This window comes from Setaria viridis, chromosome 9 (assembly GCF_005286985.2).
Source record: "Setaria viridis chromosome 9, Setaria_viridis_v4.0, whole genome shotgun sequence".
Lineage (NCBI taxonomy): Eukaryota > Viridiplantae > Streptophyta > Magnoliopsida > Poales > Poaceae > Setaria > Setaria viridis.
The window spans coordinates 38,254,076-38,319,622 of NC_048271.2; the positions used below are offsets into that span (position 1 = coordinate 38,254,076).

The 65,547-nt window shown below is 47.7% G+C and overlaps 5 protein-coding genes and 1 pseudogene across 5 annotated transcripts; 2 read left to right on the plus strand and 4 right to left on the minus strand.

Annotated features, from left to right (window-relative positions):
- Positions 1-27,208: 27,208 nt before the first annotated feature.
- On the minus strand, positions 27,209-30,016 carry LOC117835616 (uncharacterized; annotated as a pseudogene).
- A 3,093-nt stretch (positions 30,017-33,109) lies between these two features.
- Positions 33,110-37,750, minus strand: LOC117840332 (serine/threonine-protein kinase BSK1-2). Its single transcript, XM_034720834.2, has 9 exons — positions 37,292-37,750; positions 37,043-37,178; positions 36,493-36,626; positions 35,822-35,927; positions 35,164-35,249; positions 34,681-34,869; positions 34,063-34,236; positions 33,867-33,980; positions 33,110-33,770 (listed from the first exon to the last, which is right to left on the minus strand). The coding sequence occupies exons 1-9, from the start codon at positions 37,688-37,690 to the stop codon at positions 33,516-33,518; spliced, it is 1,593 nt and encodes a 530-aa protein (XP_034576725.1). The 5' UTR covers positions 37,691-37,750; the 3' UTR covers positions 33,110-33,515.
- A 993-nt stretch (positions 37,751-38,743) lies between these two features.
- Positions 38,744-49,296, minus strand: LOC117835617 (L-type lectin-domain containing receptor kinase SIT2). The gene is made up of 3 exons (XM_034714966.2): positions 48,777-49,296; positions 46,470-47,226; positions 38,744-39,823 (listed from the first exon to the last, which is right to left on the minus strand). Exons 1-3 carry the CDS (start codon positions 49,294-49,296, stop codon positions 38,881-38,883), a joined length of 2,220 nt encoding a protein of 739 aa, XP_034570857.1. The 3' UTR covers positions 38,744-38,880.
- Positions 49,297-54,325: 5,029 nt separating this feature from the next.
- On the plus strand, positions 54,326-54,784 carry LOC117835618 (uncharacterized mitochondrial protein AtMg00810-like). The gene is made up of 2 exons (XM_034714967.1): positions 54,326-54,560; positions 54,660-54,784. The coding sequence occupies exons 1-2, from the start codon at positions 54,326-54,328 to the stop codon at positions 54,782-54,784; spliced, it is 360 nt and encodes a 119-aa protein (XP_034570858.1).
- A 1,714-nt stretch (positions 54,785-56,498) lies between these two features.
- Positions 56,499-59,960, plus strand: LOC117840045 (pentatricopeptide repeat-containing protein At2g03880, mitochondrial). Its single transcript, XM_034720497.2, has one exon. The coding sequence runs from the start codon at positions 56,893-56,895 to the stop codon at positions 59,665-59,667; it is 2,775 nt and encodes a 924-aa protein (XP_034576388.1). The 5' UTR covers positions 56,499-56,892; the 3' UTR covers positions 59,668-59,960.
- A 3,169-nt stretch (positions 59,961-63,129) lies between these two features.
- On the minus strand, positions 63,130-64,068 carry LOC117835619 (uncharacterized). The gene has a single exon (XM_034714968.1). The coding sequence runs from the start codon at positions 64,066-64,068 to the stop codon at positions 63,130-63,132; it is 939 nt and encodes a 312-aa protein (XP_034570859.1).
- Positions 64,069-65,547: the final 1,479 nt, after the last annotated feature.

A 65,547-nucleotide genomic window follows, 5' to 3' on the forward strand; every position in this document is an offset into this window, starting at 1 on the left:
TTTAGACCTAAGGGATAACTACACCAGGGTCCTCAGATTTAACACAGAGCAGTCCCCGAAATTTTGCACAGATACCCTTGGTCAAAAGAAAAAGACACAACCGAGCCCTCGGGCGAGGCGGGCAGGGTTCGGGCGGAACAGACAGGGTCGGACGAGACGGATAGGGTTTGAGTAGAACAGACAGGGTCGGGTGAGACGGACAGGGGTTGGGTGAAAGAGACAGGGTCGGGCGAGACGGACAGGGGTCGGGTGAAACAGACAGGGTCGGGCGAGACGGACAGGGGTCGGGTGAAACAGATAGGGTCGGGCGAGACTGACAGGGGTCGGGTGAAACAGACAGGGTTGGCAACTTACCGCCAGTCTTATGGGCGAGGTCTTGGGGTCGGAAAGCAACAAGCTGAGGCGGAACAACGAAAGGCGTTAAGTTTCGGGTGGTGACGAGGTCCGACGGTGCTCCGGCGGCGGTGGTGCTTCTTGTGGACAACAAGCAAGCTCTAGCACTGCGTGAAGGAAAGGCGAAGCGGCTGGCGGGGTTGGCAAGGCACGGTGTTGGGCAGAGCTCCACGGAGAGCTCAGGCAGTGGCACTTGCGCGTGAAGCAGAGGAGTGTGCGGCGGCGAGTGCGCTGGAGAAGACCAAGCAAGCAAGGGCGGCAAGGGCGATGGTGGCAAAGGGAACTCCGGTGAGAGGCAACGGTACCCTCTTTATAGCTGCCGGAAGTGAAAGAGCTCGAGCAGCGCGAGGATAAGATGGAGAGAGAAAGGAGTGCTCTACCGCGGCGACAATTGGGGGGACAGGGTCCTACGGCATTGGGCAAGGAAGACAGCACTAGGCGAGCGCGGTTTTGCCGGGCGGAAGGATTGGCGAGGTCGAGCGTGTGGTCTGGTCGCGTCAAGCGCCGGATTGGGTGCGGTGACTCGGTATTGGCGGACAGGAGGGAGGGAGGTGCACTGCAGGTGAGGGCGCTGCAGGCGAGGTGACCGGGTGAGCGATATGACGTGAGCATGCGCGAATTAGCAGCTCTGCCGGGGTACGCTACTGGTGAGGCGGGGGAAAGGAGTTGTCACTGCCTACGTGGTGGTTGGCGAAGGCGGTATCGTCGCGGGGCGCGCGCGTAGGCAGCGCAACTGAGGTGTGACTGCAGGGCCGAAAGGCGTTGGGGCGTGCGGCCGGGGATCCGGGTGAGGTGATGCGCGCGGGAGGCGAGGCGGTACTGGCGCGTCAGCAGCCAATCTTCGGTTGCAGCGGCAGCAGGGTGCCTGGCGCGGCCGGCAAGGTCTCGGGCGAGACGAGACGGGGTGGAAAAGTCTGCAGGGCGCTTCTGCACGCGATTGGGAAAGACGCGCGCTGATCCATCCTGTCACGACCGGTGACTGGGCGAGGCGGCGCTCGCCGGTGAGGTTATGCCACGCGGCGAAGGGGCTCTGAAACAGGGCGCACGCGCGCTCTGGCGCACTTTGTCCGATAGATCCGCGAGATCCTTTTCTGGGTCCATCTTCCAGCCTCTTGATCTCCCAATTTCCGAACTACACCACTTTGACTCCCATAACAAGAGTTGTAGTACTCAGGCCAAGGCCCAACTCTTGTAATTGGACCGAGTACAAAACTGTAGTGAATTTGGAGATCCAAAGCCCCAAAGTTTGAAGGAACATTGGTTTTGGGACTTAGAGAAAATGACAGTTCGGCTAGTGTTTCAAGGGTCGGGGCTGATTTGAGCTACAGATTTGGGAATCTTTGGAGGCAAACTGGATCAAGGTCCAATTAACAAAGCTAAGGCAGGGACTTCGTTCTCCAACTTCTATAAAGAGGTTTCTTGACGTTCTGCTCAACTTTCCAAAGATAAACCCTCCCTAAGGCGCTAGGTGGGGCTGAAAACCAGACTTAGCCGGTTTAGCTCAAGAAAGGCTGAGTCAATCAGATTAGGGGACTTGTCTTAAGGTTTAATTCGGCTGAGCTAACCTTGGTCATTACAAAGGGATTGTAGATTTTTTCACCGCCCCCCAGCCATCCCTCCACGAGCCCTCCCACGCCGCGGTGGGTGGGCATGATGTGGGGTCCTATCTGTACGCCCTGATGATGTACAGGAACAACGTCGGCGCCGCGGACAACGATATCACGAAGATGTACATCCGCCACATCGAATGCGAGGATGGTTCAGCAGCAAGCAGGATCAGGCCCAAAGAAGTTGCGCAACGATGGCTGCCGGGTGTGCCGTGAGGAGGCCACTTACCTAGTCAACAGAGTTACGTGGCGCGGGCATGGTGATCCGCTTCCACCGGCACCAGTTCGCTGTGACTTCCCGTGCGCTGAGGGTGACTGCGGCAAGGTTAAGGGCTGGGAACAAGCTACGCTATTTTGCAATGAGGACTGCAAGATACGCCACGAAATTTTGGTGTTCAAAAGGAGAATGGGGATCCATAACTAATTCTCTCTTTGTATGCAGCTATGAAGTAGCATAGCTTTAGCATTTCTTTTGCTTTTGCCTGATGATGTCCATGACTGGTTGGCTCAACTTGTAGTGCTGGAACTATGTTTGTGGTTAATTTGGCTCAACTTGTAGTCACTACAAGGTCTTATCTATCCAATGGAGTTGTATTTTCGCAATGTGCTTTTGTGTCTAAGCACACACACCTCCCTGCATATAGGTGTTATGATGCACCTATAAAAACAACCCACACTTGGCTACGTTCATTTATCCTTGGATTTCAATTGAGGGATCATAGGTACATGGTGAAATAGTCATGCATCCTCCAACCCACGTTCATGAATAATAACTACACAAATTTAGATAAAACCAACTGGTGGGACCCACAGAGGACACCACGAGAAAACATATTCACCACCAGAAAAGATTTCGCTGCCACAAGTTCTCGCATGCCTACAACAGGTGGGACCCACTACATCCCGCCAGGTTGTGCCTCCAATTTTTAGTACTAGTGCAATGTTTTGTTCATTATTTTTTCCTAAACCCTCAAATATCTCAACCTTCTCCCCACTTGCCCCCAAAACTGCGCAGGCTGCGTCAGGGGGGGCGATGGTTCCTCTCTGCCCAAGAGACTCCATCCATGGCGACTCCTTCTCCTTCCATGGTGACTCCTTCCATGGCCCGCGATGGAGAACCCAGCACAGGACCAAGTACGATCAGAGTCGAGGAAGCCGATATTGAAGAAGAACGTTATAGGTTCGCATCCACCTTTAACGCCTTCTAGGGTTAGGGCAGAAAATTTCTAGACAATAATTGCGTACAATCGATTTGATGCTACCTCATTGGTGCATGCTTTTATAAATCACAGATTTGATTACTACTGATTAATTTTTCTCATAGCACTAGTAGTACTACATCTTCATTCATTGATGCGGGGGGTTTGATATCTATGTGCACATACAGATCAGTTGAGTTAACAGGTTAGATGTGGCAGGTAATGGTACAATGCTTGGGGGCAGAAGGACAAGATGTGCGCCTGGTTTAGGCTAATATTGACAGGGCACAATTAGACTTTGTCAACTTGTGACATTTCAAAGATCAACTTGGATATGGTGCGCGAGACTACGACTACTACAAGAAGAGAATAGGAAATGCTGATGCATCTGCTAAGTCAATTGGTTACACCAAATATGTAGAGCGTATGCTTCAGTATATGGATTCATCTGAGGAAAGGAAACTAAGGTTGATACTATCAAAACAAGAAATGGTTGGAGCTATCAACATTACACCCCTAAAACGACCGAGGGTGAATGAGTCTGATGATACTACTGATGTTGATGATGATACTAGTAATGATGAATCACTTGATGAATACAAAGTTTGGCTTCAAGACCAAGACCCAGATTGTGGTATGTATGCTGTTTGTACTACACTATGCACATGTGTCTATAACTGTACAATGTACTCACATGATTGTGTTGGTAACTTGCAGATCTATACGATGACTACCAGAAAGAAATAGTAAAAACATACTCTAAATGGTTAAGGCAGAAAGGCCTTATGAGAGATATTTGTAAATCCTTTTTCCTCTGAACTAATTCTTATTTTTGATGAAAATTGTACAATCCTCAAAGTGCACTTGTTTTTCATTTGTTCAGTGGCTTATAATAGAGGTCAAACAAAGCCTACAGAAGTACATGATGAGAGCAATGGTAGTAGCGCCACGCCACCATCACAATGGCCAACTCACACTAGGGAAGGAAGATGGACAAATCACCTGGCTGAGAGTATTTATGTGAGTACTCAGTGCTTATTTTATCATAACATTGATTCGGCATTACAAGCTATTTTTTGGTATGAAAATATGACCAAATTAATGTTACAATTAATTGTTTCTTGCCATCAGACTAGTACATCCAGAAAATTATCTCAAACACAATAAGATGAAGAAGAACCAACAAGTCACACTTCTGGACCTGCTAAGGAAGACCAAGTTTTCCAGGAAATGAGCAGGGAAACAACAGGAGCCAAATACAGTAGGTCACATGACCATGGTTACTTGTCGAATCCAAAACGAAAGCAGGAACTATCGGTGTTTTAAACCGGCAACCCGCCTAGGGAGTACCCTAGGAGGTATTTTGTGCATTAAGGATCATCGAGAATCAAGGAATCAATGGTGACGCAAGGAACACGATTTAGACAGGTTCGGGCCGCTAGATCGCGTAATACCCTACGTCCTGTGTGTTGATTTCTATTGATGAACTGGAGTTGTTGTCAAGGGGGGTCCCTGCCCGCCCTTATATACACGTGAGGGCAGGGTTACAAGTCTGAGTCCTAGTCGAGTACTATTATAGAGTTCTACTCGGTAAGGCCCGAGTAGTTTTCCATATACATACTTGACTAGTCCGAGTGGGATACGCCTATCCCTTGCTTTGATCGTGTCCGAGTACACCCCTTAGTGGGCCGTCCAAGGTCTACTCGTGGGCCTGGGGTGCATGCCCGACAGGAACCCTTCAGAAGAGAATGATTCAAGAGAGAATAGAGAAGCTCAAAGAAGAAGAACGTCAGTTACAGGAAAAAATGCAGAAGCATGAAGCTGAAAAGGAAGTAGAGAGAGAACAACTTAAAGCCACACTTAGACAAGAATTGATAGGGGAAGTTGCAACAATGATCGTGCCTTATCGTCAGGCTTTACTGCAAGAGGTAACCAGAATATAATTTGTGCATGTTTATTTCTGTTGTGTTCTAAATTTGCATAATGTCGCTAATATCTAGCCTCCCCTCTTTTAAAATCCGCAGCGTACCCTGACAAACAACAATAATACAACTGAAGTTGATGCTAGGACCACCGAGGATAACATTGATGCAAGGCCAGTACTACACAGCCAAGAAACAAGGAATCAGGTATCGACAATAATTGGTTGTGATTGAAAATATATATAAATATGTTGCTAATCTCCTGCCTACCCACTTTTAAATTGCACAGCATACCCCTCAAACCAACAATAATACAACTGATGATGAAGCTGGGAGCACTGAGGAAAACCTTGCTGCAACACAAGTAGTGCATAGTCAAGAAACAGCAAACCAGGTAACAACATCGAACAAGCATTCCAATCATGATGGTTTTTTGCATTAAATTTTAGCTAACATTGTTCCAAGAACTTTATTATGATCTAGAATGCTCCAAGCACCATTATCACAACCGAAAAAAGTACTTTGGCACCAACCAGAAATGCTAAAACTGCCAACGTTGCAAAGAGTCTGTTCAATGAGAATCGCGCTAAAGGTGCAGGAGCTGTTGAAGGATCCAGATTCATTAGTAACAGCTTATATCTGGTGCTAAAACACGAGCAGGCAAAAAGAAATTACAACAGGTACGAACTGGAATTGTGCTTTTAATATTGCTGCATATTGATTCCAAGATAAAGTAGCTTCACAAGTTTTAATTCACTTGTTTGTTTCTCTTCGCCCTACACATGATCTAGAATTGGCAGCAATGATCCATGCCTTAAAAATATGGAGACACTATCTGATGGGCACTCACTACAATATCTACACCGATCACAAGAGCCTCAAGTACATTTTTACACAAGCCGACCTTAATATGCGCCAAAGAAGATGGTTAGAGCTGATCAAGGATTATGATTTGGAAGTGCATTATCACCCCGGTAAAGCCAACGTAGTAGCATATGCTCTTAGCCGCAAGACCCATTGCAATTTCTTGTCGGCACCCAACTTCACAGAAACTCTATGTCATGAGATGGGAAAACTTAGTTTGGAAATCATTTCCCATGGCACCCTCGGTCATGTTTCTATTGAATCTGCCTTGGAAGACCAAATTAGGTCGGCACAGTCAGAAGATGAGGAAATAACGCTAATTAAGGGGAAAATTGCACAGAAGGATGAGGGGTATAAGCAATTCCGCCAGGATGAAAATGGGAGAGTGTACTATGAGAGTCGACTGGTTGTTCCATCTGACCCTGATCTCAAGAAGCAAATCCTAGATGAAGCCCATCTCTCCAAATTCTCAATTCATCCTGGCAGCAATAAGATGTATCATGACCTCCGTCAAACTTTTTGGTGAAGTGGAATGAAACCAGAAATCGTGCGCTATGTCTCTGAGTGTGACACGTGTCAACGTGTCAAGGCAAGCCATTTGAAGGTAGCAGGTACCTTGCAACCGCTACCTATTCCATCATGGAAATGGGAAGACATTAGAATGGATTTCATTGTTGGATTGCCCCCTACCTCTCAGCTACATGATTCCATTTGGGTTATTGTGGGCCGCCTCACCAAGTCTGCACATTTTCTTCCTATTCACACCACCTACACGACCAAGAAGTATGCAGAGTTGTTACTCGACCACATTGTTTCCCTGCACGGTGTACCAAGGATGATCATATCTGATCCAGGTGTTCAGTTTGTAGCATGTTTTTGGGAACAGTTACAAACTTCACTTGGCACCAAGCTGATCCGTAGCTCGACATATCATCCTCAGACAGATGGCCAGATAGAGAGAGTGAATCAAATCTTAGAAGATATGCTACGAGCTTGTGTCATCCATGATGATAAAAATTGGGATAAATGCTTACCATTGGCAGAGTTCTCTTACAACAATAGCTACCAAGCTAGCTTGAAGATGGCACCATTTGAAGCCTTATATGGTCGGAGGTGTCGAACACCCTTAAATTGGTCACAAGTTGGGGAAAGGCAAACATATGGTCCTGATCTAGTAACTGAAGCTAAAGAGCAAGTTAGGGTGATTCAAGCCAGTCTCAAGGCAGCCCAACCTCGACAGAAGAGCTACTCCGACATGAGGAGGAGACCCCTGTAGTTTGACATTGATGATCATGTATACCTCCGAGTCTCCCTGACCAAAGGAGTGCAACGGTTTGGAGTGAAGGGGAAATTGGCTCCCCGTTACATTAGCCCTTATGAGATTGTGGAAATCTGCGGACCCATTGCTTATCGGATCCAATTACCCAAACAGCTCTCAGCCATTCACAATGTCTTCCATGTCTCTCAACTGAAGAAGTGTCTCCGAGTCCCGACTGAAATCTTGGAGCCGGAACGACTTGAAGTAGAGCCCAACTTATCCTATGCAGAATATCCTGCCAAAGTCCTCGGCCGTAAGGAGAGGTACACCCAATGATAAGTTGTGAAAATGTACAGGATTCTGTGGAGTAACCACACGGAAGATGAAGCAACATGGGAAATAGAGGAATATCTAAATAAGCACTTTCGAGGTTTTCTTTTCAGCCAAGGAGGTAAGACCCCCGAACCCCACCAGTTATCTTTACACCCGAATCTCGGGACAAGATTCTTTTTAAGGGGGGTAGGCTGTAATGACCTAGGTTAACTCAGCCGAGTTAAATCTTAAGACAAGTCCCCTAATCTGGTTGAATCAGCCTTTCTTGAGCTAAACCAGCTAAGTCTGGTTTTCAGCCCCACCTAGCGCCTTAGGGAGGGTTTATCTTTGGAAAGTTGAGCAGAACGTCAAGAAACCTCTTTATAGAAGTTGGAGAACAAACTCCCTACCTTAGCTTTGTTAATTGGACCTTGATCCAATTCGCATCCGAAGATTCCCAAATCTACAGCTCAAATCGGCCCCGACCCTTGAAAAATCAGTCGAACCGTCGTTTTCTCTAAGTCCCAAAACTAGGGTTCCTTCAAACTTTGGGGCTTTGGATCTCCAAATTCACTGCGTTTTTGGACTCGGTCCAATTACAAGAGTTGGGCCTTGGCCTGAGTACTACAACTCTTGTTATGGGAGTCAAAGTGGTGTAGTTCAGAAATTGGGAGATCAAGAGGCTGGAAAATGGACCCAGAAAAGGATCCCGCGGATCTATCGGACAAAGCGCGCCATAGCGCGCGTGCGCCCTATTTTAGAGCCCCTCCACCGCGTGGCATAACCTCACCGGCGACTGCCACCTCACCCAGTCGCCGGCCATGACAGGATGGATCAGCGCACCTCTTTCCCAATCGCGCGCAGAAGCGCCCTGCAGACTTTTCCACCCCATCTCATCTCACCCGAGACCTCACCCAGCCGCGCCAGGCACCCTGCCTCCACTACGACCGAAAATTGGCCGCTACCACTCCAGTACCGCCTTGCCTCCCGCGTGCATCGCCTCACCCGGATCCCCGGCCGCGCGCCCCAATGCCTTCCGGCCCTCTAGTCACACCTCAGTCGCGCTGCCCACGCGCGCGCCCCACGACGATACCGCCTTCACCAACCACCGCGCAGGCAGTGACAACTCCTTTCCCCCCACCTCACCAGTAGCATACCCCGGCAGAGCTGCTAATCCGCGCATGCTCTTGTCACATCGCTCGCCCGGTCACGTTGCTTGCAGCGCCCTCGCCTGCAGTGCACCTCCCTCCCTCCTGTCCGCCAATACCGAGTCGCCGCACCCAATCCGGTGCTTGACGCGACCAGACCATGCGCTCGACCTCGCCAATCCTTCCGCGCGGCAAAATCGTGCTCGCCTAGTGCTGTCTTCCTTGCCCAATGCCGTAGGATCCTGTCCCCGAAGCTCCACTTCTCCGGCCAATGGAGACGCCAACCAATCGCCGCCACGCAGAGCACTCCTTTCTCTCTCGATCTTATCCTCACACCACTCGAGCTCTTTAACTTCCGCACAGCTATAAAAGAGGTATTGCAGCCTCTCACCGGAGTTCCCTTTGCCACCACCGCCCTTGTCGCCCTTGCTTGCTTGTTCTTATCCAGCGCACTCGCCGCCGCATACTCCTCTGCTTCACACGCAACTGCCGCCACCTGAGCTCTCCATGGAGCGTCCCCTTCTGCCCAACACTGTGCCTTGCCAACCCCGCCAGCCTCTTCACCATTCCTTTGCGTAGTGCTAGAGCTTGCTTGTTGTCCCCAAGAAGCACCGCCGCCGTCGGAGCACCGCCAAACCTCGTCACCACCCAAAACTTAACGCCTTTCGTCGTTCTACCTCAGCTTGTTGTTTTCCGACCCCAAGACCTCGCCCGTAAGACCGGAGGTAAGCTGCCGACCCTGTCTGTTTCACCCGACCCCTGTCCGTCTCGCCCGACCCTGTCTATTTCACCCGACCCCTGTCCGTCTCGCCCGACTCTGTCTGTTTCACCCGACCCCTGTCCGTCTCGCCTGACCCTGTCTGTTCCGCCCGAACCCTGTCTGCCTCGCCCGAGGGCTCGGTTGTCTTTTTCTTTTGACCAAGGGTATCTGTGCAAAATTTTGGGGACTACTCTATGTTAAATCTGAGGACCCTGGTGCAGTTATCCCTTAGGTCTAAAGGGTCAGATCGTAAGTTTTTCCTGATCCGACTCTTTTATCTTGTTCTAAATCAACAAAAGCTTGGGAAATTCATCTTAAATCGAGGAAAAATCTAAAAAAATGTGAAATCACTTGGGTTGGCATCCTCTTTCTGAGTAGAATCCAATGAAGCGGGTTTCACACTTTTCCTGTAGTTGTGCTACAGTTTTTCAGCTAAATCCTTGCAAGTGTTGTTGAAATAACTGTCTAAGTGTCTCACCCTCACATTTGCATTTCGTGTAGAGCTGAACCTCACTGACGACATGTATGAGCTGCACCCGGTGCTAGAAGATGGAGTTGTAGCTGAGCTGCCGCCTGCAGGAGCTGAAGCCGAGCACCTAGAAGATCAGTTTGCTTTTGCCCTGATCGAAGGCAAGCCCTGGAGCATAACCCATTCTTTCTAAACTTGCGCATGCCTTCATTTGTATGTATGTGCATTTACATTACAGGATTTATTTGAAACCATAGATGCATGACTTAGTTCCCTTTGATCTGAACACTAGTTATGATAGGCCAAGTAGTTGCAATGCTTAAACAGGACTCGGTAAAAGTCGAGTGATTCCCTGTCACTCGCGAGTTATAGGAGTTGCTTGCTCTCCTTCTGGTTACAACTATACGGACGATGGACGGCGCAGGGCTCTGAGAATTATATTGGTGGTAGGTGGATGACCCCGTTTGTCTACTAGAAAATTTGATCAAGGTCGAAAAGTGATGGTGTTCGTGATCAAGTGTTTGAAAGTACTAATCTCATACCTAGTATGGGATGGGGAAGCCTAGTAACTGATTGAACCAGGACGTGAGCGGTTCGATCCACTGTCTCTGGAACAGAGTTTCCCTTGCGGCCGCATGTGGTGACAAGTGCGGCTACAGAACGGCAGAGGCTAGGTCTGTGGAGCCTTGTACCAAGAGAAGTGGGCCCGACACGGGTCAGGGGATTGATGGGGATGGCCTACAAAGGAAGCGACCCTTGTGGTGCGCGGATGTCGTGAGATTAGGTTCGCCATGCATGGTCAAGAAATTCAAATTGATTCATCTGTCTCTCACAGTTTGGGACTGCTTGATCGCTATGCTACACTAAGTAAGAATGGAACTTGGTGGTGATGTTAATATGAATGCTTGTCATAAATTGCTTGAAAACTTTTGCTTGATTAGTATAGCTGCTAACTTAGAATGATAAACAACAGTAGAACTTGTAGCTAAAATATTGAAAGTAAGGACCTACTGTAGTCGCTTTTGGCAAAACAAACCCCTCTAGCCTAAAATCTTGCATGTCTAGGTGTTGGTGGAATAGTACCACCGGTCGGTTAAGTCTTGTTGAGCTTAGTTGCTCGGCCTTGCTTATGGCACATCTTTCAGGTGATGTTGAAGTTCCTGAGTTTGCTGCTGTTGGTACTTGGCCTCCCCAGCTTCCTCCTAGGTGGACAATCGAGTGGGATCCCTCCTCGGATGACGAGGATAGGGATCAGTGATGTCATGATCGGCCTCATCAGTGACATCCGACCCCAGCGCTAGCTTCTGTGATTTATCTTTTCCGCTGCTTGAGAACTCTGTAAAACTTTGATTTCCGAACTAGTGTTGTAAGAAATTAATGGACTTGTTTAAGATGGATGATCTGTTGTATTCTCTGGAACCACTCACCTTCGTGTGAGCTCTACTTTCTCGGTCCTGATTAGTGGTTTTATCAAATGAAATCTGACGGACTACCGAGTTAACTTGATTAAAGCATAAGGTTGCGTGTCAGGCGACTTAATTGTACTTTAGCTAGATAAATCCGAGTGGTTTCGCCACACCCTTTGAGGGTGCAGGCCTCCGGGTTCCCCACACCAACCTTTAGAGCGAGGAGGGAATAGTACCTGTCCGACTTATTCCACTGCATATCCTTCCAGTACGTTCTGAGCAATGCCACGCACTATCCGACGGATGGGTTGCCGCACGTACGGTGCATGACCCTGCAGACCACCCGTAACTTGTGGAGGTTGTCCATGGGCTGGAAGGAGGTCGCAACAACGTGGCCGGCGATGTCAATGAGCACCTCCATAGGGAGGTCTGTGAGCAATCGGCATTGCCTCCCCGATGCCATGAAGGTGGAGAGGTGGAGGGTCACGAAATCTAAGGGGAAACGGTACAGGAGGAGTTATAGATATTCCCCGTTGCCGGTGCCTTTGAAACTGTCAAAGAACAAGCGGAGGAGACAAGGAGACGGGAAGATCAGGTGGCACCACCTTTTCTCGGGTATGGTGAGGAGACTGCAGAGAGGGGGCAGGGTACAGGAGGAGTTATAGATATTCCCCGCTGCTGGTGCCTTGGGAACTGCTAAAGAACAAGCGGAGGAGATGAGGAGACGGGGAGATCAAGCGGCGCCGCCTTTTCTCGGGTATGGCAGGCGACCGCTGAAACAGGCCCCGCAATAACTTCCCACATCCCGTCCCGTCCCGTCCCATCCTGGTGCTGTTCATTTCAATTTTCAATCATGTCCTGCTGCTACACACTTAAAGTTCTGAACAAACAAACCTGCTTGGTGCATCTGGAAGATGACTCTCTGCCTGGTGCACCAGTTTGTCCTTGAGGATTCAGCACCAGTATTTGCACGCAAGCTACAGCATAACGCAGACCTGCAGCACGACTACGACTGACATTACACCAAGATGCAGGCCTAGTACTCAAAAACTCTGTTGACTATGACTGACATTACACGGTGACGCAGCAAAACATGACACGCCCCGAGATGGTAGATGGTGGACATGACACATCAGCTTTAATTATGATGATAGCTTTCGCATGCTTTCGTACCTAGCATGAAATCATCTACGTCTTGGTATCAATCCCCTTGCCCCTCAATATTCTTTTCAAGTTTCCCTAGGTAAAGGGCGGCTCTTCATGGGGAAGTGGTGCGACCAGGCTATGGACCGGGTAAACGACATAGATCAAACACGACATAGATCAAACACGACGCTAAGACATAGATCAAACATGATGCTAGATCAAACACTAGTACTACCATTACATTAACCAGTCTTGGATGCCATCATTTTTTTTCAATCTCCGTTCGAACGATCCAGGTAAGTGTATCTTGGTGTCACGAACCCAAACCTTGGTAAAGATGTCACGCTACATATAAAACAAGTACCTCAATGGTTTGTGCGATAAATCATGTCCTTGAGAAGATCGATTACCAATTTGCACCGAAACATTATCTTAGCTCCCACATGAAATCACCTCAAGGCAAAGAAGGTGTGACATTGAACATGATACACCTACATGATATGCCATATATCTGATACACCTATATGATACACATTTGACCTAAAAGATTCCAACTTGCAAATTCATATGCCCCTGGTACGTTGGACACATTCGAAAAAGATCCGTTCATTGTAGAGTAAGTAAATAGTGAAGCAAATGACAAAATTTTAATACAAGGGGTTGGGTAACACAATGTAAATAAAACCACGTGAAAGGGAAAAGTTGTCCGAGAAATTGGAAAAAAGAATCAACGGATTTGGACAACAAATGTGAAATCTAAACACGTTTCACAATGAATCAAAACTAGAGCAGCATATGAACCCGACGCCGACAAGTGGGTCCCACATGTCAGTCACACACCGGTCCAAAACTATGTATAAGAAGGTTGAAAAGCTAGAAGTGAAACAAAACTACTAGTAACTCAATGGTGTCTACGACATTGATATAAATCAACGATCTAGGTTCGATCCCTGCCCTCCAAACTTTTTCCATTTTTTTATTTTTGCCGAAAATTCGGTTGGCGCCGACATGCAGCCATTTACCGCCTAATAACTCACCCATTATGTGAACAAATCAAATCTTAACCTCCCCACTTCCTCATTATCCTCCCTATCTCCTCCAATTTTTTCATCTCCTCCAATTTTTTCCTTTCCCTCCTCCTACTCGGTTCCCTAACGCGCACGCGAGGAATACGCTTCCTCGTCAGCGCGCGTGGGGAGCTGGACCCACTATGTCATATACATGTGGGAACCGCATATCACTGGCTCTTGCTATGAAAAGTACTCTACGCTTTTAGAAACAAAATCTACTCATTGTCCCCTCCCATTCCTGGATGCACCTCGTCTGCAGGGTGACTCGTGTCACTCCCGAGTGGGCCCAATTGCTACTAGGCCCACACGTCAGTGATATCTGGCCTACATAACTGAAGGTGTGGACTCCCGCTTCCAAAGTACGCTTCCATAACTGAATGGCCCCTTCATCTCCGCCCCCTTTCAATGCCCACCTATCTCCCCCAACATGTCCCATCACAATCCCGCACGCGCGCCTCGCTCGCTCTGCTCTGCTTCCCTTCCCTCCATGGTTGATTGCAAGAAGATGCACAGCTCTAGTTGGCAGCTGCGCAACAAAGCCTCCGGGCGATTCAAGAAGATGATCCCGGGGATGGCTTCCACCATGGCCATCGGGGAGAAGAAGGGACTTGGCACCTCCACCAAGTGTCGACCGAGGCGCTCGATCCCTAAGGAGGTGATGCTAGAAAATTAGATTTAGTATACCTCATATTTAATTTCTTGATTCGGTGATATGTTAAACTTTGCGATCTCATGATAGGCACAAGTAAGCAGTCCACGTGACCCAGTCCGAGCCTACCACATCTACATCGAGTCTTCTCCCTCCAAGGACTAGCCATACGTCCAATATGACTGGCCAGACATGCCAGCAAGTCTCAAACCAGTATGTGTTCTTTATTTCGAATAAGTTCTAACACTATGTGCTGCCATGTCATGATCCAATTAAAACTGAGAAAAACTTTATTAGTTTTGTGACCCTATTTTCCCTGTAATGAAGGTCGCCGGAGATGCCTACGAGGTTGTTTTCCCAAAGATGTCATGTACAATGATACTCACTCAGGGGAGTGATGATGAGCTCTCCAATGGACCTGAGCTGTCTGGTAGGCAGGTGATGTTCCTACCCTTTAAGTTAATCATCAATTGGTTTCTATTATGTGCTATTTTGGTTTATCTAGTCAGTTTACCTTTTTCACATGCTAAGTAACCCTCTTCTAAAATGTCAAGTGCGAGAGAAGATAGAAGAGGTTCGTGTTGCTATCAAGCGCAAGCTCTGGAAGGGCCATTTCTACACTGTGGAAGGCAAGGACGACTAATGTTGAGGAGGGAGTAGGCTTTGTTGATGTAGAAGTATCAGTACTCTTAGTTATAAGAGTTATGTTAGTTGATCATGTCGTGGATGCCTCTTCTTTATTTTTGTAACATGAGAGGCATGAACCATGTTTATTTTGCTAACATGTTAGTTGATGTAGAAGTAATGGATGCCTCGGCTTTATTATGGTAACATGAGAGGCATGCACCTACTATATCAAACTAGATGCAGTTCGTATGAATTAAGTAATTTTTATGTATGGGAGCTCTATCTCATCTGGCTTAGCATTTGATAAAGTTCATGGTTCATGGTATATATAATATCTTAATGTTTTCTAGAAATCAAATGTACATTAGTTCACGAAGTAAACTTTGCAACTCCAAATTACACAAAGAAAATATCTTCATCTTCTCCAGGTATATTGACTGGAGCAACAACTCCATCACCAATGTAGGTGTCATCAGAATCATCTTCGTCTTCTGATATGTCCGCACGATCCGGTTCAGGCATGGGCACCACATTTTGAATTACAGATGCATCACCAGTTAACCCTTGCACGTATGGCCTAATCCAGTTTGTCAAAGCCTCCTGCTGGTCCTCAAATTTAATTTGTTCCACTCCTGTGATAACCGAGTCCACATTGGTATCACCAACACTGTCCTCTACTTCCGGCATGGCAAACAGGGTCCTAGGTTTCATTTTGAGGACACTGCACCATTTAGTACCTTTCTTCCCGCCTTTCACATAACACACTTGCTCCGCTTGTGTTGCCAGGATGTATGGATCATCTGAGTAGCGAAACCGAGTGGTATCAATATCGATAATCCCAAATTTATCTTTACTGTACCCTCTAAATTTTCTCTTAGTTGGTGCAAGAACATCATACCAGTCACACTCGAACAATGCGACTTCATGCTGGTTAGGAAAATCAAGGATGATGATTTTTTTAATCACTCCATACCATTCCATGCCATCATTGCCCTTGACGACAACACCACTATTCTGTGTTGATAGATTTTTCTCTACATCTGATGTTCGGAAGAAAAACCCATTGATGGAACACCTGTTCCTCACACTAACTATTTGTTCTGGACCACGAGACAGAGAATAAATCATTTCATCTTCTTTTCCCTTTGCATGTAGGTTCCTGATCTACGCTCAGAAATGTTTGGAAAATATGTTATGAACAAATATATTCAAGCGTGATGAATAAAATTGAACAGAAATATATATGACTCACTTTACGCTCGAACCAATGTACAAATTTAGCCTTGTGCCTTCTATCAACATTATGCGAGTTGGTGTTCCTCAATTCGTCCATGTTCTCACTGATGAAACAATAAACTTATGTCAGTTAGATACTGAACAATATGAAAAAATACATAGGATTAAATATAGCTTACTTTATCCATGGAGTGGCCTCATCACAGTTGGATATTATGTAGTGCCTCATCCTGCGCAAGTCATCAGGAGAAGGTATCTCCATATTGTGCCTATGACTACTTTTCTTTCTAGTGAAGTTCATGCTCGCAAATACACTTAGACCAGCAGGTGGTTCACTAACAGTGCTCCTTTCTTGATGCTTTGGTTGATTCAGCTTTGTACTAATACCTTCAAAGAACCGAGAACAGAATGTAAGGCACTCCTCCGAGGTGTACCCCTCTGCTATTGAACCCTCTGGGCACGCTTTGTTCCTCACATAGCCTTTGAGGGTACGTAGGTACCTCTCAACTAGATACATCCATCTATAGGAAACAGGGCCCCCGAGTTCAGCCTCCCAAGCAATATGAACTTGTAAGTGCATCATAATATTAAAAAATGCTGGAGGGAATATCATCTCAAGCCGACAAAGGGTCTCTCCAATCGATTTGGTAAGTTCTTTCATCTCAATTTGCTCAAGCTCCTTTGAACATACTGAACTAAAAAACCTGCTAAGCTCGACCAATGGGATCACTACTTCTTCAGGCAATATTTGACGCACCACCAAGGGTAAAAGTTTTTGTAATATAACATGGTAGTCATGACTTTTAAGTCCAGCAACCTTAAAAACATTGACATCAACACATCTCTTGATATTTGAGGCACAAGCATTGGGCATCTTAACACCTTGAAGAAAATTGCACATAATTTCCTTCTGATCATCACCTAACTTGTACAACGCTGGTGGCAAAGTGTATTTTCCTTTATTGTCAAACAATAGATGTTGATCCTGCCTGATACCCAATTCTTGCATATCGAGTCTAACCTTCTCACCGTCCTTACTTTTACCAGCCAAATCAAGCATAGTCCCTAGCAAGCTCTCACATATATTCTTCTCAATATGCATCACATCGAGATTATGGCGTATAAGCAGATAATCCCAGTAAGGAAGGTCAAAGAAAATATTCTTCTTCCTCCAGTTGTGCCATCTATTATCTTCATTGTGTTGCTTCCTCTTCCTTGCAGTAGTCGCTCAAAAAGTGACTTGCTCAAAACTCTTGTACTGCTCCACTACTGGTGCACCACTGAGGGGCACTTGAGTCTCCCTCATTTCTACCTTGTTTTTGAAGCTGACCTTGTTCCTCCGCCACCTATGGTTCGTAGGTAAGAAACAACGATGGCCCATGTAGCAATGCTTTGAACCATATTTTAACCACAAGTAATTAGTATCCTTGTGACAATAAGGACAAGCAAACCTGCCTTTTGTGCTCCAACCAGACAACATCGCATATGCAAGAAAATCATTAATTGTCCAAAGTAGAATTGCACGCAGAGTAAAATTTTCCTTTTTTTCGCATCCCAAGTATCAACTCCATTGTCCCATAACTCTTTAAGCTCATTGATTAGAGGCTGCAAATATACATCAATGTTAATTCCTGGAGATTTAGGCCTAGGAATTGGCATTGACATCATCCAATAGGATTGTTTGAAGCACAACCAAGGATGTAGGTTATAAGGAATTAGGATCACTGACCATGTAGTGTAAGTCACATTCAACATCCCAAATGGATTGAAGCCATCCGATGCATGTCCCACCCTAACATTACGTGGATCACTTGCAAATGCACTATACTTGGCATCTACGTGCCTCCATGCCTTTGAGTTAGCTGGGTGCCGCACTTTCCCATCTTCAACCAATTATTCCTTGTGCCAACGCATATGCGCCGATGTGGTCTCGTTCATATATAATCTCTGCGGTTGAGGAATAAGTGGAAAATACCTCAGTATGTTACGAGGTAAGAGCTTCTTCTTTACTCCACCAGTGCTATCACCACCACACTCTAAATATGTATCTTTCCACCTACTCTCCTCACATTTTGGACATGCGTTCAACTTCTCGTACTCTTCTCCACGGAATAACACATAGTTATTAACACAAGCATGAATCTTTTGGTAGTCCAAGGCAAGGTCTCGAACTACCTTTTGAACTTTGTCCAGGGTATCTGGGACACAATGGTCCTTGGGGAGCACATTGCAGAATAATAACAGTACTTGCTCTAGAGCATTGTTGCTAATACCGAACATGCACTTAATTTGATATAGCCTCACAATAAAAGATATTTGGGTAGTCTCCTTGCAACCTGGGTACAGTTCTTTCCTAACTTCTTCCATTAAGTTGAAAATTTTTCTTGCTGACTCATTTGGCTCCTCAATATTACCACCTCTAATTTCACCATGTATGGCACCACTAATTAGCGATGAAAGCAGTTTAGTGGATGAGACGCCATCATCATGATCACCTTCTTCACCTTCACAAACGTCCCGATCATCATCGTCCACGACAATACATTTAGCAGATCTGCCAGTATGATGTGTTTATTTTGTAATATGGATCAAACCCTCTGGTATTTAAGTGCAACTCAACAACTTCTTTATTTTGATATGCCATGCGACGACATCCTCTACATGGACAGGGCACTGTCTATCCTGGAAAGGTGCCATCAAAGGTATCTCCAATGAATTTAGCAACTCTATTTTGCCACGCAGCATCTGTATGTGACAATTCCATCCAACTACGATCCTCATGATCATGTGCCATATTACAAAAAACCCAACTAATAATGTTAGCAAAGGTTTCTACTACTATATAACTCCTGAATAACCTGCATAAAATATAGGTTCCTCCATCAGTATTATTACTATCAACAAGTATTATAAAAACTGAATGAATATATATACTAATTGAAGAACTCAAGTTTATCAGCATGCACATTAATTGTGATAGGTCTGGATCGATTTTATACCTTGCATTGAGAGGATGGAATCGGACAACGCCCATGTTGTTCCGTGTCGAGAGATCGTGGAGGACTAACAAGGGGACTCTTCCTTGGCACTCGGCAACTCGCGTGCTAGGGAAGATGACGATAGGCGGCGATCATGCAACGAAGGCAGCATCACACGAAGAAGGGGAGGAGTCATGCGAAGAAGGAGGGGAGGTGACGAGATCATGGAGGACTAACAAGGGGATTCTTCCTTGGCACACGGCAACTCGCGCACTAGGGAAGATGACGGCAGGTGGCGATCGCGCAACGAAAGCAGCATCACGCGAAGAAGGGGAGGAGTCGTGTGAAGGAGGAGGGGAGGAGATGCTAGGAGATAGATCAGGATTAGGCCTCTCAGCTCATGAAAGAAAGGCCTGCCATATGTGTGGGCCAAAATAAAGGCCCACCAACATAACCAAGCTGGCGGCACCCACAAACTCATCTATTGCAACCATGCGTTTGTCGGGCATGCACCCCAGGCCCATGAGTAGGCCCTGAACTGCCCACTAAGGGACGTACTCGGACATGATCAAGACAAGGGGGCTACGCAGCAAGAGGCGTATCCCACTCGGACTAGTTAGGTGTGCATATGGAAAGTACTCGGTCTACACCGAGTAGAACTCTGTAATCGTACCCGACTAGGATTCAAACTTGTAACCCTGCCCCCCCCCCCCCCCCGAGTATATAACGGCAGGCAGGGACCCCCTCAAAGACAACAACTCCAGTTCATCTAAGATCAATACGACCAACTCATAGGACGTAGGGTATTACGCGATCTAGCGGCCCAAACTGGTCTAAATCGTGTTTCTTGCATCACCATCGACTCCTTGATTCTCGACGGCCCTTACCGCATAAAAGATCACCTAGGGTACCCCCTAGGCGGGTTGCCGGTCTAAAACACCGACAGCTGGCGCGCCAGGTAGGGGAGCTCGTCTAGTTTCTCTGCGCGAGCTCGATGGCACCTGTCGTTATGTCATTATCAAGCCTGTTTTCACCTTTGAGGCAAGCGCAACCTTCATTTTTGGATCCTGGCTTTGTATCGTTGACAACGCTGGATCATTTCAGCACCAAATCATCAACATCCAGGAGAAGAAATCTCTCCACAAAAGCTTTCCTCAGCCAAAAACAGAGGATTCGGCCAGGAAAAACCGAAATTTCAAAATCAACAACCCCGAGTTCGACTACGCTGCGGACTCGACCCTAGTTCGAACTAGTCGGTCCGAGTCACTTCCCAAATTGACTTCGACTCCAAAATGGTTCCCATACGGACTCCGCACTGCAGCTGAAGTCCACCAAGGTCTCCTCACTCGTACTCAACTCGAACACGGGAAAGGCGAAGACGACGACTCCGTCTCGGACTACGTCCCAGAGATCCCGCTGTCAGGACCAGCCCAACGTCTGGTAATAACTTCAACATCGCAAGGCAGATTCGTTCACTGGCCAGGAATGAGATCATCCCTCCTCGCCCGCGACTACAAGTCACACCTCGTCGCTCACATAGACAACCTCCCGTACCAGGAAGGTGTCCCACTCACCTCCAGCCATGAGGAAAGTTCCACAGAAATCGCAACATCAAGCTCTGGAAGCTACTACCAAGACAGAGAAGTCTTTGTTATTACTCAAAATAACAACGCGGTTACTAGCCAATAGAGAACCCCTCGACGAATAGCACAACTTGACAACATCTCAGAGGATGAGTCATCAGCTAATGCCCCACAAGATGAAACTTCTGATCAAAGAAACCAAAGAAGGATGCGCAATGTTACTCAGGCTGAACGCCGACAAATGTTGGCTACAAACATTCCCATCACAAACAACAAAGTAGTCAACCAACCAAGGCAACATAGACAAGGTCCAAGTAAACACAACGTTCCAGTACGACAAAAAGATGTTGGAGAGGTCAGCTGCACCAACTCCACAAAAAGTCCTCGCCATATCCGGAAAAATAATGAAGTATCAAATTTCAGCGATCTGCAAGAAAGAATCAACAGTCGACATGAGCGAGAAGTCGACAAATACAACCACTTTCCTGCCTTCAAAAATCAGGTAATGAGGACAAGATTACCCGAAAAGTTCAAACCAACAGGAATCACTAAGTATGATAGCAAGCAAGACCCAATTCAATGGCTCCGATGCTACTCGTTGGCAGTCCAGGCAGCTGGGGGCAACAATGGCACCAAAGTCATCCATTTTCCCATATGCATGGAACCCGCGCCCCTAACATGGCTTGAGTCACTCAAGCCTAGATCAATCGACTCTTGGGCAGACTTGACAAAAGCTTTCACTAACAACTATGCCAGCTCCATGAAGGCGAAACCCTACGCTACTACTTGCGTCGATTCTTCGAAAAGAAGGCCACTATAGTCGACATTTCAGAAACAGACGTCATCGAGTGCTTCCAAAATGGCCTATATGATCGACGAACATACCAAGACTTTGGCAGACGATGACCAGCCAATGTCAAGGACCTCAAAGTCATGGTGCAACAATTGGCAGATGAAGAAGACAAAGAGCGAAAATGGTTCAGCTCTCACTGCAACCGTGGACGCGACAATAACAACAATGACCATGATAGTCATGGAGGCAATGGTGTTGTTAGGCTTAAATGCAGACCGCCAGTAGGCAATTGCTTGTAGTCTTTTGCTGTGCTGTTATGTTTTATTTTGAGTAGTTCGGTGAAGCTTGGCCCTTCATCGTTTTTGCGGGATCCCTTCTTTTTTGAGTTACTCAAAGCCTGATCCCCATCGACCTCCACGGCAGTCTATTTATAGCCAAGCGCCACAACTACCAACCACCCGGGAGTTACTATTCGCTCGTGACTGATGAGTCAGGATGCTCCCTGACTCTGCCCACGTGAAAGCATTCATGCCACAAAAGACAAAAGAGCACAGTACACCCGTGCACCCCCTTCCAAGAGTAAAAGAACAGAGTACTCGACAACCGCACGACTACTCGACTAAGCACTCAAAACGGCTCCCAATAACAAAGGATGGACAAGTATTCATTTTAAACAAAACATCATCTCAAGTACATGGAAGCTTACAAGGGTACACAAAGCCTAAGGCTCCTCCAAAGATACAAATTCAGACATCTTCGAAGCAATTGGCTCAGCCTCCTCGAGGTATTGCGCATAAGCTTCCTCCGTGCAGTTGCAAGCAACACCGTCACCAGCTGCCATCAAATTTGCTCGCGGGTAATAAGACTTGACCACAGCAAGGATTTGTTTACATACAGCCTTGCAGAGGCCAGCAACCTTGCCCGGAGCAGCCTTCAAATGGTCGACCAATGAACGGGGCCCTGCGTCATCTTCAAGAGGAGCAATGGCATTCACAAAGTCTTGAGCGTCATCAGTCAACTCTTGAAGCTCGCCTCGAAGCCTTCCTATGGGCCAGCCGTGATCCCTACAGGCTACCATGTCCATAGCAAGTATCACTCCATTCTGGTTCTTCCTGTCCCACTGATGCTCGCATGCAGCCTGCGCTTCAGCTAGCGAAGCCCGAAGACGATTAGCCTCATCAGCTACTCAGTCATGCGCGTTCCTCCAATCAAGGAGCTGGCTACTCGCAACAGCCTCTTTCCTCTTGAGCTCTGCAAAAAATCAACAAGTTCAAAAACCCCGAGTACAATCAGATATACTCAAAAAAATAGCAAGTACTCACCTTGATACTTTTTGTTCAAAGACTTATAGCGACTCTCCAACTTTTCCTGCAAAACCTTGAGATCTCTCCGCTCAACGGCAAAGGACTTCGCAGCGTCCTCATGAACCTTCAAAGATTCAGTAAGATGGCTGCACTCTTGTTCCAATTGTGACAACCGCTACACCGAGTCATTTCGCTCCTGGAGGGCCCGAGCATTCCTTTGAACTCTATCATAGAGATCCTGCAAATAAAAGAAAATCGTCAAGTTTTCAGTAAACAACAGTCAGACTAAAGAAACAACACACCTGAAAGCTCTGGATAGCTCTCCGAAACTCCAACTCCGAAGGAAGCCCAAGTATTGGACCCTCATCACTCTTTACAACATGAGGATCTGGAGCTGTACCCAAGGCAGTACCTGAAATGTCGTACATTAGTGAACACAACACAATGACTACAATACCAGTATCCCGACTACATACCTGGTGCAGCTGACTCTTTGGCCTTAGCCACATCAACCAAAGCTAGAACACCACCAGTGGATGTCGAGGAGGGTACACCACCAGAACCCGAAGGAACTGCAGGATCCTCCACCGAGCGGAGTACTTCTTGAAGCATGGACATGGAGGCTCCAAGACAACTAGTGTCAACCTCGGATACATCATCAACGCACAAATCAACCAAGGGAGCAGAAAGAGTAGTCGAGGGACAAGACTCCACTCCTGCTTCCACAGGGATAGTGTCCTCCGCATCCCTGCATCAAAATACAAAGTCACCACACGACTTTCAGAAAACTCGAAGACAAATTACAAAGAAAGATTTAAAAACTCACTGAGTTGACCGTGGCGGCAATCGCATGTGCTTCTTCTCGACAATAAGCGGTCGAGTACTCGGCACCACAGGATCAGCTGAAGGTGCGATATTCTCGCTAAGTCCTGCAAAAACAAGGTCAAGACTACAATAAATTCGGACTAACGAAAAAAGTCGGAGAAAAAAGCTCACCACTAGCGATCACATTGGACAATAAAGAGCCAGTAGCAACTACTGGCAATCCTCCCTTCCCTTCGCAACATCCGCCACTCCAGCAGGCAAACCAAAAACTGCCTGGTCAGGGACCGGCAGCTCAGTAGCCAACGGGGTCTGGACTGTTGGCTCGGGGGATACTCCAGCATCTGCTGGTGGCACCTCCACTGGCACTTCTTCAACAAACGCAACATCAACATCCCTGGCGGTCGCGACTACCTCATCAAAAGTAGCCTCATCACCACCAAGGGTCGAGTCGACAACCTTTTCAGGCAACCAAAATCATCAAGAGACTACAAGATAAACTCTACCAGTTACCAATGAATACACAACTACATACCTTGGTACTCTGTGACTTCTTGGGAGTCAAACTCGAGGTTGAGGCAGACTTAGCAGCAGGCCTCTTACGAACTACTCGACGTTTCTTCGCAGGAGGAGAAGGCTCATCTTCTAACTCTTCAACAACTAACTCCTCCTCAGAATGCGCCAGATAGCCGGAGAGAACCCGGGACTGCAAAATAAGTTATTACTCAAATGATGTCCCAACATCTCGAAAAATACAAGTCAAGCAAAAAACATACCTCTTGTTGCCCATACCAAGCATCAAATTGGCAAAGAGTTGAAGGAATAACCGGTACTCCTTCATAATTTCTGAAGAACTTGGCTAGCAGCGCCTCCACATTATCATCAAATATATCCTCACGAGACATACGTGACAGATCATTAAATCCTGAGTACTCCAAACCCGAGTGAGCTCGCTGCTGCAAAGGTTGAACTCTCCTCTTACGAAAGCTGGCAGCCACATTAATGCCAGTCAAGCCCAGCGACTTCAACTCGGCAATCTGGCTCAGCAAGTCATCGATCTTAGGAGTATCTTCAGGCTCGCTCACCCAGTTCTTTGCATGCTTTGGGGCATGACCAGTGACTACCGGCAAGCGAGGATCATGGTTCCCAATATAGTACCACTTCCTTTTCCAATCATCATGGGAATCCGTCAAGTTATAGTCAAGATAAGCACCCGAGTTCCTAAGTTGGAACCCGGCGCCTCCAAAAATCTCTGTCCTAATAGCACTAGGTTGAGGCTTACAACGAAATAGTTTTCTAAACAACTCAAGGCTAGGAGGAACGCCCAAGTATACCTCACACAGGTGTACAAAAATGGACATATGAAGCACACCATTGGGGTTCAAGTGAACTAGCTGAAGCTTATAGTACTCGAGTATACCTCTAAAGAAGTCAGATGAAGGCACTGCCAATCCTCTCTCGACAAAGTGTGCAAGCATGACAGTCTCATTTGGATGCTCTTCGAACTGCCACGCGTTACCAAAGGCAGGCCTCTACTCAAGTACTTCCTTTGGCTGGAGAAGCTTGGCATCAACAAGCACCTGAACAGCCGCTTCCTTCATCACAGAATTCTGCCACATGATTCCAGGCGGTGGCGGCGCAGTCTGGTTCATCGGACCAACCTTCGGCGCCGGCAGAACTAGCTCTTTCCCTTTCTTCGATTTGGATCTCAACTTACCCGCCGCCGGAGCCTGCCCCTGAGTTTTCTTGGATTTCTTCCCCATTTTCTTGGTGCGCATCAGACGATCTCAGCCGCAGCAAAGGAAAAAAGGAGTCAACCTCTGATCTCTATCAAAAAAAAAACAGCAATGGCAGTGGCGGCACTGGAAAATTGCGACGACGCAAAGAGGAACAGGAAAAATAGGGAGAAGGGACAAAACAGATCTGCTACAATGAAACGTAACCCTAACCATAAGGGGGCCCTCTCGTTATATCTCCTCCACCTCCGAATTCCAAGCGTCAGTTACGCAACGGTCAGGTATAAAGCAGATTTATTGCCATAATATCCAATGGCTACTCAGATTAAAGGGCTTGACCACTTCATCGACAAAAATCGTCTAAGTGCTCGGGGGCTGCGGGTACCGTACCCAATGGACAAAGTTTTCTTTTTCAGACTATCAGAGAGAAACAGCCAAAAAGCAGAATTGACCCTAAGGTTGACTCTTCAACTCAAACTAAGGCTCGGGGGCTACTCCATATAGAGTGCGATTGTCATCGCACTACCATATAAAATTCTTAGAACAGAAGTAGCTCGAAGGAAAAAAGAGTACCTTCCAGCCATGCGACAGTACTCGAGTACTTTGGACACTACAACCACTACAAAGAACTACTCGGATGGTAGCCTCAGTACTCGAAACTGTAACACACGACTACAAGTACTCGGGGGCTTGTCGGGCATGCACCTCAGGCCCACGAGTAGGCCCTGAACGGCCCACTAAGGGACGTACTCGGACACGATCAAGACAAGGGGGCTACGCAGCAAGAGGCGTATCCTACTCAGACTAGTTAGGTGTGCATATGGAAAGTACTCGGTCTACACCGAGTAGAACTCTGAAATCGTACCCGACTAGGATTCAAACTTGTAACCCTGCCCCCCCCCCCCCCGAGTATATAAGGCCGGGCAGGGACCCCCTCAAAGACAACAACTCTAGTTCATCTAAGATCAATACGACCAACTCACAGGATGTAGGGTATTACGTGATCTAGCGGCCCGAACCTGTCTAAATCGTGTTCCTTGTGTCACCATCGACTCCTTGATTCTCGACGGCTCTTACCGCATAAAAGACCACCTAGAGTACCCCCTAGGCGGGTTGCCGGTCTAAAACACCGACAGTGTTCCCCTACATTGCAATGACTATATATTATTGCAATAGCACCTTTTGTCTAGCAACGATTCGAGTGTTCATTGTTATAACCAAGATTTCTTTTGCAACAATATCATTTTTGTTGCCATATATAATACTAGTTGCAACAATTCATATTAGCATTGCACTATCTAAGACTCATTTGCAACATTTTCTATTTTCGTTGCTATAACCAATATTTCTTTTGCAACAATACCATTTTCATTGTAATAACCAAGATTTTTTTTTGCAACAACACCGTGTTCGTTGCTATATCTAAGACTCTTTTGCAACGCACAATAGTACTTATCACAACGTGTTATAATCGTTGCAATATGGACAACTATTGCCACCACTATAAAATAGCGTGGCAATAACGTCGCTGCAATTACAACCAACATATATTTGTTGCGATATAGCGTACCTATTACAACCACTAAAATTGTAATCACAACGCTACAAAAATGGTGGCAATATGACACCCTATTACAACCAACAAGGACTATTGTCGTAATAATCCCTATGTATTGCAACAAAAATCGTCTGTTGCAAAAAAAACGTAGCATTAGTGACAAAACCTTGTAGTGCACATATTATCTAAACTTTCATGACAGACATAGTATGAAATCATGATGGACATATTATCTTGACAATGCAAGCAATACAGGCATAGTATTTAAACTTTCATATAGTTGAAGCCACATATTATTACAAGGCAATGCAAGTTCAATAGATATTATCCGTCACTTGATAGTATAATTTATAGATGAACTAGTTTCTTCACTTCTTGAGCTGTTTCAGTAGCCATCTCTTCCTCATCTTCTCTGGAAGTGCCAACAAAGACTCATACTTGTGTGCATCACCGGTCAGGATATCAAATAGGTCCAACAAAGTGTCTTCATCCAATCCTTCTACCTCATTCAGTGTGTTTAGAATTTCTTTCGATGTTGGGCCTTTAGGGGCTTCCTCCTTGAGTGCTTTAGCGAACTTGTCCATTTTTCCAGCCATCATAGAGGTAAAAGAGTCACCTGACCGTTGCCTCTTTAAACTTTCTGAAGTTGCCGATGATGTGAGCTCTTTGTTACTAAGATCTTCCTTACTCATGTCTTTTGAGCTCTCAGCTGCCGTCTTTGCTGCTTCACCGGTAGCATGGTCTTTGCCAAACACCAAGCTAATTGAATCCCAGTATAAGACAGTCTTGTGCCTGTACCCAGCACCTTCTTTGTTTTTTCTACAGAAAACAAATGTTGTACTTGGTTAGAAAACAAGTGTAGAGCAATTTCTTTTACATGCAGAAAATGCTGGCACTATGTATGCATCTGTTACATGCAGGATTTGAAGCCTCATAATTTACATCTGTTACATGCATCTGGAACTTTCAAACTTGATACAGTTAATAGACACTTGATGTCGTACCGTGAATAGACATGCATCTATAAGCCATCAGATATGTGAGAACCTACTGCATCTAGTAATAATTTCAGAAAACAAAACATTGCTGAAGCACTTTATACAAGACAGATGGCATCTAGGATAGGCTGAAGAACAAAGTGAAATTTTAGCAAAGTTGTAATTGCATGGCAACCAGCCGACCAGACACATCTTACAACTCGGTACATAATTGGTCAGATCAAAAAAATGCTGGTAGCTAGAGAATCACCATTCACTTCTAAAACATGCCTACATTGTTCACATAAAGTTGGGGCTGGGTTAATGAATCATCATTGGTACTTCGTAGCAACATAGCTATGAGTTACACAGGGTTTGTCAAACAGTAAACTCCATGACTAGAAAACTAGACAATAGAACAGTACTGCATATAACAATAAACAGTGGTGTTGGGGGGAAATATTAACGACCTCCTAATGCCGCTTAAAGCAACAGTCATGAAGGCCCAGGCCCACCTGCGGTAATTACGATTACCGCCGACCCAGTAGAGGCAGAGAACATCCCGCTCCGTCTCGCCCGACCCGGGGTCCCGGGGTCGGACAATCCCGACCCCTTGATGGCGGGACTCCGCCTCGCCCGACCCGGGGTTCCGGGGTCGGACACTCCCAACCCCTTGAAGACTAAACTCCGCCTCGCCCGACTCGGGGGACCGGGGTCGGGAGCACCCGACCCCCACCACAGAAACTCCACCTCGCCCGATCCTGGGTGCGGGGGTCGGACTCGCTCGGGTCCACAAGATGAATATTCGCCTCGGGCGTCGACTGGAGGATCAGGATGACGATCTCGTGGGTCCCCCTATCGACCTCGCCATAAATGCGTCGCGGCCCTGTCAAGCCAAAAGGGAGCGGCGTCCCCAATGTAACCGGTCCCGAATACCGTTGCGCGGCCGTGCGGCGCGAGCTGCAGTGGCCGCGGCTCCTTCTGATTCGCCACAGGGTACTCATGAGCTATGCCGAATGACACAGAAGGGCGCATCGCTTGCTCTTGCGCCCCGTGCTCCCAACGGCAGTTTCAGGGATGCGACGTCCGGGTCTTACGGTAATCGGCAGGGCAACAGAATCGGACCTCCTCCCGGTGGGCACGGGTGCCGAGGCTGAGGCTCATCATCATGCTCGACGGCGACGGCGACCAGGGAGATCATCGAAAAGATCGGGAGGGAATCGCCCTCCCTCGTCGGACGCGCTGACAGGGACCGGAGCCCGGAGCGAGAGCGGCGGCCTTGGGACTCTCCCCTTGTATTATTTTTCTACTTAGCTTATCCTTTCTACCTCTCCCCCTGACGCCTGTCTCAACTGTAACCCTGAGCTCCTTCTTGCGCTATAAAAGAAGGACCGGGGGTCCTGAGATGGGAGGACTCGGACTCTCTCTCTCAAGCAAACAGCACACACTCACACTCCCTTATAGCACTAGCATACTCAAGAGACCTGGGATCAGTTCCCTCTCTTGCCCATCTGTAACCCCTACTACAGAACCCCGCGTGGGCAACACGAGCTGCCTCGATACTGGACGTAGGGCCTCCTTTGCCCGAACCAGTCTAACCCCGTGTCTCCCACGCTACCATCCGAAGCCTTATGCGCATAAAAGAAATTTACTAGTCTAGAGTCTTGATCCGCAAATCTTGACAACGACAAGTGGTATGAGAGAACACCATGACATATAACAATAAACAGTGGTATGAGAGAACAGTAATGCATATAACAATGTTATATAACAATAAACAGTAAACTCCATGACATTAAATAGTGGTATGAGAGAACACAACTTACAACTGCATATAACAATAATAAATATGATTGAAACTTACCACCACACATTCTTCCCATACAGCATCACTATCAACAGATATTTTGTTTTTTTCCAATCCCAACCAAATCCACTTGATTCCAGCATACCATTGATGATAGTGTAGTGTTTGTCAAAGGTCTTATTCCTCATCATGATGTTGTCTTTTGTGATATCCACATTACACTTTTCTCAGACATTCTTGATAGCAACTGTATAGACATGAGACTTCCACCCATTTTGGCATATGTCACCCTTGTTATAGTACTCCACAAATGTGTCAAGAAGAGCCTTGTCCATGTCATCATTCCAAGAAATGTAACTCCTGCCCGAGCCTAACTTCTTGCCCTTCTCCATATCCTACAGGAAAAAAGTTCACAAAGGTTATCCTTAAAATATTAAGGAGCAACACCAAATATCATAAATTTGAGCATGCATTGATGATAGAATTTATCATATATTGACCACGTCTCGCTTGGTAGTCAGTAAACATTTGGTTAGCTTTGGTATCCCTAAAATTGCTCCATTCATTTGATGATTGAACATTGGTAATCGTACCCACTTCACTTTGAACTTCATGAGGTTCAACAGATATTACTTGATCAACTTGGTGTATATGTAAGTCATCCATATCTCTCTGTCTATCAATTACAAAGTTATGCAATATGCAGCAAGCATTAATGATCCTAATCTGCAAGAATTTAGTAGAAATGAGTTACATGCTAGGGTCATTCAGAGGTGAATTTCAAGCTAGGTTACTAACTACAAAATACCTGATTTTGTAAGTCAAAATATGAGTTGCTTCTTAGTATAGCCCACCTCATCTTCAATAGCTCAAATGTTCTCTTTATCACATTTCTAGCAGTTGAATGCCGCAAATTGAATAGTTCTTTGGCAGTGGATGGTTTATGCCCTTGAGCAGCCCCCTCATTCAAGTGGTAGCGAGTGGATCGATATGGAGCAAGAAAGCCCAGTCCATTGGTGTATCCAACATCTACTAGATAGTATTTCCCACTTGGAATAACAAATGCATCGTCCCGAGATATCGCATCACGTAGCACATGTGAATCTGAAGCCGATCCTTCCCATTCCACTAAGACGTAAACAAATTTCATGTGACGATCACAAACCCCCAAAATATTAGTGGTAATCTGTTGCTTTCTATTCCTATACCTCCCTTGGTCAGCCACAGGCACAAAAACATCAATGTGTGTACCATCTAATGCTCCAAGGCAATCTTCAAATCACTTCCACTTGGAATCCTCAGGTTGTACAGCTGATGGATTAGGAAGCTTGATAAATTTATGGCATAATGATAGAATACCTCTCAGCACCTCATTGAAGTGACGGCAAATTGGCTCAAGTGACCATCCATATGAGCTACGAATCATCCTCATCTTAGTGCCATGACCCACCACAAGCAAAAAGATTGCTACCTTTTCTTCTACCGACACATTTTTGTTATCACACATACCACATCTCTCACGTAAGATGGCACATAGGTCATAAAAGGATCTCTTAGTTTGGCGCAAACTATCATAGCAATAGACATTTGATCCTTGGTACAAATTTCTTAGCATTTGTTTGTGTGTAGCTACATCTCTCTCAACAACTTCATCCGGATCAACAATATGTCTAGGTCTCTTACGCTGATACCAGTGCACAATCATGCTCATGATAGCAGAAACAAATAAAACAGCCACTCTTTTTCTCTTCTTCCTACGCATCTCTCTCATTTGCTCCATGCTTGTATTAACCAAGTCTATGTTGTTGTCAAGCATCTAAAGCACATATGCAAAAAAGAATATTTTAATTTATCATAAAAAAGGTTCATAATTAACTAACTTAGCACCCAGCATCGGAAAAGAAATGATAAAGCAAACAACAGGAATGTTATTTTGAGGGAGGGACCACTATTGCAGAATGATACTGGAATAACTGCACAGAAATTTCGTGTATTAACATTCTGCTGTAGTGCACAAAAGGAAATGATTATCATTTTGTAGTGGAATGATAATCTGTTATTTCTACAAATAGCAGGAATTAGACAAACAGCAGGAAGACAATAATCCGTACAAGAGCAATAAATGCAATAATCATATATCATGATGGAACAAACGTTAGTCTTCAGTCCAAGCCACCTTGCAACCTATCAATTGAACTACAGTACTGAGCTTCCCTGTTGATAGTTAAATGTTTGCTGAAAAGGCAATATGGGAATCAATGCTATAATGACATAACCATGTTTTTGACATAGGCTTCCCTTTTAACACTAGAACCAAGAATTTGACATGAACATGAGGAAACACTCCTTAAGTTCCACCTTAATTTGCACATAGACCATTAGGCATATATGCAATAGTTCCTTAATTTGCACATAGACCACGTCAAGTTCTATCAGCTCTGTATAGTTCCCAACTGGTCAGTGATGTCAAGCTGTTAAATGGCCAAAGGCTAACTCATCAATCACTAGTCTTAAATTGTGCTTTCACCAATAACTTGGCCAGAAGAAGGAAGAACACAACTATTTTGTATGCTTCTGCCTTACACGATATGGCTGAGGGTCTGCAGTGACTGTTACGACAACATTGCATAATAGATGTGTGAAGGAAGAACACAACAATAACTAGTGCACATAACAGCTGGTTTGCATGGTACCATACTTCACTGCAGACCCTCAACCAAAGATATTATGCAATGCAGGACCAGCTAGTTGTGTCTGAATACCGCAACAAACAAGATAAAAAGGAAGGAGAAAAGGGACCAATAGAGATGAGATCAATCTGCTAAATTCCTTTGAAACGTACTTGACATCAAAGCAAACAGCAACAGCAAATACCAATAAGGGCCCGTTAGTTTCATCGGAACCCATCAGCAGTCCAATCCAAAGATTACAAATAGTAAGAACAAAGTGCAATCAGGGAGGAGAAGAGATGTTGCACGAACCCTAGAGGGCAGCGAGGTAGAAGGGAGCGCCGAAGGAGGAGGGGGCGGCGGAGGAGGTAGACGTCGCCTTCTTCGTGGAGGAGGGGGTGGCGGAGGAGGAAGATGGGGTGACGCAGGAGGGGGCGGTGGAGGAAGGGGCGGCAAAAGAGGGGACGGTGGAGGGGGCGCCGGAGGAGAGTTTTTTTTTAATAGTAACAGGTTGCGGGTTCAAACATGAACAATCACACCGCAACTATTTACATGACGTTCTCCCTTTTTTTGGGTTCTTATACTAGTTTTTATTATACCACAAACTTTGCATGATTGTTGATGATGATATTATCTCCACTTTATTTTATTTTTTATTGAACTTTTTATGCACCGCCGTCTGCCGTTAGCCCGGTATAAACATCTTTGCAGCTCGTATTCTGGTTCCTGACCAACCAATCAGCACGGCAAGCTTTGTTCCTCACCCATAAGTAGGCACCGGTAATACACATCTTTGCGCAACCCCTGCGGGTATCATACAATAAAACAGCAACTTGCTCAACTCTGTATTAATGGAATCGATTCCCAGATAATTAGTTTAGCACAGAGACTAGCAATGTTTATTAGCTTCGGCTACAGGGGCCCCTCCTGAACGACCAGAACCTATATCAAGTTTCAAACCTCCATGCAACGGATGTTATATACATGGGCCCAAAAAATGCTGAACCTGTCACGGAAATGCCGACAAGCCAAATGTACTGTCCTGACCACATGTCTCTTCTCTAGAGAGCCTCTTCTCCACCGAGGTTTGCTAACTTCTAAGTTCTAACCACACAATATACTAAACACTTTCTACAGGGGAAAAGGTTGGAGAATATACTGCATAGCGGAACTCTATGTTATATATAGAAGGGCTGCCACTCCTCTCAGTCGAGGATGTCATTCAAGGTCCTTTTGTGCTCTTTTGCCTCTTCTCTTCTAGCTGCGACGCCTCGTTCAGCATGTCCACGGCATCGCTCTGCATGTTTAGCTTGGATAGCGCAACTGCCTGCATGTAGAAAGCTGTGGGCCAATCAGGGTAGATGATCTGTGCTTGCATCGCATCACGGAGGGCAGCATCAGGTTGGTCACACATGAGGTAGCACAAGCTTCGTCTGGCGAATACAGTTGGTGAAACCATTGTCCCCACATCAACAAACTGTGAAACACAGGGAGAGGATGAATCAGCTACATTGGGGTGAGATATATCTGACACTAATAAGGGCTTTTTCATGAACAATAAACACATGCCCACCTGAGTGTAACAATCAATTGCTGCCTTAAAATCTTTGTCTTTGAAGGCGAAGTCGCCACGTTTCCTTGCATCCAACATATCCCTCATCTGCTGTGTCCATTCTTGAAAAGATAGCTGCAACATGGACAATGACAGTGGGTGTCACAGATCGTACAGAACAGGAGGATGGAAACCAGAATGCACTGATTTCTTTTACCTCATTGCTCCCTTCATCATCTCTGTAATGTGTCGTGAATAGGATCTGATGGATGGCAGTTAGATCCATCCGGGAACAGGCTTCTCCCATGGGAGAAAGAGGGCGCTGTGGAGTAGGAGGCGCCTGTGGTTCTTCCACAGGCTTTGGAATTCCAAGCATCACATATGATGGTACCTGTTTCATATTTGCAAAGGAAACAGAAGTAATCATCAAGGGCATTAAAACTTTATGGTAAACCATACACTTTTGTAGGAGATATGATATACCTAATCACAATTAGTAGTAAAACAAATATTTGTACATTTTGATATATATATTTTGCAAATATAGCATACGAAGACAAGCTGGTAGCATAATCTATCTGTGCAGTAGTGCAGGAAAACATCTACTATACACAGTCCAAATTGGACACACAGTGAGGATTTTTCTGCTCTGTATTAGCTTTAAATGGTGTATCATGTCAAGTGTTAAGTTATTGCTTTACAGGGCAAGGAATGAAGCAATATCACACAGTAGTCATGGAACTTACATTCATTAGCATGAGCTATGTGTGATGCTAGGACATTAAATATACTCCTTCCAGTCAAATATGAAATGCAGAAGAATAAAAATGGTTACCTCTAATTTTATCTGCAAAGGCTCCAGAATGGAAACCAACTTTTTAATGTCAGGCCGATCTCTTGGCTCATACTGTAGACATTGAGAAGCAAGGTTCACCAGTGTAGTAGCCACCTCTATTGAGTAGTTCCCCTCCAAATGTGAATCCATTACTGCTTGGATGTTTCTGCCTCTCATGATATCAAGTGCCTGTGTACAAGGATACACATATATACATTATTACCAGTGGCATACATCTACTGTGCGTATTTTCGGTTTTATGCTTCGATTAAGAATTATGCAGGGTCTAATATCCACAGTGCAGGTTGTCTTCAAATTATATGAGCTAAAGATTCAGTTTGAGAAAAAAAAAGTCACTGCAATTTGCAAGAATAGGTGTTCAATGATATCCAACTGGCATGTGTATTCCTGTATTTGCCGAAATAGGCCTTGTATCTAAGAAAGTGTAATACATTTCTGACACATTTCTGGCAAGAAACTTACATGTGAAGGAGGTATACGTTTTCCACTGAGAAGGTCAAGGAGTACAGTGCCAAAACTGAATATGACGCTTTCTGGAGTAACCCTGCCTGAAAGAACATAACTTGCCTCAAAAAAACTACACTTGAAGTTTTCCTTGCTGTTTTGTTTGGTCATTATTTTGTTACTTCAATAGCACAGGAAAATAATATACATTGCCCACTGGAATTGGTATATGGGCACAATATTTGAATGGCACTTATGAAATGAATCAGAAAACCATAAACCGAGTCTCTGGGTCCTTCTAAAAAGCTAAATTCCAGATGTATCCTGTATTTTATCTTTCAAAAGAAAAAACATAAACACTAATTTATAGAACTCGACTTTGGGAAATCTATCAATGTTTTCTTGAATTGGAATCTAATCAATGTAATAGCAACACCAACAAAAAAAAGGTTTGTCTGCTGGAATCTATCAGCTCTACTGAGTGTTGAGCAAGTGGAGAAAAAAAAATTCCCCTCGTGATTGTAGCAGAAGAATTGCACTCAGAAAAACAGTACTATAAAAAGAACTAAGTTTAAGAGAAACCACTGAAATACCTAAAAACGTGAAAGATTTCATTACTAAAACACGAACCTGAGAAGTTCTTACAGGAAAAGGCATCAAGTGAAGAGATAGGTACCATTTCTCAGATATTCTGGAGGTGTATATGCTAGGTTAGTGCTATAGCTTTTCCCATCCCTGCTGTTTTTCATCAGACCAAAGCATGAAAGACGAGGGTCACCACTCTGCAATCAGGAAGTTTATTATAACTATAAACTTTTGTTTGAAAATAAGATAATCGGCATAAAATGATGGATTCAACTGCTGGAAGCAATTATCATCTTATAAAACACAAAATTATGAAATTGTCAACAAAAGAACATAATACATGCCACGTTATGAAGTCCAGTATAAGTTCTGCTATGCAATTCTCATATATAGGGTTTTAGGTGTTTTTATGTTCTTCTAGTCAGCACAATTCTCATATAGGTTCCTTTAGGTGTTTTTATACCCTTCTAGTCAGCACAGGGGAGAAGTCAGCTGGCACTTTTAACTTCTAACCCATTCTTCCAATAACTAGTGGCACTCAACTTTAAATTTTCAATTTAGTAAGAGGCAGAGATCCAGACTTGCAACTCCTAGTATCAAACTAAAGATATTGCCAGACACAATGAATGTAACATGTTCAAATGTCATCAATAAAATTATCAAGGACATATGCCAGAGTCATCAACACAACGCAATAATCAGGTTTTATACACCACTAGCAGTACTCTATGTTCAAACAGAATGTGCAGATTGCCCGTTTACCTCATCAAAGAGGACCCTGTATGCATTTAAGTCATGATATAAAGGCCGCCCCTTGGTACTACAATATTCCAATGCTTGAGAAATGTAGTATGCAACTCTCAGACGCATAGCCCATTCTATAGTCTGGTTTTCCCCTGCACATGAGGAAAATCACGGTGACAAATAAATCCGAAGAAGTCAATTGTGTTCCAATACCTTGCTTGTTCATACATATTAAATAAAAACCATCTGGCAAATGCAATCAGTATTCGTCACCTTACTAAAGATTAGGAAAACAAGTGACTGAACTCCATATCAACTCCTAAATTCAGGAATTGCAATTTGTTTTCACATTTCAAATGATGCAATAATCAGAATCAGAACAGCTGGCACAGACAACTGCAGTGAGAGTACAAATCAAAGCAGAACATTTTGCCCATCTATTGTTGTTGCTTACTTACCATTCACCAGAACCCACGATTGCACAACCGGAGCTTAGTAACGAGTCCCAAACTTTGGAAAATGGTAAAATTTAACAGGTAACGAATTGCATAGGACGTGATCGACTCACAGTGAAACAGGTGCTTGGCAAGGGTGTCGTTGGGCATGAACTCGGCAACAAGAAGGCGCTCGTCGCCGTCGCAGCAGTAGCCGATCAGGTTCGCCATCCTCCTGTGCCGCAGGCTCCCAACCCCCTTGGCCTCCTCCTGCAGCAGCCAAATCAACCACCCGTCAAAAACCCCCCCGCACCCCGAGGGCGAGGCCCCAATTCCGCGTCGCACGCGCGAAGCCAGAAAGGCAATCGGCCTTGCTCGCCTACCGCGAACTGCTTGGGGTCGGGCCAGGCGAGCTTGGCGAACTTCTTCACGGCAATCGCGCGCGGCGGGGCGCCGCCGGCGGGGCCCTTCAGCTGGCCCCTGTAGACGAGGTTGGGCGCCTTCTCGCCGCTCTCGGAGACGATGTTCGCCGCCGCGAACCCGCCCGTGGCCGCGCGGAGGTCCGCCAGGGAGAACTCCGCGAACGCCGGGACATCCCCGCCCCCACCGCCGGCGCCAGCGCGGACCGAGGGCGCGGCCTGGTGCGCGTTCAGGGAGAAGGAGGACGAGCGGTTCGTCGGTGGCGGCGGCGGCGGCGGCGGCGGGCGGTGGCGGGGCGGCTTCTCCGCCGCGTGGGTCCCGGCCCCGGCCCCCGCCCGTAGCGAGGAGCGGCAGCAACCCATCAAGTGTGAAAGGTGTGCGGCCTTGCGGTCCGGGCCGGTCCCCTCGGTTTCCGCTGCTGGTGTGTGCGCGTGGGGTTGGGGCGAGGAGAGACAAGTTTTTTGTAACTTGGCCCCGCTTTCTTTGGGCCTGGTTTTCGTTCGGTCCGGGGTTTGGGGGTTTCCACGCCGCCGTGCGCGGTTCGTGTTTGTGGACTGACCCGTGTGGCACGAAGCTTTGGATTATTGGTGAGATTTTGGCCAATTGGCCATGTGGGAAGGGTGGAAGGTTAGGTCTAAGGGTTTACCAATCTCCTACCCAAGTAGGTTCACACCAACAGTCCAACACGATAGACAAGATAGGATCGAGCGATCGGGATTTGCTCGTTTCTAATATGTTTCGATAATGGAAAAAAAAAACACAAAGTCGAAATCGCCATTTGAATCTGATGAACACACAGCGGGCCCAGTTGATCCTGGAGACCCACACGTCGCTGTAGACAGAGGCACACATCGATTGGTGTCCAAGCGAACACGTGAACTGCGAGAACGACACTCCCCGTTTCGTAGGCGACGGGCCGTCATTGTAGCTTGGAAGTGAAGAACCTTCTGGGAACTTCCTTCAGGCTTCATCGTATCCAACTCTCTAGTGCCAATTGAACGGGTTGCTGCGCTTGGTTGCAGGTTAGTCCTCACCTTCTCGCAGTCGCAACGACAGCAGACGGCGCGCGGCCGAGATTGAACCCACGTGAGCCGCGTCTCCATCCGAGAAAGAGGGCCGCCTCCAGGCTCCAGCACAGGCGCGCGCCAGCGGCGACGAGACGGCCGCTCTCGCCGGGCCAGGCGGCCGGCCTCCCCGTCCCCGGGAACCTGCCGACCACCGGCGGCCAGCCTCTTCTTCCGTGGAAAGGCCACGCCACGGGCAAGACTCTTGTGTCGAGGTACGCGCCCTCCTCACGCTCGAAGTCGCACCACGCCAGTGGCAGCGGCAGCACGGACCCCACCGATACTAATCTGCGGCGGCAACTGGTAATCGCTTTTTCAATGACTAGTACTAGTAGTAAGCAGCTTGATCTTCATACACACTTCCACACAACCGATTTCTTTCGAAAAGCATCAGGGAACACAAAAACAGTAGAGGCGTCTCATGCTTCATTCGTTAAAAGGAAAAAACAGTAGAGGCACGCGAGGGAGGAGCAGGTAACCGAGCATGATCATCGGCCGCCTAGAAGTGAACCCACGGACATTGTGTTGCACCAGCACGACGACCACGTCAGGGTCGACAACGACACGAAGTCGAAGGAGCAGGCGTCCGAGAAGACGAGCACGGCCTCCTCCTGCATCCCAAGCTCGCCGTCCAGATACTGGCAGACCTGCCGCATGCTGGGCCTCGCCTCCGGCTGCATGAGGCCCAGCCACAGCACCAGCTTCGCCTCCTCCTTGTCGTAGCGCCCGTCCGGCCTCTCGTCCACGGCGCGCAACAGGTCGCCTTTGGCGCCGTGGTCTCGGACCCAGTGCAGCAGGTTGACGCCGGTGACGGGATCGATGGGCCGGCGGCCGCAGGCGACCTCGAGGAGCAGCGCGCCGAACGCGAACACGTCGGTTTCCTTGCTGGCCTTGGCGGTCACGGTGAGCTCCGGCGCCATGTACCCCAGCGTCCCGACGATGCGCGTCGTGTCGGGGTCCGCGCCGTGCTCGTAGAGGCGCGCGAGGCCGAAGTCGCCGAGCCGCGGGGCCATGTCCGCGCCGAGGAGGACGTTGCTGGCCTTGACGTCGCGGTGCACCACCACCTGCTCCCACTCCTCGTGCAGGTACACCAGCCCGGACGCGACGCCCCTGAGGATCCTGACGCGCTGCCCCCATGTCAGCAGGGGCTTTGGGGGCATGATGGCGCCGGCGCGGCCGAACAGGTGCGCGTCGAGGCTGCCGTTGGGCATGAACTCGTAGACCAGGAGCAGGTCCAGCCCGCGCTTGCACCACCCGCGCAGCTCGACCAGGTTCCGGTGCCGCATGCGCCCGAGGCTCGCGACCTCGGCCACGAACTCGCGCATCCCCTGTGTGCCGTTGCTCAAGATGCGCTTGATGGCCACGACATCGCCGGAGCGCCGGAGCACACCTTTGTACACCTGGCCGAAGCCACCGGCGCCGAGGAGCACACTGTGTTAGGGCCGTGCCTAGGATCTCTAGGTGCACATCTAGTCGGGATCGTGAAAAACATGAGGGTCATGGTGTTCCTGGTGAGTGTGCCGAGAGTGAGAGAGAGATATAGGGGTACCTTCACCCCTAGAGGTGGGAGCAGCAGAGCTGCTGGCCATCGCGGATTCGCTTGGTGGAGTCTGCGCAAGGCAGCGACGCGCAGTGCCGAGTCCGGTCGCCGGTGAGGTGGCGGCGGTGCTTCCCGCCGCTACTGCGCAAACCTAGATCGGTAGGTGTGTCGGTGGGGCGGCTGGCTGCGGCGAACCTCATGAGCCGAGCCAGGTCCCCCACCCTGTTTATATAGCGCAGCGCGACAGGGGCCCACCACCCATTGCTAAGGTGAGCGTCCCCGATCAGGGCGCGGATCAAGGTCCCGATGGGCCTTTGGGCCCATTGGGAAGGAGATCAATCTAACATTCTCCCCCTTGATCTCATCATTTACTTTTAACTTTATACTTTTCACTTTTATTCGTTTCATCGTAGATTAATATGTAGAGCATGCCTCATCGCCACAGCTTAATTGCCGATAGAATCAACAGCTACAACACACCTCTCTATTTTGAAACAATTCCGTTTCTTTTGGGCCTTTTCCAATCCAGGAATCATAGGCTTTCCCTTAAACCCATGCCGGCTAAGTGTTCTCTGAACACATTGGGTGGTAAGCCTTTCGTGAGCGGATCCGCAAGCATATCTTTTGTTCTTATATGCTCGAGACTTATAGTGTGATCCTGGATTTTGTCTTTCACAACATAAAACTTTATCTCAATGGCTTTGGAAGCATTGCTTGATTTGTTGTTGTGAGCATAGAATACTACTAGCTCATTGTCGCAGTACATCTTTAGTGGTCTGTGAATACAGTCAACCACTCTCAATCCGGGTATAAATTTCTTTAGCCACATTGCCTGCCCCGTGGCCTCATGACATGCTATGAATTCTGCATGCATCGTTGATGACGCAGTTACTTTCTGTTTTGAGCTTCTCCATGAGATAGCTCCTCCTGCGAGAGTGAATACGTATCCTGACGTGGATTTTCTATCATCTTTGTCTCCCGCAAAGTCTGCATCTGAGTACCCTTTTATTTCTAGGGAATCAGATCTCTTATATGTAAGCATGAGTTCTTTTGTGCCTTGCGCGTAGCGCAACGCTTTGTTTACCATCTTCCAGTGTTCTATACCTGGATTACTTTGATATCTACCAAGAACCCCGGTGACAAAAGCTAAGTCAGGGCGAGTGCACACTTGAGCATACTGTAAGCTTCTGACAGCTGAAGCATATGGAACCGCTTTCATTTGATCGATCTCGTACTGGTTCCTGGGACATTGAAAATTCCCAAAACTGTCGCCCTTGACTATGGGAGCAGGTGTGGCCTTACTCGCATGCATATTATACTTCTTTAGAACCTTTTCTAAATATGCCTTTTGCGATAATCCTAGGACCCCATTCAATCTATCTCGGTGAATTTCTATGCCCAAAACATATGATGCTTCACCAAGATCCTTCATATCGAAGTTTGAGGACAAGAACTTCTTTGTCTCTTGCAGTAGACTGATATCACTGCTTGCAAGTAAGATATCATCCACATACAGAATTAATAAAATGTATTTCCCATTTTTGAACTTTGCATAGATACAATTGTCCTCTATATTCTCTTGAAACCCAAATTTCTTTATTATATCATTAAACTTTAGATACCACTGTCTAGAGGCTTGCTTTAATCCATAAATGGATTTCTTTAGACGACATCCCATATTCTCTTTGTCTTCCATGATAAAACCCTTTGGTTATTTCATGTAGACATTTTCTTCTAAATCCCCATTTAGAAATGCCATCTTTACATCCATCTGATGTAACTCTAAATCAAAATGTGCAACCAGTGCCATTATGATTCTGAAGGAGTCTTTACATGAGACAGAAGAAAAAGTCTCATTGTAATCTATTCCTTCTCTTTGTGTGAAACCTTTTGCCACAAGTCTCGCCTTATACCTTTCTATATTCCCTTTGGAGTCACGTTTAGTCTTGTAGACCCATTTACAGCCTACTATTTTGGCTCCTTTAGGAATCTCCTCAAGTTCCCAAACATTGTTGGAACTCATCGATTTCATCTCATCTTCCATGGCCTCTAGCCACTTTGATGAGTGAACACATTTCATGGCTTCCTCATATGAAGTGGGATCACCTTCTATATGAACTTCTTCTGTATTATAAACTTTATAGCAATCAGGGATAGCTGATTTTCTGACCCTTTGAGACCTTCTAGGCCCCTCACTTTCGGGCACATTCTGTGCCTCTGCTTGTGGCACATTATTCAGAGGTGGCTGCTGCAACTCTTCCTCGTGTGTAATGATGGGTTCAGTTGGCTCCTGAAGGACAGATTCCAAAACTTCACTCATCGTTTCCACGGGTGGAATCACAGTAGGTGCCTGCACCACAACCTCAGGAACTATTGGTGCGGGAATAATAGGTAGTGAGAAGAATGGTTCCTGAATCATCGGATTAGGTGCACACACCCGCTTCTCCTCAAGATCAATCTCTCGAGCTACCATGCTCCCCCTCACCATCTCATCCTCTAAGAAAATCGCTTGTCTCATTTCTACAAACTTTGTATATCTGTCTGGACAGTAGAAACGAAAACCTTTTGATTTTTCTGGATAGCCAATGAAGTGGCAACTTACTGTTTTGGGATCTAGTTTCCTGATGTTTGGGTTAAATACTTTGGCCTCAGCTAGACTCCCCCACACTCGCAGGTGGTTTAGTGAGGGTACTCTTCCTGTCCATAGTTCGTACGGTGTTTTGGGCACCGATTTACTTGGCACTCTATTTAGAATGTGAATGGCGGTCTTCAACGCCTCCATCCACAGTCCCAATGGTAAGGTGGAATAACTCATCATGCTGCGCACCATATCCATCAGTGTACGGTTACGCCTTTCAGCTACTCCATTTTGCTGAGGCTCGCCCGGCATCGAATACTGGGCTACTATGCTATTTTCCTGCAAAAACCTTGCAAAAGGTCCAGGAACTTGGCCGAATGGGGTATGTCGACCATAGTACTCCCCCCCACGGTCGGATCTTACTATTTTGATTCTTTTGTTATGCTGATTTTCAACTTAAGCTTTAAATATCTTAAATTTATCCAGCGCTTCTGATCTTTCTTTAATTGGATAAATGTAACCATAACGGGAGTAATCATCTGTGTTATGAACGAGTCATAGCCATCCACGCTTTTCAAAGGAAATGGTCCACAAATATCAGTGTGGATTATCTCTAAAACTCCTGTGCTACGTTTAGCGCCTTTTTTAATTTGCTTTACAAATTTTCCTTTAATGCAATCAACGCATTGTTCTAAGTCTGAGAACTCTAATTTAGGAAGAATTTCATTCTTAACTAGTCTTTCTATTCTCCCCCTCGAAATATGGCCTAAACGACAGTGCCATAATTTCGACGATATTTCATGAGTTCTCTTTCTTTTCTTTGTTTCTTTCTCTGACGAGGATACATTCATATTCACATCACACACAGAATTTACTTTTTCACGCAATGATAATAAATACTACTCATTGTGAAGGATGGCAACACCAACACATGCATTATCGAACCAAATGGCACACTTTCCATTTCCAAAATGACATTCATATCCATCATGGTCCATACGTGAAATGCTAATGAAGTTTCTGTGTAACGAAGGAACATAAAGCACATCTCTAAGTACAAGCATGAAACCATCAACTAGCTCTAGAGAGACATCGCCAACAGCTTCAACTTCTGCTTGGACTCCATTTGCGACTTCAACGCATCTTTCGCTTCTTTGCGTAGTCCTCATCGAACGGAATCCCTGTAAAGAATTTGCAACATGAACAGTTGCACCTGAGTCAATCCACCAAGTAGATTTCGAATACTGTGTATACAAGGATTCATTTACAAAAGAAATAGTATTCTCACCTCTTTTTGCCATTATTGACTTTAACCAGTCGGGACAGTTTTTCTTGAAGTGCCCCTTTTTCTTGCAGTGTAGACATTGATCTTTGTCTACTGTGAGAGGCTTTTGGTGATTCTGCTGCATAGGAGCTTTTACTCGTGCCTTGAAAGAGGAGTTAGCAATCTTTTTCCTGTTATCATTCACATAGTGCAATGAACCACCATATGAGGATCTAAGTCTGTCCTCTTCCTGCACGCACATGGCTATCATTTTTTCCATGTCCCACTGTTCTGGCTGCATGTTATAATTGACAACAAAAGTGTCAAACTCTTTTGGTAGAGAAGCGAAAACCAAATGAATAATGTGCCCAGGCTTGAGCTCAAGATCCATTGGCTTCAACTGTGCTGCCAAGTTGTACATCCTCATGATGTGATCTCTTATGCCAGTCCCTCCTCCATTGTACCTCTCTGTGGCCAGCTGCTTGAACAGCTGGGTAGCGTATATCTTTGAGGAACCAGTGAACTGATTCCTTATCTTGTCGAGGTACTCTGAGATGGAGTCACACTCTGTGATCGAGCCTAAAATAGCAGGCTCAATCGTATTCTTTACCAAAGTCATACATTTCTTGTTGGCAGTGGTCCACTGTTTGTTTTCAAGGGTGTATGCCAACTCTAGTGGAGCATAGTCCCTTTCCTTTTGCTGCCATGCAGCATCATCATCACCTTCAGCCCTCACTGGCTTCTGTGGAGCTTGTGGCCGCGGTGTGGTCAGCACCCAGTCAACTTCTCCACAAACGAAGGAGAACTCAATCTTCTTCCTCCATTCTGTATAGTTGTTGCCTTTCAGAATGGGTATCTCTTTGAGACAAGCCATTAAGTTGAATGATCCTGAAATTTACAATCCAAAGTGAGATCATAACAACAATTGCATGATTTATTTCCAACGTTGGTCAAAAAATAAAACATACAACTGTTGATGCAACTTAAAACTATATCACCGTTGGGCAGAAATAGAAATAAAAGCATCAAAAGAACTTTTTAAATCATGATACAGTTATTAACAACGTTGGTCAGAAAATAACAGTACCATAATCTAATTAACTTTATCATGCTCTCACAAATTTAATTGTCTCGTTGGTTCAAATTAAATTTAAATAGAGCAATTAATATGACTTTTGCAGCGGAAACTGTGAAATAAATCTATTTTCAGAAGCAAAACCACTGTATAAACTTTATTAATCTCTAATACAAATTATCCCGTTGGTTCAAATTAGATTAGAGACTAAAAATATGCAAAAAACATCAAGTAAGTGCTTCTGAAAATAGAAAAAACTAATTATTAGGCGTTACTGTGCAAAACTCTATTTTCGGCCCAGCCGCGAAAACGGCCCACAGCCCATTCCCGCGCTCGGCCCGCTCACGCGACGCAGCCGGCCCGCCAAAAAAGCCCACGAAACGGCCGGCCCAACTTGGCCTGCTCGCTCGGCGCGCGCCTGCAGGCCGCAACCTGGGCCTGGGCCACCGAAGCGGCCCAGCGCTTCCTCCCGCCTGGGCTGTTTCCGGCCCAATCGATCTCGACCGCCCGTCCAAATCCGACGGTCGAGCGTCATTCGCGGCGGATCAAAACCGGACGATGGCCGGCTCCCTGGAAAACCCTAGCTCATTTGGTTCTTTCCCCCGCGAGCGCCCGTCGTGGCGGCGGCGGCGGGGCTGTCTCTCCCGCACCCGGCGATGGCTGGCGGCGGCGGTGGAGGGATGGCCCCACCGGCGCACGGTCGCGGTAGCCCCCTCCCTCTTCTCTTTCTTGCTTTCCCTCCCCTTCTCCCTCTCCCTCAGAGCCTACTCCAAGATCCAGGAGGTGGTCATGGCGACCATGGAAGAGGGCCGGCGCCACCGCGGGTCCCCTCGCCGGCGCACACGTCCACCATGAGGTTGGGCGCGCCGCCGTCGAGCGGTCCTTTGGTGGTGCTGTTGCGCCCCCCCCCCCCCAGCCCCGAGCGAATGCGCCGGCGGTTCGGGTGGACCTTTTCCCCGGCGAGCCCGAGGCTCGGCCGGGCTTTGCCGCTCGCCGTCGGTGGACGTGCGGCGGTGAGGACGGCAGCAGGTAAGTTTCCCCGCGTCCCTCTTTTCTTTAGATCTAGGGTTAGGGTTTCATTTTTTTGTTTCTTTTCGATCTTCTTCTTTTTCCCGATCTACATCTTTTTCCCGATCTAGAAGAGCTTCTAGTGAGGTGTCTGATACCATTGTTAGGGCCGTGCCTAGGATCTCTAGGTGCACATCTAGTCGGGATCGTGAAAAACATGAGGGTCATGGTGTTCCTGGTGAGTGTGCCGAGAGTGAGAGAGAGATATAGGGATACCTTCACCCCTAGAGGTGGGAGCAGCAGAGCTGCTGGCCATCGCGGGTTCGCTTGGTGGAGTCTGCACAAGGCAGCGACGCGCCGTGCCGAGTCCAGTCGCCGGTGAGGTGGCGGCGGTGCTTCCCGCCGCTACTGCGCAAACCTAGATCGGTAGGTGTGTCGGTGGGGCGGCTGGCTGCGGCGAACCTCGTGAGCCGAGCCGGGTCCCCCACCCTGTTTATATAGCGCAGCGCGACAGGGGCCCACCACCCATTGCTAGGGTGAGCGCCCCCGATCAGGGCGCGGATCAAGGTCCCGATGGGCCTTTGGACCCATTGAGAAGGAGATCAATCTAACACACTGTTCCAGAACCCCTTGGTGGCCCTGTACAGTTCTTTGTACGATAACCTGTGAGGGTGGTCAAGCTCCCACTCCTCGAGCGTCTCGGCGAGGATGGCCCTCCGCCACAGCCAAAGCGCAAAAGCGATCGCCACAACGATAGCGGTGAGCGTGACCACGCAAGATACAGCCACGATGTTGACGACGGTGGACATGGAAGGTGGGGGAGCGGGAGGCTTTGGAACTTTTGGGAGCCGGGAGAGATCAATGGCTTGGGCAGCTCCTCCGGTACGGAAGCTCCATGCAAGGATGTCGTGTGAGCTCGCCAACTTCCCGGTCGCCGCCGAGAAGCCGACGTACATGTCTTGTTTAAAGATCGGCAGGAGGTCAATGGCGTGGGATATGAGCGGCCGGTGAGGCCGACTTGCCACAGACACCGGAGCTATGGTCACGTTGAGGATCTTGGAGCTGCCGTCATAGTCTACCCATGCCTGAATTGATTGTGCACTCTCGAGCGTTACGGAGATGTTCTTGCCGTCGTCGGTGAAGTACCCGGCCGGCTCCGACACGTTGGACACGAGGCTGTTCAGGTCGACGCCGACGTGGTTGCCATTGGTCTTGTTGAGCAGCCCGTTTGCCTGCACCGTGTCGAACTCCACGGCGAAGACGTGGTTGCTGGAGTTGCCCAGATTGTTCTTGCCGAGGAGGTCGAGATACTGCTCGGCAGTCGCACCGGGCAGCACCTTTGAGGCTGCGACCACGAAGGCCAGGCCCACTACTACCGAAACGATTTGCAGGGGCGTTTCGTTTTTTTTCTAGGGACAGGCAAAATTACCACCTACACCTACAAAATGAGAGCGTTACTATAGCATCCAGCCCGTCCCAGGAGAACCATTTGTAGGGCAGGTGTCCTGGAAACGCGTGGGGCAGGTCACCGCCCAGAAAATCACCATTTTCAGGGTGGGTCATCCTATCACTCGCACCTGGAAATAGCCCCTATCACTCGCGAGTGATGACGTGGCCCGCCCCTAGAAATGGTCCCGTGAAAATAAATTCATAATTTTTTCATATAGTCTCGGATGAAACAAACTTTATATCAAAATTATATAGCTCAACGAGACCTAAACTGTATAGTTCAAAAGTTTTTCATTTGAGATTGTTTAGTACTTCAAAATATCATTATAAGTTCTCTAATTTTGAAATCTTTTCAAGTTTCAAATGACTTCAGCTATACATAAGCTCCACATCAAACTAGTAGAGCTCGACGAGACCTAAAACTTTAGAGTTGATAAGTTTTCAATTTGAAATTGTTTAGTACTTTAAAATGTTATTATAAGTTGTCTAGTTTTGAAATATAACTTTTTTGAATTTTCAAATGACTTTGACTATAAAAGCTTTATATCAAAATTATAGAGGTCGATCAGATCTAACACTTTTGAAGTTGGCATGTTTTTCATTGAATATTATTTATTATTCCAAAATATTATTATAAGTTCTTTAGTTTTGAAATCTTCAAATTCTAAAATTTTCAAAGGTCTTCGGTTGTAGAGATGCTTTATATGAAAGTTGTAACTTTCAATGAGATTTAAATGTATATAAGTATATAATAAATAAATAAGTACATGCGTGAGTATATGTGAATGTATGAGTATATGTGAATGTATGAGTATATGTGAATGAGTTTAATGGATGTATTTTTTGAATACAAACTTTTTCATGTTATCTTGGATGAATAATGATTGGCTACTAATACGATCCATCGCGGGTACCTCACGAACACCGTGCAAATCTCTGCATCCGCATCCTTTAGCCAATCAGTATTAGTAGGGAGCTTAGCTTGTACTCGATGTGTTACTTGTACTTGCTTTGTGGTCGATCTGCTAGCCTGTGCTTGATTTGTGACCATGTACTTCGATTCGATCCATGACTGTGACTAGCCTACTAAGATTGGTTGCTCTGAACTTCTGTTTTTCTATCTGTTTTGCTGATGGTTGATCCCCATGGGGATCCGTCGGGGTTCGGGGATCGACGGGGATGGGCAAAAGTGGCGTGTGGCGCGGCCATGCATACAATTTTTTTATTTTTTTTAATTGATTTGCAGGGATGGGTCATGGTGTCACCTGCCCCTAAAGATAACATTTCTAGGGCGAGTGATGGCGTCATCCATCCCTGGAAACGGCTTTACGGAGGCGGGTCTGTTACCCGCTCCTGCAAACAGCTATTTGTAGCTGCGAAAGGTAGGTGCGAAAGCTAGGAGCGGGTAGTGCGCCCACCCCTACAAATGACGCTTCAACCGCTCTTGGAAACCGTTTTTATAGTAGTAGCCATGGCCACCGCCGGGGCCACCGGTCACGATATCGAATACGAAGGCCGTGCTGAAGGAGACGACGACGTTGCCGCTGACAACTTGCGCCGGCGAGTCGAAGAAGGCATGGCCCATGAGGTTGTTGCTGTCGTTGGTAAGCTGGAGAGCGCCGCCACTCAAGATCGACGCCGAACCGTCTAGGCTCAGGTCGGTGGCGTGCTTGAAGCTGTTGTAGAGGAAGTCGACATCGGCAGTAACCGAACAAAGAAAGCAATTATGGAGGAGGGACATCACGGCGAGGTAGCCAACAAGGCAAATGCAGGATGAAGATGGAGTCATGGATGAAACTTGAACGAACTCAGAGGTGTGGCTGTGGCCTGTGGCCTGTGGCCTGTGGAGCTCTGGACCTCGGGTTCCACTTCCAAGTGGGGCAATAAATACTCCATCCGGCTCCGTTAATCTCCGTAATGAAATGTACTTTGGAGCAAGGGGTGCTTGGTTCCCTACCACCAAATACCACGCCACACTTGTGGCTGCCATGCCTATCATGGCTATTGCTTGGATTCCACATCAACTTTGCTGCCACAGTTTTAGCAGAGAGAGAGGGCGGCACCAGCCACGCCACAAGTGGGGCGTCAATTTTTCTTGCCACAAATTTTGGCGTAGCATTTCTTGGCTGGCTGGCTACCAAGCAGCCCCTAAATCGTGAAAACAACACGAGTATTATGGGAGTATCTAAATTTCAAAAAGCTTAAGATTGAGTTACTTTTCAGTCATCACATGCAGTGTTTACTTAACAAAAATCAAGCACGTCAAAGAATTAACACCGAGAGAATCCATGAGCCGCCTGATATGCAGATGTTATGAGGATCAAACCTTTGTTTCTGTAGCCAGTAAAACTGTTGCCGCACTAATTGGACTAACCAAATACCGACACCTGTCTGGGAAAAGATAGAAGCATTTCATAGTAGTAGACTTTGGGGCAAGACTACAATGAGTGAACAGCGACGGATTGATGCTGACAAAGATTCGTGACTGTACTGGGTTGGATTTGGATTGGACATCCTCCCCGTTGAACGGCACTCATCGGTCAGTCAATGTCCACCTAAACACAAGGCAATGCTACGAGTAAATGTTTGAAGCCAAATTACCAGTGTGACAGTAAGGTACAGCGACTGCCCTGAACATAAGGAAACCGGCCTGATCCTCATCTCGTAGTACAAAGGCAATGAAGATAGGACAACGACGAAAAAAATTGCACGAGCACACTCTATATAAGGATAACGATTCAAGTTATGGTTTAATTCAAGATCACGTGAATCTGACCACAGAAATGATTTCCGTCGGAGAAATCAAAGTTACAGGCTTTTTGAGGATTGTGATCTTCCTGAAAACAGTTAAGAAGGTTCTCACAGAAACTTGAAGAAGTTCCAGCATTCCAAACGGGCAGAGCAGACTACTGTAAATTTGCAGGAGCGGTTGAGGGACTGGGAGAATTTTGTCTAGAGTCATGAACAAGGGATGATCGCAATAACCGTGCATCAACAAACTGACCAACAAAGACTAGGCTAGTTGACTTGACTTGACTCACTTTCAAACGACGACGACTTCTTGACCGGCATTCGCTGGGCTGTGTTAATCAGTCGGTCGGGTTACTTATATCCTGCTACTCCATCCGTATCATAATAAGTGCATTTCTAGAGTTTAAAATTGGTTTCAAATTGTCTTTTTCTATTTTCTCTCCTCCCAAAGTGCAATGATTATATCTTTATAGGGGTATATATACAATTTCTCACTAACATTGATCTCTGTTAGGTTGTAGGATAAGGTAGCATGACCGGTTCCTTCGATCAGTTAGATCTGTCTAGTCTTTCAGCCGCCACGACACTCGTTACTGACGAACGTGCATGGTGTGCTTGTACGTGTATAAAACACACCTAAGATGATCAATACAATCTGTCGATTGTCTCTCTCCCTCTTTCATGGTATCAGCTTAACCTCCGATCCTATTCTTCCACAGCTCTCTCCGCAACAATGGCTCCAGCCCTTCCTCCTCCAGCGCCTCCATCGTGGGTGCCCACGATCTCAACCCCTTCCACGTTGCTGCACCCATGCCGATCGCCGCCTCACGGTTCAACTTATGAACATCCGTTCCCATGTGCCTGAGATGCTGGAGCTGATCGACTCCAACTACTCCACCTGGAGCTCCTTCTTCGAACTGACCTTCCACAAGTTCGGCATCATCGACCACATCGACGGCACGGTCGACGCCCAACTTCGCTTCCACGATGTCGAGTGGACGCAGCCTGGATCTACCTCACCGTCTCCAAGGGCATCCACGACATGGTGTTCCAGCGCCGCACGACGGTGTACTCCCTCTGGATGGCGGTGCGCGGACTTTTCCTCAACAACGTCATGCAATGCGCCGTCTATGCGCTGCAGCCTGTATCAAGGTGAGCTAAGCGTTGGTGATTACTGCTGCCAGCTCAAGAAGTTGGCCGACACGCTGGGCGACGTCGGCCATCCCATCAGCGATCAAGCTCTCATCGTCAACACCTTGCGCGGCCTCAACTCCAAGTTCAGCTCCGCCATCGGCGTCCTCAGCGCCATCAACAACCCTCCTCCGACCTTCCTCTACCTGCGCTCCTACTTGATCCAGGAGGAAACGCACATTGAGCGCACCCACAAAATGGAGGCAGCCACAGCTCTTCTCGTTGCCGGTTCCACTACTCCCACCATCACGTCGTCCAAGCCGCTATCCTCGATGTCAACTCCGCCACACAACTACTCCCCGGCAGCAACCGAAAGAAGAAGCACAAGAAGGGTGACGGCTGTGGCCGCGGCACCTCCACGCCACCGACGGGAACATAGGCGCCGGTGTAGTGGAACCACGCCAACAACCCATGCCGCAGTGCCATGCCACAGGTGTTCTCGATGCCCGTCCGAGTGGCAGCGGCGACGGATCCCATGCTCTGATGGCGTATAGCAACATATCGGCTCCACTCGACAACAAAGTCGCGCACGGTCTTCTCGCCGCACTCCACGGCCAGCAGTTCAACTCCAACAACTATAACGGTGGCGGCGAACGGTTCCTCGACACCGGCGCCTCTTCTCATGTGGCAACACACCCTGGTATTCCTCACAGCCACCCGCTCTCTCACAATCCTTCTCATATTATTGTCGGCAATGGCGCGCCTCTTCCCATCACTCACACCGGTCACATCTCCATTCACACACCTAAGAACCCAATTCAACTTAAAAATGTTCTTGTTTGCCCCTCGTATAAAGAATCTAGTCTCAGTTAGAGCTGTTACTCGTGATAATAATGTCACTGTGGAATTTGACGCTTTTGGATTCTCTATCAAGGATCTGCAAACGAGGACGGTGCTCCTCCGATGTGATTCTACCGATGACCTATATCCACTCTGCCCCAGTGCCGGCAACCACACCAACCACATCCGCGCTCTAGCATACTTGCCTCGGCCATCTGGGCAGTGCCTCCCTCTCTAGTTTACTTCGCAATTTCAATTTCTCTTCCTCACGAATAGAGGACCACACGTGCCATGCCTGCCGTCTTGGCAAGCACGTGCATCTCTTGTTCGCCCGCTTAAATAATGTTGCGTCTTCACCTTTTGATTTGCTTCACTGCGATGTATGGACCACGCCTATTTTAAGCAATTCTGGATATTGATTTTACCTTGTCATTCTCGATGATCATACTCATTTTGCTTGGACATTTCCGTTACGGCACAAGTCTGATGTTTTGCCTACTATACTATGCTTTCATGCTTATGTCAAAACACAATTCAAAGCTAACATCCGCAGCCTTTAGACCAACAATGGTAGGAGTTTGATAACCACGCCCTACACTCGTTTCTCTCTACACACGGCATCATCTTGCGCCTCACGTGCCCATACACTTCGCAGCAGAACGGCCGTGCTGAGTGGGTCCTCCGCACACTCAATGGCAGTGTCCGCGCACTCCTCTTCCACGGCGACATTCCCCCGGCGTTCTAGCCCGACGCACTCGCCACAGCCACATACATGCTGAACCGCACCCTTGCCGGCCACGCAACAACGCCACTCCCTACGAGCTTCTCTACGGGCACGCTCCCACCTACGATCACTTGCGAGTATTTGGGTGCTTGCGCTACCCAAACTTGGCCACCACTGCTACACACAAGCTTGCGCCACGCTTCATCGCTTGCGTGTTCGTGGGCTACCCTACGGACACGAAGGGCTATCGCTGCTAATAATCCCACGACCCGCCGCATCATCATGTCTCGGCATGTCTACTTCGACGAGCAGCAGTTTCCTTTCAGGATCACGGCGCCTCCAGCTCCCACTCCTCCAACGGCTCCACCCATCATCGAGCTTGTTCCAGCACCACCTCTGACTCATCGACGTCACGTTCCAACGCGCCGGACACATGTGCCCATCGCCCAGGGGCCGTCCTCGACACCAGAGTCCTCAGCACCTATGGCACAAGTGACTCCGGCTACATCGTGCTCAGCACCTGCGGCACAAGTGACTCCAGCTACATCATCCTCAGCACTTGCGGCACCAGCGACCGCCACGTCACCCTCAACAATGACGACGCCGACGTCCACGACCTCACGAGCGCCGACGATGCCCACCGCCTCAACACCGCCGGCGACACTATCAGCATCACCGGCAGCTCTCGCGAGCAGCCCAACCGCTGCAACACCATCCAAGACGTCACCCATGGCATCCGGAGTGCCGTCCACCTCGACACCTACAGCAACGGCCACATCGTCGACTACGCAACAGCCTCTACACCACATCATGACGCGTGCTAGGGTAGGGATCTTCATGCCTAATCCTTGGTACGCTCAAGTTGCCACGACGGTGGACAATCACGCCATGCCCTCCAGTGTCTGTGCAGCCCTGCATGATCCAGCATGTCGCAAGTGGATATTCAAGAACAAGCTCCTTCCCGACGATGCATTGGAATGACAAAAGGCTCGGTGGGTGGTAGGTGATTTCAACCAATGCCCCGACGTCAACTTTGATTAGACGTTCTCTCCCATCGTCAAGCCTGCGACCATTCGGACCGTCCTCACCCTCACCGCCTCTCACCGATGGCCGGTGCATCAGCTGGATGTCAAGAACATGTTCTTGCATGACGAATTGCAGGAACGTGTATATTGTCAACAGCCAACCGGGTTCATCGACGACCGTCGGCCCGACTACGTCTGTCTTCTCACGAAGTCCCTGTACGGCCTCCATCAAGCACCGCGTGCATGGTACCAACGATTTACCGAGTCTTCGAAGCCTCGGCTTCGTCTCCACGGGCTCCGACAGCTCGCTCTTCGTGTTTCACCACGACAACGACACGGCGTGGCTACTGCTTTACGTAGATGACATCCTCCTCACAACGTCCTCGACAACACTTCTGCAGTCCATCATTCGTCAACTTCACAACGCGTTCGCCATGAAGGACCTCGGCCCCGTACACTATTTCCTTAGCATCCAAGTCCAGCACACTGCCGATGGCTTCTTCCTCGATCAGCAGTAGTACACGGATGACATTCTTGAACGTGCAGGAATGACGAACTGCAAGCCCACCTCAACACCTGTCGACACCAAGCCCAAGCTATCCGCCAACAATGGCAAACCGTTCGGAGATGCCATGCTCTACCGGAGCATCGCCAAAGCCCTGCAATACCTGACACTGACCCAACCAGAGCTGGCCTACTCTGTGCAGCAGGCGTGCCTGCACATGCACATGCCAAGGGACATCCACTGGAACTTGATCAAGCGCATACTATGGTACGTCCGCGGTACTACTCGGCATGGCATGCATCTACGTGGCTCCTCGTCCACAGCGTGCATCGATGTGGATTGGGCCGGTTGCCCGGATACACGGTGTTTGACATCAGGTTTCTGCATCTTCGTCGTAGACTCATTGATCTCGTGGTCATCCAAGAGGCAAGCTGTCATCTCACGCTCCAGTGCCGAAGCTGAGTATCGAGGTGTAGCCAATGCGGCTGCAGAGTGTTGCTAGCTGCATAATCTCCTGCGTGAAATGCACTTACTCGTCGACAAGGCAAGCATCATCTTCTGCGACAATGTCTCCGCCGTATACCTCATAGAGAATACGGTGCACCATCGCTGGACCAAGCATGTGGAACTCGATATCCACTTCGTTCGTGAGAAGACAGCGCTTGGACAACTGCGTGTTCTTCATGTACCAACCAAGCATCAGTTTGCATGAAGGGTCTTCCAACAGCGCTATTTGAAGATTTTCGAGACAGTATGTGCATCAAATCAGCCAATGCACTGGCTGAGGAGGGGTGTTAGCATTGTAGGATAAGGTAGCATGACCGGTTCCTTCGGTCTGCCACGACGCCCGTTACTGACGGACGTGCATGGTGTGCTTGTACGTGTATAAAACACACCTGAGATGATCAATACAATATGTCGATTGCCTCTCTCCCTCTTTCAATCTCTTTGTCTAAACTCTAGAATTGCATCTATTTTGGGATGGAGGGAGTATAGTACTAGTAGGAGGACTAGAGAATAGGGAACCTAGTTTACATGTCCCGGCTGCAATCAGTGGCCCGGACGAACACTTTGTGGACTCCGTCACACAAAGACTGTTCGTTTAGCGTTCAAAATTTTCCTACAAAGAGTATTCATATAACTTTCAGACCATCCAATAATAGCCCTCATAATACCTTCTGGTCCAGTTAACGAATCGATTATTTACTCCCACCATCGATACCCGAGTCAGACTCGCTAAATAAGGAAGACTAATAGATCCGACATTTACTACAAGCGTGCATGCATAATTAATTTTACTAGGTAATCCATCCGATTAAAAAGAGTTATTATGGTACTTTGAATTTGAATTTAGTTTTGCTACTATCGTACTTAGAATTTTCTATACGAACAGTGTTCGGGGATCGGAGGGAGTATAGTCGAACACCAATAATTAAAGGGCAGCATTGCACTGTGGTACTCCTACCAACCGGCAGCATTGCACTTTATCGAGTACTGGTCTACTGGACTCGCTGCTGCTTAATTTTGACATGGCTACTCCTACCAATTGGCAACCGGCAACCATTCATCTTTCTTGGCTGTTGCCTGTTGGCTTCCTCCGTGAAGCCCAGATGTTCTTGGAGCCAGATAAAAAAGAATCAAAGTCATGTGTTACGAAACAAAAAGGAATAACTGCAGGAGCATGGAGTAAGGTGCTCCTCCATTTGATCAAACTGCAGGAGCACATGAATTGCAGCCAGCATTTGGTGATTCTATTTTTTGAGATGGTGAAATTAGTGATTACTCTCTCTGTTTCAAATTGTACGTTCCAAATGATAGGTTGTTTTGACTTTTCTAGATTCATAGATATTATTATACACCTAGACATGCACTATATCTAGATGTATAATAATATTTATGAATCTAAAAAACTAAAACAATTTAGAATGGAGGGAGTATACGAAGATTTTATTTGTCACGAGACGCACTGAAAGAAAGAGGACATAGTACATGCATACTCCAAATCTGCCGCTAATAATATTGGAAGCCAGATCAAGGAGAAGAAACGCGGGTAAAAAAGAAAGTGATGATGTGCTGGGCCGGCAGATTAGAGAATGCGCCGCCAGCCAGCCCGGTGCGAGGTCTGGGCCCATGGCTACGATGATTTCTACGCTGGACTGGGCTGATCCTTTTGGATGATTTCTTAAAGTGGCTGCAGTTTTTTCCTTCCTTCTCCGCAAAAGAAAAAAAATAGGAAAAACGAAACTGGCAAAGCATTGCTGCCACCGCTACGCCACCACGCGGCCGCGGCCACGCCTCGCCGCGCGCCGCCTCGCCGCCGCCGCGGCGCCATGTCCCCTCGAACCACCGCAGCCTCCCGCGCCCCTCCCTCCTGCTCCACATGCCGCCTCACCCTTCGACCTCCTCGTTACCCACCCGCACCCGGCCATCGCCGCGTTCCCGCACGCCGGCTTCTCCGGCCTCGCCGACCACCCGCTCCTCGCGCGCGCCGTCCACGGCCTCGCCCTCCGCCGCGCACTCCCGCTCAGCGCCTTCCACCGCAACACCCTCCTCGCCTTCTGGTTCCGCCAACGCTCATCCCCCGCTGCTGCCCTCCACCTGTTCGACGAGATGCCGCACCGGACGTCTTCCTCCTGGTACACCGCCGTCTCCGGATGCGTGCGCTGCGGCCTCGACGGCGCTGCGTTCGTCCTGCTGAGGGACATGCGGGAGCATGATATCCCGCTCAGCGGCTTTGCGCTTGCCAGTCTAGTCACGGCCTGCGAGCGCTGGGGCTGGGAGGAAGGCGTGGCGTGCGGCGCCGCCATCCACGCGCTCACTCACAGGGCCGGACTCATGGGGAACGTCTACATTGGGACCGCGCTCCTGCACCTCTATGGCTCCCGTGGGCTGGTAGCGGAGGCCCAACGACTGTTCTGGGAAATGCCTGAGCGGAATGTCGTGTCGTGGACGGCACTGATGGTGACCTTGTCGTCGAATGGGTACTTGGACGATGCATTGGCAGCTTATCGCCGGATGAGGAGGGAAGGTGTTCCGTGCAATGCGAATGCCTTTGCCACAGTGGTCAGCTTGTGTGGGTCACTGGAGGATGAGGCACCTGGGCTTCAGGTCGCTGCCCATGTCGTGCTCTCTGGCTTTCAGACACATGTTTCAGTGGCAAATTCTCTGATCACCATGTTTGGGAACCTTGGGAGGGTGCAGGACGCCGAGAGGCTCTTTGATGGAATGGAGGAGCGGGACCGTATATCTTGGAATGCAATGATATCCATGTACTCACACGAAGGAGTCTGCAGCAAATGTCTTATGCTGCTTTCAGATATGCGTCTTCATGGTGGAGTGAGGCCCGATGTGACAACTCTGTGCAGCTTGTTATCTGTCTGTGCCTCATCAGATCATGTTGCCCAGGGAAGTGGGATTCATTCCCTGTGTCTCAGGAGTGGTCTGCATTCTTCTGTTCTGGTTGTTAATGCTCTGGTTAATATGTATTCTGCTGCTGGGAAACTGGATGAGGCTGAGTCTCTGTTCTGGAACATGAGCAGACGGGATATAATATCCTGGAACACTATGATTTCATCTTACATGCAGAATGATAGCCGTATTGAAGCATTGGAGACATTGAGTCAGTTACTTCAGATTGATGAAGGTCCACCAAACCACATGACATTTTCCAGTGCTCTAGGAGCATGTTCAACTCCAGAAGCCTTGATGGATGGCAGAACAGTTCATGCCATGATATTGCAGCGAAATCTTCACGACAACCTATTGGTTAGTAATTCTCTCCTCACAATGTATTGTAAATGCAATTCACTGGTAGATGCAGAGAGAGTATTTCAATCAATGCCCATTCGTGATGTTGTAAGCTGCAATGTGCTTATTGGGGGATATGCAGCGCTTGAAGATGCTACCAAGGGAATGCGTGTGTTTTCTTGGATGAGAGGTGCCGGAATAAAGCCAAATTATATCACAATGATAAATCTCCAGGGGTCTTTCAAATCATCAGATGATTTGCGCAGTTATGGAATGGCATTACATGCATACATAGCACAGACTGGATTATTATCAGATGAGTATATTACAAACTCATTGATAACAATGTATGCAACCTGTGGAGATTTGGAATCTAGTACTGATATATTCTGCAGAATCAAGAATAAAAGTGCCATTTCCTGGAATGCTATTGTAGCTGCCAATGTACGGCATGGCCGTGGAGAGGAAGCTCTAAAGCTCTTCATGGATTTGCGGCATGCTGGAAACAAACTTGATCGTTTTTGTGTAGCTGAATGTTTGTCATCCAGTGCATGCTTGGCATCATTAGAAGAAGGCATGCAGCTACACGGTCTTAGTGTGAAATGTGGGTTGGATTCTGATAGTCATGTTGTTAATGCTGCAATGGACATGTATGGGAAATGTGGAAAGATGGATGATATGTTGAAAATGCTGCCTGATCCTGCTAGTCGGCCTACGCAATGCTGGAATACATTGATATCAGGCTATGCAAAATATGGCTATTTTAAGGAAGCTGAGGATACGTTCGAGCAAATGGTCTCAATGGGGCAAAAGCCAGACTATGTGACATTTGTTGCTCTTCTCTCTGCTTGCAGTCATGCTGGTCTGGTAGACAAGGGCATCAATTACTATAACTCTATGGCATCTACATTTGGTGTTTCTCCTGGAATAAAACATTGTGTTTGCATAGTGGATCTCCTTGGTCGTTTAGGGCGATTTGCAGATGCAGAGAAATTTATTGATGAAATGCCAGTCTTGCCAAATGATCTAATATGGAGGAGTTTGCTGTCCTCTAGTAGAACTTACAAAAATCTGGATATTGGGAGGAAAGCCGCCAAAAATCTCCTGGAATTGGACCCATTTGATGATTCTGCTTATGTTCTTTTGTCAAACTTATATGCTACAAACGCAAGATGGGTAGATGTTGACAATTTAAGAAGCCACATGAAGACCATCAAATTGAACAAAAGACCTGCCTGCAGCTGGCTTAAGTTGAAGAATGAGGTGAGCACCTTTGGCATAGGTGACCGGAGTCATATGCACGCAGACAAGATATATGCAAAGTTGGATGAAATCTTGCTAAAGCTCAGGGAAGTAGGCTATGTTGCTGATACTTCATATGCACTACATGATACGGATGAAGAGCAAAAAGAGCAGAACCTGTGGAACCACAGTGAGAAGCTTGCATTGGCATATGGGCTTATTGCTGTGCCAGAAGGATCTACAATAAGGATATTCAAGAACCTCAGGGTCTGTGCAGACTGCCATCTGGTGTTTAAGCTGGTTAGCATGGTTTACCAAAGGGAAATTGTTCTGAGAGATCCTTACAGGTTCCACAAATTCAAAGACGGATCATGCTCTTGTTCAGATTTTTGGTGAGATAGTTATACACCAATTCAGATTTTTGGTGAGAATCCTGTGGTGACATGTCAACACAGGATTCTCTCCCCTCCTCTGACACACACATATGAAAAACTGATGGAGCTGACTGTCAAACACACCTTCCCTTTGTTTGTAAAGATGTTAATTCTCATCCAGGACACATTTGAGTATCTCTTTTGTTCATTGGCCATGTAGATGCAATGTATCCACTACTTGTTCTCTTTGGCACACAGTTGTGCATATAGGTAGACTGGATGCAACCAATGGTTAACTTCTCTAATGTTATCTTATCTAGCTCATATTGCCTACTCACTCCATTCCAAGTTGTAGGTTATTTTGACTTTTTTAGGTGCATAAATGTTTGTATGTATCTAGATATACATTATATTTAGGTGCATATAAACATCTGTACACCTAGAAAAACCAAAACGATCTGCAATCTGGGACGGAGGGAGTACATTGCTTTGCATCACATTCACTGTCCCTCTGGCAAAGACAGTGACATGACGCTCATTGATTGTAAAGATGTTAATTCTCATCCAGTACATCTGTGCTTTGATCTGTGCAGCTGTACACCATTCATTGTCGCTCGTCCTATTCTTCCGAGCCCGAACATTCTTCTTGCAAAGAGAAGAAACGGCCCATACATACTTCTGATCGAATTCTGCCTAACTGAGTAACATGCATGGGCGTAGCTAGGGGTATTCATAGGTATTCACATGAATACCCCTGGCTTTGGACAAAATGTTTAGTATGTGTATACTTCTAGTGCTCATACATGTACGTAGGCCCAACAGTCACTATCTGGATCAAGAAATCTCACTATTTTCTTTACAATGAATACCCAGAGTGAAAATCCTGCCTACGCCACTGGTAACATGCCTATCAAAACTATATCAGTTTGCTCAGAGTTACAATAAGATCAGTTCATATATACATTCATGCTGGACAAAATAAGATCAGTACATTGATAATAAAGGAGAATACTATGCATATGACATATGGAAGTAAAAATTGATTCCATGTCATGGCCACCCCACAACTCCAGTGCCAACGTTCATCACGTGCCAAATGCTATCGGTTTGGACGGATGGATCCATCATCCCGCGCGGTGCGGATCGCGGTGGGCTCTAGCATGATAGCATCATCAAAAGCCCCTGAAAAGGTGGAGCGCAAGTTGGCAGTCCATTCCCGTTCCAGGCCCGTTCAATCTCGTTGGGGCCAAAGCACCACGATGAAAGGAAGAGAAAAGAATGGTATCATCCATGATCCATACACACACAAAAGCACAAGTGGTGGTACAATCAGCTAAGAAAAAGGCGGTGGTTCTCTCTTTCACCACTTTTTCAATTTTTTGATCTCCCTTTTTATCCTGTCTTACTGTCTCTTCACACTGACAAACTGATTGGCCAAGAATTTTAAAGATTGCTCCGTAGCTTCTCCACATTATTCTACCACACACTCGTCGCTTAAAAAACCAAAGAAAATCGCCGGCGGTCGATGTGGATGCAAGCGAACAACTGAACAAGAATCCACCAACTCGCGCGTACTTGGCAGCCCTCTATTTTACGCTCGCCAGGCGCGTCGCCATCGAAGCGCCTCACTTCTCGGCAGGAAGCAATACAATATCATCACTTGATTAGCACGGGCGCGCACGAGCTCATGCATGAACGGAGGCCTACGCTATCAGTTCCTAACGCACAGCCGTACGCCCTCGTCCTCGCCCCGGTCGCCGTCGTCGTCGCCAACGACTCGACACCGATGCCCCGGTAAGTTGGACGCACGCGGCACCGGATCGATCGCATCCCCATGGCCGCCGAGGAATCCGACCGAACGGCCGAAATCCAGGCCCAAATCAGACAGCAAATGGTCTTCCATCCCAACCACCGAATGATCGATCGGCATTAGATTCAGTCATCCAGTCCAATACGCGCTCTCCACTCTATATACGTTCGTACGCTCGTCATAGATTCAGATTTTCCGTGTTCGTCCGCGAGAATATGGGAATTGGACGGATGCGTCCAAAGCCTCCTCCGTCCCAATGATCAGGCTTGCAGCATCCCATCTAGCCACATCATATGATCGAATCGATCGACCAGCCTCCTCCCCAATTATTGCCATCGCCCGATCGCAAGGAGCTCAATTATTTTCCAGGCTACATTGATTCGGTTCATGTGATCGCCCTCGCCCTCGCCCTCGCCCTCGCATGCGAGCCAACCGCACCGACGCGCGCGCGCGAGCCACTGACGACTGTACTACCGCTAGATAATCGGTTGGGTAGTTCAGCCAGGACTCGAGATCAGAAGAATGGAGCTAGAGAGACCCTACTCCAAAAGTGAGCTGCCACTTTTCTCTTGTTGGGCAAGTGTTCAAACTGACGAGCCCGGTAATGGGTTGCTTTCGCCTTTTTAGCTCGTAGTACGGGCGAGCTTTGTTGTGGCCGGGCCAACTGATGGTGATGGTTCAGTCGATCTGAAAGTCTGAAACTAGGTACCACAAGTCTGAGTGTCTGATACATGTATTCAGAAAACAGCGGGAGACTTCTTGCATTGCATGGACGAAAAATGTGAAGAAAGCAAGTTCCGGCTATCTGATATATGTACATAAGTAGCAGTAGATCAGCAGCAGATGTGATTTATGTGAATGTGACGTGCCATGAGAGCCACATTACCGGCAATCAGTTGAGGGTCGTTCTGGCTTCCGGATGTCTGAACTCGCTGGCATCGGCAGGGGTGGGTTCGATCGGCGGAAATGCAAGCGAAGCGAGGCTTTAATTCGGGAGGATAGATGTCAACCTCGCTCGCTACAGGGGGAGAGAGGTGGCGCGGCTGCATCACTGGAAAAAAAGGGTTTGGCCAGCCACTCATCACCCCAGCGTGGCACATTAACTCCGCAGATACAAGTCCATGTGACGCCGAACCGACCGGAAAGACCGACCCCGCAAAGATTTCCGCCGAATCAATGCCTCCGCATGGCAATGTTCCATGCTCGGCGCGGCGAGTCTCCATTCCGATTTCCATGCATGCTGCCGCCCGTGCGTCTGAGAAAGTGAAAGAGCGACAGGGAGAGGGATCAAGACAGGTCCTGGTACGAGTGGTTTCACATTTCCTCAAGCGGTGAAAGTGAACAACAATCTTCTCTTCACAACCGAGAAATTGACAAATACAAATATACAATGTCAAGTTGAAACAATGTGCATTGCTAACTTCACTTGCGGGGAAAAAACACTCAAAATTTCAAGCCTGTTTGGGCGAACACGCAGAAGCAGAGGACAGGGGGAGATGGCAAGCGCAAAAATCCAGAGTCTTCTCAGCTAATTGCAGCTCCTTTCGCTTTACAATCCGGAGGAGGGAGTATTTACAGCATTTACACACCGCCAACGAACCGAAATGGAATCCTGGGCATTGATCTCTCAAGAAGATCCTCACGAGGAGGAAGAAGCTAAAGAAGAAGGGGGCGTCAGAATGTGGGCGTGAGCAGGTTGAGCAGGGAGACTCTGGCGTTCACGAGCGCGCGGTACACCTCCTCGCAACCGGACTCGGCGGCGTCGACACACTGCTCGAGCCCGCGCACCCTGCCCATGGCCGCCTTCCGCTCCTCCTCCTCCTCGTTGCACGAGTCCTCGAACGACACGGTCCGCCGCCGCCGGAGCAGGTCGGTCACCAGCCACATCGGGCTGGCGGGCGTGCGGGCCGGGGAGTAGGGCGTCGGGGTCCTCGGGGACGGCGCGGCGCTGGCGGCGGACTCGGCGGAGGCCGTGGACACGCCGGCGAAGACCGCTGACGAGGCGGCGGACACGGCGGCCGTGGCGGCCGCGAAGGCGTCCGCGAGCGTGGCCTCGTCGGACTCGTCGTCGGGCGCCGCGCGGTGGGAGAGGTCCCGCGCGGAGGACGCCAGGCGGGACACCTCCCGCGCCGACCGCCGCTGCGCCCGTAGCGCCGCCGCGAGTCGGGCCCCGTCGCGCCTGCGCAGCGCGGCGTGCGTCTCGGCGAGGAGCTGCTTGAGCGCGACGAGCGACTCGCGGAAGCAGCCGTGGAGGTCGGCGAGGAGAAGGAGGTCGTCGAGGAGCTGCTCCGTCCAGGGGTGCCGCAGGAGCGCGTCCCGGGCCTGCGGGTGGTGGAGCAGGTCCGCGAGCCCCGCCAGGACGCGCCCGGCTCGGCCGGCGCCGTCGGCGACCCACGCGGGCCCCGTCTGCGCGGGCGCGTCGGCCCACGCCAGAAGCGCGCGCGCCGAGTCGTGCAGCGCCGCCGCCAGCGGGTGGAGGCGCACGGGGAGGCTGGTGGACCGCACCCGCGCGTACGACAGCTTCTTGGGCCGCGCGCAGTCGAGGAGGAACGACGGCGCCACCGACTTGGGCGACGCCAGCGTGGTGAGCGTCCGACGGAACCCGACTGCCATCGCGCCCGGCTTCTTTGCAAGCCTGCTTCCGCCCTTTGCTTTGCTCTTCTTGCTCTGCTTTGGTCGAGGAGGAGAAGAGGCCGGCCGCTGGGCTTGGATGCGGTGGTGAGTGGTGACTCGGGGTGTGGTGGTGAGCGGGGGGGAGGCGCGCGGTGTTTTATAGGGGCGTATGGGTATCGTGCCGCGATGTGACGTGGACGATGGGGTGGATGGATCCCCAGCGCGCGGGCGCGGTAGACTGGTAGTACTCTGCTGGTAAGAGACGAGAGGGAGAGAGCGGAGCCCGCACGGGTGGGTGGTGAGTGGAACACGTTTGACCGGGGCTTGGCTTGCCTTTGCCTCGGAATGGGATGGAGTTGGTTGGCTTGTGGCCGAAGAAAGATGCTTGCGAAGCCAGATATCTTATTGGACAAGATACTGATACTCCCTACTCTAGACTCTAGAACCTAGCTACGGGGAAGTGCTGGAACTGGAAAAGACAGCAGGTTTTTGTTTATTTTTAGCACGTGGCATATCGAATATTTAGATACTAATTAGGAGTATTAAATATAGACTATTTACAAAACCTATTACATATGTGGAGGCTAAACGACGAGACGAATCTATTAAACCTAATTAATCCATCATTAGCAAATATTTACTATAGCAACACATTGTTAAATCATGGACTAATTAGGTTTAATAGATTCGTCTCGCCGTTTAGCCTCCACTTATATAATGAGTTTTGTAAATAGTCTACGTTTAATAAATATTCGATGTGACGGGTGCTAAAAATAAGCATGAGGAAGCAAACAAGGCTAAGCAAGCACGAGTTACTGTTTGTCGTTGGTGGGGCTTGTTTCCTGACCTGGAACATCACTTTTGCGCAGCTGGACAGTGTGATAACGTGTAAACTGGAACTACCTAGCTAAGAACACGCTGTCCATTGTACTGCTCCGGGATCTCACATTGGGCATTGGCTGCAAACAAGGGGAATCTCAAGTGCAGGGAGCAGTGTAGCAACGGATTGTTGGTCAAGTGAAGTCATATAATAATAGTGCCCAAAATTATCATATAATACATGTCCTTAAGAATGCGTATAATATTCGTAGTATGGCTTACATTTTTTTTGCTTTGAGTCGACTTTGACATCTAAAAGTCATGAAATACATTTATCCAAAGACCAATGACAATCAAACTGGATTAGGGTTGTATTTTGGTTTAGGAAGGTGGAACAGAGGCGAGCCTCTTTTCGGTAACAATGTTATGGTTCATTGGTCGACAACATATACAAATTCATAGAGACCTGCAAAGGCGATGGTGCGCCTTATGGTGGAATATGGATGTGCATCATTATCGGGACAAAACATCGATAGTGAATCTGAGGGCATGAATGGCTGAATGGGAGGAATGCTAAGGACGAATTTGTAACAATGTTACGTCACCATTCACTAGTATGTAGAAGCCATGTTGGTTAGTGGAAATGTTAGTTCAAGGCAT

Coding starts and splice junctions, on each gene's coding strand:
- LOC117840332 (XM_034720834.2), bottom strand. CDS start 37,690: ATGGGTTGCTGCCGCTCCTCGCTACGGGCGGGGGCCGGGGCCGGGACC. Junction 35,928..36,492: donor ACAGGGTCCTCTTTGATGAG/GTAAACGGGCAA, acceptor TCCTGATTGCAG/AGTGGTGACCCTCGTCTTTC. Junction 33,771..33,866: donor CAATTGATTGTTACACTCAG/GTGGGCATGTGT, acceptor TGTGTTTCACAG/TTTGTTGATGTGGGGACAAT.
- LOC117835617 (XM_034714966.2), bottom strand. CDS start 49,296: ATGGCAGCCACAAGTGTGGCGTGGTATTTGGTGGTAGGGAACCAAGCA. Junction 47,227..48,776: donor TGGCCCCGGCGGTGGCCATG/GCTACTACTATA, acceptor TTTCGGTAGTAG/TGGGCCTGGCCTTCGTGGTC. Junction 39,824..46,469: donor AAGGGGTTCTGGAACAGTGT/GTTAGATTGATC, acceptor GCCCTAACACAG/TGTGCTCCTCGGCGCCGGTG.
- LOC117835618 (XM_034714967.1), top strand. CDS start 54,326: ATGACGAACTGCAAGCCCACCTCAACACCTGTCGACACCAAGCCCAAG. Junction 54,561..54,659: donor CATACTATGGTACGTCCGCG/GTACTACTCGGC, acceptor GTTTGACATCAG/GTTTCTGCATCTTCGTCGTA.
- LOC117840045 (XM_034720497.2), top strand. CDS start 56,893: ATGCCGCACCGGACGTCTTCCTCCTGGTACACCGCCGTCTCCGGATGC.
- LOC117835619 (XM_034714968.1), bottom strand. CDS start 64,068: ATGGCAGTCGGGTTCCGTCGGACGCTCACCACGCTGGCGTCGCCCAAG.